A 61,979-nucleotide genomic window follows, 5' to 3' on the forward strand; every position below is an offset into this window, starting at 1 on the left:
GCTGAGAAGGCTAAGGAGACTGCTCCTTCATAAAACTTACCTCGGGGCTGCGTCCCTTTATTTATTTATTTTTTTTTGTAATTGTTTTTTTTTAATTAATGCCCATAGGGCTTGTACAATTTTTCTTTCTTTTTGACTTCCTTTTAATATATATGCTTTACATTTCTCGGATTGAAATATTTTTGCACATTTTATATTAAAGAGCCATATATGCTTGTTTAATCACACAAACATAGTTTGGATTTAAGCTCGAGGTTCAATACATTCATTCACAGTTTGCTCGAATTATCCGCTTCCGATCTCGTTATTTATCAAAGTCGGATATTACTTTAACCATGCACCCAAAAGTACTTGTATGGTGTGTAATGCAAACGGTTTAGTTATATCTTACTTTTTAGTTACTTTTTCTCGTCCTCGGTTAATTCTTCGAAGTTATGAGGTCGAAACTATTGTTTTGCAAGATATTACAGCCTCGATCTCGGCTTAACACGAAGTGGGTTATGCTCCAACTTACTTCCGATTAGTTTTAGCTGGTTTGTTCCAAACCTATTAAGGTCGTGTTAGGTTTGTAATCCATACACTTACATTTTAATCTAGTTTGCATATTTGGTTACATCCAAACATTTTATCTTTTTGCTAGCTTGGTTATATCCAAACTTATCTTCATCTCGTGCATTTGGTTACGTCCAAACACTTGTACGTTTTTTTTTTTTTTTGGTTTGATAGCTTGGTTACATCCAAACTATCTTAGCTCGCGCATTTGGTTATACCCAAACACTTGTATGTATTTCGTATATGTTATTTTATTTTTCAAGCTGATGGTATACATACCACTAATGCCCCCTTAATATCCTATGAGTGTGACCATAGGTTATTAAATTAAGAGAAATTGCAAAAAATATAGCATTTTAAACGAAATCAACCTTTATTTGATAGAATCCAACAATAGAAAAACAGTACAGATAAACAAGCATGGTTACAGGCAACATCTTTCCTATACTATGGATAGTACGGTCATAGGTGTTCGCCATTCCATGCTCGTGGTACTAGATTTCCATCCAATCTCGCCAACTTGTAAACACCGGGTTGGATGACTGATTCTATCTGGTAGGGTCCTTCCCAATTTGGCCCGAGCACGCCAGCTGCTGGATCCCGCGTTGCCAAATTTTCAATCCCAAACTCTTTTGTTGAAGTACCGGGTAGCTCGCTGTTGGTATGCATCATTTTTTAGTTGAGCTTCGTTCCTTCTTTCTTCGATCAAGTCAAGGGTTTCTTTGAGCTGAGAGTGGTTCGAGGCTTGATCGTAAGCAAGGGCTCGAATTGTGGGAATTTCGACCTCAACTGGCAACATAGCCTCGCAACCGAACGGGGTATGTCCTGTCGATGTACGGGCCGTAGTCCTATATCCCCATAGGACTCGGGGAAATTCTTCGGGCCATCTTCCTTTTGCTTCTTCCAAATTTTTCTTCAGCGAGATTTTTAGAGTCTTGTTCACAGCTTCGACCTGGCCATTCGCTTGGGGATGGGCCACTGACGTAAAACTCTTTATTATTCCATTTTTTTCGCAAAAGTTGGTAAACAGATCGCTGTCGAACTGGGTTTTGTTATCGGATGCAATCTTCCTCGGCACCCCATATCGACATATGATGTTCTTCACCACAAAGTCAACGACTTTTTTGGAGGTTATAGTCGCTAACGGTTCAGCTTCTGTCCATTTTGCGAAGTAATCTACGGCGACTACCGCGTATTTTACTCCGCCCTTGCCCGTCAGAAGAGAGCCTATGAGGTCGATTCCCCATACCGCAAATGGCCATGGGGAGGTCATCATAGTTAGCTCGGACGGTGGAGCTCGAGGAATTGTGGTGAATCGTTGGCACTTATCACACTTTTTTACGTAATCAAAAGAATCTGACTTGATGGTAGGCTAGAATAAACCTTGGCGTATGATTTTCTTGGACAGGCTATGCCCCCCAGTATGGTCTCCACAGAACCCTTCGTGAATTTCTTCAATGATTTTCTTGGCTTCAGGTGGAGTTACACACTGAAGTAATGGCATGGAATATCCTCTTCTATACAGCCTTCCATCCATAATGGTATAACGAGGGATTTGATACATCAACTTTCGAGTCTGGTTCTGATCTTTCAGAAGGACGCCGGTCTCAAGATATTCAACTATCGGAGTCATTTAGGTAGGCTCGGAATCGATCATACACACGTCTTCCTACTCTGGCTTGTTAATACTAGGTGCCGAGAGATGTTCAATTGGTACGAAATTTAGCTCATCATTCTCGGTAGAGGTAGCGAGCCGGGCTAAGGCATCTGCATTCGAGTTTTGTTCTCGAGGGACCTGTTCTATCGCATAGAACTCGAAGTGTTCCAATGCTGATTTTTCCTTTTCTAAGTAAGCTGCCATTCTTGTACCACGAGCTTGGTATTCTCCCAAAATTTGGTTAACCACTAGCTGGGAGTCGTTGTAGCAATGTATTGCTTTAGCATTGAGCTCATTGGCTATGCGAAGTCTCGCTAGTAAAGCCTCGTACTCGGCCTCGTTATTTGATGCATTGAAGTCAAATCTCAAGGCAGAATGAAATCTCCTTCCCGCAGGAGTGATCAAAATTACTCCTGCCCCTGATCCATTTTCATTAGATGACCCATCAATGTAAAGTTTCCACAGCTCGTGGGCCGGGGTTATAACTTCATCGTTGGTCATACCAGTACATTCCACTATGAAGTCTACCAAGGCTTGCGCCCTAATGGTTGTCCTTGGATGATAGGTGATCTCGAATTACCCGAGTTCAACTGCCCATTTAAGAAGTCGACCTGAAGCTTCTGGCTTAGATAAGACTTGTCTTAGTGGTTGATCAGATAGTACATGGATGGGGTGCGCTTGAAAGTAAGGTCAAAGTTTCCGAGATGAGTGAATTAAGCTGAGAGCTAGTTTTTCCATCAAGGGATATCTCGATTCTGCCCCCAGTAACCTTTTACTGACGTAATATACGGGCCTTTGCACCTTTTCTTCCTCTCGTATGAGCACTGCACTTATGGCGTGCTCGGTAGTGGCAAGATATAAGTACAGAACTTCTCCTGTAATAGGTTTTGACAGTATAGGGGGTTCTGCAAGGTGTTTCTTGAGTTCTTGAAAAGCCAACTCGCACTTCTCTGTCCATTCAAATTTCTTGCCTCCCCTCAACAGGTTGAAAAACAGAAGACAATGGTATGTAGATTTCGAGATAAACCTACTTATTGCCGCCATTCTGCCGGTCAAACTCTGGACATCTTTGTGTTTTCGAGGTGAGGGCATATCGATCAGGGCCTGGTTCTTGTCTGGATTAGCTTCTATTCCTCGAGCATTTACAATTGTAATGACCCAACTATTTCTATGACCTTGGACCATTAGATCTACTATATATAACTACTATTTTGGGAAAGATACATAAGAAATAATATAACTTTATTAAATCTCAAAATATTGTATCAAATACATAATAATAGAAAATATGGCATGGGTACCCATTGTTTAAAAGAAAAACATAAAATTTAATTCAATTTAAAAAAAAACTAAATGCGGAAAAACATGATCTAAAAGACTAAATATAAATAACTTCATCCTCGATCGACACGTAGTCCACTCAGTCCGTTCATCCTCAACACACATGCCAAGCTTCCAAGAATCTTTCCGCCTCCATATCTAGTTTCCTGCATCACACTAAAAAATAAAGGAATGACCCTAATGCCCAGCAAGGAAAACCTAACACATAACTCATATACATAAAATTCATAACGTAGCATATAACATAAACATATGCCACACCTACTATAATGGCCATTATTACTTGGGGTCCCATAACTAAACAAGTCATATGCCCATTAGATTTGTGGGGCTTGCTAGCTAAGCAAGTCATATGCCCATAAATTTATTGGGGCTTGTTAGTGTACAGGTCATATGCCCAAGTCTACAAACATACACAATATAACATTTCATAACACAACATAACATAAGATAACATATCACATATCATATAACATATAAAATCCTATCCTATTTTCCTTACCAATATACCGGGATGATGAGAACAAAGTCGGGATTTTGGAACACTCCTAAAAACCATAATATAGAGGTGAGTATACTAAAGAAAAGAGATGGAACGAATAAACTACACCATCGAAACGATACTTACCAATGAAAACCTTAAGTTCGAAGAACTTAGATGCCTAAGAATAGAAAAGACTGAGTTAGGATTTGAGTAGAGAAGAACTAAAAGAATCAATACAGAAAGGAACTAGAATTAGGAATACCTTGAATGCTTCTATGACCGAACTATACCTAGAAACCGAAATACTCTATAACCTTACTTCCCAAGTGTTTATTAAGCTTATAATGATTAAGCTTATAACCCCAATCCAAGTATTTATCACTCTATATTCTCACTAGCACATGGAAGGCTCTGATAAATGCTTGAAGAATGAATGAAAAGGCTTGGTGCTAGGTCCTATTTATAGAGTTCTAGGAATAAAAATCTTCTTTTTGGCTTTGAATAAAAATAATAAATTTAATTGAAAATATTTGAATATCCTTCAGCCAAAGGCTTAGGAATTGGTCAAAATTTTTAGAGAGATTTAAGGATTCAAAGCTTGATTTTTAAAATAATAAAAACAAATAGAATCCTAACTTCTAACTCCCTAAATCTCGTAACTCTAAACTCCCATGCATTAAAATCAACATATCTGGAGCTGTAAAACTCCGATTTGGACTCTATTTATACCGTTAGAAATCTAATTAAATTATCTACAACTTTCTAGAAATACTATTTTTCAAAATTCATAACATAACTAGGTCAAAAATAGGTTGGAAGTTACAGTATCCTAAAGTTACGAAAATTTTATTTACATCCTAATCCACAAATAAATAAAATTGTGACAAATACCATGCTCCTATCAGATTTTGGTGAAGACTAAGCCTTATATTTATCTTATTTTATCATTAAAATAATAATTCCTTAATAATCATAACCTTAGGAATAACCATGCTCATGACAAGTGTCATATTCTTATTAGCTCTATCTAAACCTTAGGTTATAATAATTATCATATTAATAACCAGCAATATTAATCAAACCTTATGTTTATAATTAATATTCTTAAACTATAGGTTAAACTTATAAAATCCATAACTATTGCTAGGAGTTTCCAACTAAGTCCCGGCTTGAACCAAAATCCATAGTAATGAACATACTATAACTAATACTAGCTATTACTACTACTACCACTATTACTACTACTACTACTACTACTAATATCTAACTAGCTAAGTAAATTCTGGGACTCTACAACAATGAAACCCAGGAATTTTCCTAAAGATACTCCAAAGGAGCATTTCTAAGGGTTAAGCTTCATGTTATATTTCCAGAGCACGGCAAAGCATTCTTCGAGATCATCAACATGGTTATCGTTAAGTTGAGACTTGACTAACATATCGTCAACATAAACTTCCATGTTGTTCCCTATTTGCTCGGAGAACATCATGTTCATAAGCCGCTGGTATGTGGCCCCAGCATTTTTGAGCCCGAATGGCATGACGTTATAACAATATAACCATTTATCTGTTATGAAGCTCGTATGTTCCTGGTCGGGGGCATGCATGGCAATCTGGTTATATCCAGAACAGGCATCCATGAATGACATTAGTCCATGCCCTGCCGTGGCATCCACGAGCTGATCAATTCGTGGTAAAGGAAAGCAGTCTTTAGGACAGGCCTTGTTGAGGTCCGAGTAGACAATGCAGGTTCGCCATGTCCCATTGGGCTTCGGGACCAGTACCGGATTGGCTACCCATTCGGGGTAAAAAGCATCCCTAATGAATCAGTTTTCCTTTAACCTGTCGACTTCCTCTTTTAGGGCCTCTTTCCTATCGTCGTACAGTTGTCTTCGCTTTTGTTGTTTCGGTGGAAAGCTTTTATCGATATTCAGCGTGTGGCTCACTATATTTGGACTTATTCCTACCATGTCCGAATATGACCATGCGAAGACATCCTGGTTTTTCTTCAAAAAGCAAATTAATTGCTATTTACTTTCTTCATGGAGATTTTTCCCGATCTTTACCGTTTTCGAGGGATCTGACTCTTCGAGCTTGATTTCTTCGAGCTCTTCCAATGGTTCGAGATCAGCTTTTTCCTCCACTCTTGGATCGATCTCTTCATCTATCTCCAAGACCGTCCCGTCCTTAGTCTGAATAACGACGAGTGCTTGTACGCTCGCCTGCTTCTTTCCTCTTACGAAAATGCTATAGCATTCCCTTCCGGCTAACTGGTCTCCCTTTAGCGTCCTGATGCCACTTGAAGTTGTGAACTTGATGGCCAAATGCCTTACAGACAAGACTGCCCCCAGCCCTACTAAGGCGGGTCTCCCGAGCAGCACGTTGTAAGCCGATGGCAGGTCCACTACTACAAACTCCATCATCTTGGTTGCTGAGACTGGGTAGCTCCCAAGGTTACCGGGAGTTCAATGGACCCCATACAGGCAATCCCCTCTCCTGAAAAATCATACAGGGTCGTTGCACAGGCTTTTAGGTCTCAAAGCGCGAGTCACATCTTTTCTAAGGTGGCCTTATAGAGAATGTTCACTGAGCTCCCATTGTCTATGAGAACTTGGTGAACTCTCTTATTCGCGAGCTGGAGAGTGATGACCAGTGGGTCATTGTGGGGAAACTGAACATGGGACACATCGTCCTCGATAAAGGTTATCGGCTGAGATTCAATATTTCGGCACTTTGGAGCTCTAGGTTCGGGTTCATAGGGGGACCCGTCCCCAGTTTTTAGCTCATTCACATACCGCTTTTGGGCATTCCTGCCCTTCCCTGCGAGATGAGGCCCGCCCAAGATGGTTATCACGTTTTCTCCATCAATTGGAGGGGGCCTATCTTCTTCTCTTGCTCGGGAATTATTGTTTTGATCAGGTTGTGGCGCAGCTTCCCTCTAGCTAGTAGAAGCTTGATTGTTACTCTGGTTTTTGACATACTGTCTGAAATATCCTCTCGAGATCAGTCCTTCGATCTCGTCCTTCAACTGCTTGCATTCATCAGTAATGTGCCCAGTGTCTCTGTGAAATCGACAGTACTTGCTGGTGTCCCTCTTGGACTTCTGATTTCTCATGGGGTCTGGACGCCTGAAAGGGACCTGGTTTTCATTAACCAGGTATATATTCTCCCGAGACTCGTTGAGCTCAGTGTACACTTTGTACACAGAGAAATACCTTTCCCCCTTCTGCCTCGGTGTTACTTCCTTCGTTCTTCCTTTTGGAAGGGTTTTACGCAGGAGGCTTTGAAGTTGGTGGGTCCGCTGAGGTCGAGGCAGAGTTTATGTTTATTGTAGTAGTTACGGGCTGAGAAGTCATATTCAGTGTTGACCTCACCTCCTCTACATTGAAAAACCTATAAGCTCGCCTATTAAACTCGGTTAAGGATCTCACAGGTTTTCTCTGCATATTGTCCCAGAGAGGACTTCCCGGCATTACCCCAGCTTAGACAGCCATTAGATGACCGCTGTCATCCACATTTTGAGCTCGGGAAACCTCCAGATTAAACCTCGTAAGGTAGCTTTTCAACGTTTCGCCTGGCTGTTGCCGAACGTTGGTCAGAGTTGATGCCTCGGGTCTTACCCCGATCATGGCTCTAAACTGTTTCTTGAAATCCTTTGATAGTTGATCCCAAGAAGTGATTGAATGTCTTTTATATTTCTCGAACCAGCTTTTTGCTGGTCCTGTAAGCGATGCTAGAAATAACATGCATCTGAGCTCGTAACCCACATTACTTGCTCTCATTATGGTGTTAAATGTACTCAGATGGTCGTACGGGTCAGACTTCCCTTCAAAAGGCGGGACATGAGGAATCTGAAACCCTTGAGGAAACGGAGTGTTGGAAATATGGGGAGTGAATGGTTCGAGCTCCTCATCAGAATCCTCATCCCGACTCCGACCTCGTTCATTTTGCAAGAGCCTAAAGGCTCTTTCTAGTTGATCAATTCTTTCCTGAACCAGGTCCGCAGGGGGTCTTGCCTGAAATTGGCTATCATTGATCACAATTCCAAGCTCGCGCCTTCGCAGGGGATCTTTGTGCCCATTTAGGTGATCTCTCAGGTCCGGGTTCGATGGATTACTACTACCCCAATTCGGATTCAGGTGTTCCCGCAGGTCGGAGCGGTTTCTATGGTTTCCAGTATTTCTTCAACCTTGATCATACATGCTGTAGCGCCCTGGCTACCCCAGAACAGTTACGGTGAACGGTGGACCGGAAATTTGACTCACTACCTGAGTCCTTTGGTCAAAAACGTGCTCTAAGTGTAATTAACAGGTTAAGGTACAAAACCAATAAAAAGGAAATGGAGATTTTATTACAAACTGCTCTGCAGAGCTAAACAAAACATTTACAAGTGGTTCTCAGTTCAAAATGGCCATTACAGTTTTAAATTTACAATCCCGCCGACCTAAGCGGAAAAAATAGGGTAAACCCCCTAGTTCCTCTGAGAACTCCTTGGCCGTGGTGGTTAAGCGGCCGCATATGTACACATCACCACATCAGCTCTCCACTCAAGGCTGGGTGAGCTTTTCTTTCCCTTTACCTGCACCACATAGCACCCATGAGCCAAAGCCCATCAAGAAAACATTACACTTTTTATAAACATTATCAAACGATTATCATTATAATCACACTGAATCATAAATCTTTAAGCAAGCAAATGAACATCACATGATTCTAGCGGGAGAGTGGCTGCTAGGTAAGCCACCAGCCTCCAAGCTCTGTTTTCTAGCGGGAGAATGGCTGCTAGGTAAGCCACTAGCCTCCAAGCTCTGTTTATTCATCGACCCTCAGGGTCGGTCAGGCATTAATGCTCTTTGAGTCATTCAATGCTAGTATTCGATTAGATCTAATCTCTGTTGGCTTGCGTGATTCACGCTAAGGCCGTTCTGACAAATAAATCAGCTCTACCTGACCTGTGTCCAGTATCGCTGCCGAACCTAACAAATAAGTCATAGCTTCACAGCTGATACTAACACTTTTGTCGATTCTGTATTCAATCCATGTCCATATTTATACAATCAGCATGCCTCACAAATATCCATGCATGTCTCACTTTGGGTGCAGTTTTCTTACCTCCGGTTCGAGCAAGAATGAATACAAGAACAACCCTGAGAATGATCAACCTTTTGGTCCTTTAGCGGTTACCTGGTCATAACCAAATTATGGGATTTCATCAATAAAATGAACTATAAAAGGTTCCCAAACCAAAACCTAACCTCTGGGACATCAAACACTACTCAACCGGGTAGTAGGTTCAACCCCGAGGCCTAAGGTTTGAATCCCCATGCTAAAAACACTATTCTGGGCAAATTTTCCCTGATGGACCGCAACTCACCAGAGCCATGCCGCGGCTCACCCTCCTGACAGAGGTGTTTCCACCTCTGAAGCCATCTCAGGCCGCGACTCATTATGCTAAATAACCCAGAATTCAGCACGCATCAGCAAGCATCTTCCTGCGTTTTTCCTTAGAACCAGCCCTTCAAACCAACTCAAAACCTCTTCCAAACACCCATTTAAACCTCCAAACATCACCCATAACTCTCCCTCATCATAACCCAAGCAAAACACCACAAGAACTCCCCTTGATTCCAACCTTCCACACCAAAATCTAGAGCTGAAATCTTAAAACGAAAACAGAGTACAACCAGAAAATAATGGATAAAACTCACCTCAAACTCAGAACCAAACCCTCTTCAATGGCTAAACCAAGCCTAAAACCTCAACCCCTTGATCTCCTAGCTTGATTCCACCCTTTGAGCTCAAAACTTCAAAGAAGGAAAGAGAGAAATGGATGCACGGGAAGGAGAAAGTTCACTCTCTATTTTTGCTCTGTTTTGTACGGTTTCTACAGCCTTCTAAACATCATATATATCCAAGCCAAAAGACTAAAATACCCCTAGGTCATTTAAGGCCTCTAGCACCAACTCAAGGGTAATTTTGGCACTTTCCCCCTACACCGTTAATCATAATTAACGCTTCCCGATTCCCGCTAATCTCAATATTCTCAAACACCAATATTTCACATCCCGTTACCCTTTAATACCCAGTAACACTCTAATCATTAAAGCACCCCGAGACTCACCCCGAGCCCCGAGCTTAAGCCTGTTATGACCAAACCGATAATTAACATTCATTGATCGTCTCATGCCAAATGGCTCGAACAAACCCACATCGTAATGTGGTCTCAAGATATATCACCAACACGCGTACAAATAATTAATTTACCCTCAACGGGCCAAATTACCATCACACCCCTGTAATTGTAAATATGGACTCATATGCATGCATTTCACATCATATCATAATATAATCAACATATACATGCATTTAATCAATTAATAACATAATTAAGCAAGTATGGCCCTCCCGGCCTACTATTCACGCCGTTAAACACATCAGAGAATTCGGGGCATTACACATGCCAACTGATCTAGTGTCTCTTGAGTCGTCACTAGCGAGGCTTGTGGCATGATTATTCCGAGATGGATCTCTTTCATGCTCCCTCGTCTCTGCAGTGCGAGACCGAGACATTTGACTTCTCGTAGGCTAGGCGCCTCTTTGCTCCCTGAAGGCCTCTCTACTTCCTTGTTTCTTTCCTGCACGCCTTTCCTCATCATCTTGAGCTGGTTGAGCGTTCCTGTGAGGCGGTGAAGGATATCTTATAGGCGACGAAGGGAATCGTATGGGTGATGGTGGCTGCCACCCATTTCGGGGCCTGGACGGTCCTTGAATTCACCTGTGTTGGCTCGGTAACATTTTGCGTGTTACCGGGAATCTGAGTCCGAGCCTCTGCAGGGGCTCGGTTATTCCCAGTTTCCGCTAGTACCCCCGCAGTTGAGTTAACCGGAGCCCTAGCCCGAGTACTTCTCCGGGGTCTCAAAGGAGCAGGTTGCTCCGCCGGTGGCGGAGGTTGCTCCGGTCTCCTTGTGGCAGCGTTTTTCCGAGGTCGCCCACGAGGCCTGTGGGGAGGAACATGCACGTCCCGCGGAGGTGGGGCTTGGTTCTCACGCGGAGGTGGGGGCTGAGCCGCCTGGGCCTCCGCGGCTAACCTAGCCAATTCCTCGTTCCACTTATTGGCCTCAGCCAACTGTTTTATCAACTGTCGGTACTTTCCATTGACGCCGAGATTGAAAAGGTTGTACAGTTCAAGATATACTGCAGAGGATATGAGATGGCACTATTCTAAAAGGCCAAAGGAAGATGGTGTGATGAGGCACCCCGTTGAGAGTAAGGCGTGGAAGCACCTTGATGAGTTGTACCCATCTTTCGCAGTCGAACCTCGAAATGTTAGGCTTGGGTTGGCTACAGATGATTTCAATCCTTTTGGGAACATGAGCAACTCTTACAACATGTGGCCTGTGATACTTGTCCCATACAACTTGCCGCCGTGGAAGTGCATGAAACCACAGTCATTAATGTTGTCTATTCTAATTCCAGGTCCTTCTTCACCTAGAAAAGATATCGATGTCTATATGAGACCTTTGCTTGACGAGTTGAAGGAGTTATGGGTGAATGGTGTCGAGACACGAGATGCATACAATGGTACCTTGTTCAACATGCGTGTAGCAATCTTGTGGACCATTAACGACTACCCAGCTTATGCTATGATGTCTGTGTGGAGCACAAAAAAGTACAAGGTGTGCCCCACATGCAATGAAGAAACTCCCTCTGTAGGGATTAGAAGTAAAATTGCATACATTGGCCATAGAAGGTTTCTTTATATGGATCATATTTATAAAAAAAAAAAAAATACATTTTCCAATTATTTATAACACATATGTTATCTAAAAAAATTAGCATTGATGACGTGGCAAGTGATCCCTGGACACGTGTCTAACACCTGGAAACGTTCTGTTAGAGTATCGACCAGAGGACACATTAGAAGCAATGCGGACCAGTCTTACCTGCGACCAGTCTGGTCGATAGTTCCGCGTACAAAGCAACATTTATGAGAAGATCTTTGTCAATCCCGAATTTATCTCGCACAATCTCTTGGATATCCGATTATTCAGGAGAGAATATCTGTAACAATCTTTTGTAACCCCCCTTGAGCCTATAAATAGCAAAAGATAGCTCAAGGAAGGGACTTTTGACTTTTTGGCTTTTGAATCATTTTAGACTATAGTAATTCTCCTAGCAATATTGTATTGTTCTTCAGAGGTAAGTGAAACTCATTGAACCCTTGTTCTTTGATCACTCATTTGGTCCTTAGATCAATATCAGTCTAAGTGGACGTAGGTCATTACCAGATCTTGGGGCTGAACCACTATAAAATATTGTGTCTTATTTACTTTTGTCATTACGTTTTTCTCTACGCACTCATTCACATCAAGCATATTCTGACTCCGTGTCAGTTGGCCAAATCTTGGGTCAACAACATATAAAATTAGAAATTTTTATTTTGGTTGTTTAATTTTGGCAAAATATATGTTGATGCTAAAAATTTATATATTTTTTTAATATAATGTGTAAATTATGTAAAATAATTATGTTGAGTTTTATTACCTAAAGTTAATATTATTTTTTTATTTTTTTTGGTGGTGATTTATAGTAGTTTACTTTTTTTTTTTTGCTCAAATTTATAATATAATCTTTTATCATATTATTAAGAAATGACAAATTAATTTTGTAATTAGGTGATATTTTAGCATATATTTTTATAATTCCAATCTCTACATAATTCAATCATGTTCTTTGTGGATGCCGTTTTTCGTCAACTTAAAATGTAGAGCACGTAAACAGTAATAACTATGGCAAAGAAGAATAATATAGTAGAACAATGAGAGTTTTTTATGTGGTTCAGCAGTTAACTCTACCTAGTCCACGAGTCAATTTTATTAGGACTTTGAGATTTTCTGGAAATCCTTTAGGGATGAATTCTCCAGAATTTCTCTCCAGATTACAAAAATTCGGTCATTTACAAAGGTACATGACATCTCTATTTATAGAGGAGATCTCATAATCCAATCCCACACGTTTCGGGAAGTTATTTTGTAAATTAATAAATTTAATTACTTTAAAGTTTGTAACTCTCATATACAAGGAAACATCCCCTGAAGACTAGGGGGCATATAACAGACTAGTTAATATCCCTTTAATGTAGGGGAGTTACAACAATAAATATCTTTTAAACGCATGGACCACGTCTCATCAGATGACCCATTACGTTGTTCGAGATTGGTAATCAGTATCATGTCGGACTAAGTCTTTAGGTAAATTATGAGTTGGTCACTTTACCCCAAGACCAGTTCGGAGCGGGTGAATACCACCGAGGCCATTATACTCTGAGCTTATACCCTTGTCGAGCTCGGGCTACTTGATCCAAAGACACCCGACAACGGATATACTCCGACACTACGTCTTTCGAGCTTAGATATCATTCTGATGTTACATATCTTCGAGGTTGCCACCTTGCTTCGAGGGTTTGACACCTGGATTACGAACATTCACTTTAGACATCACGAGCTTACACCTGACGAGTCCAGCTTTCGAGGTCACACCCTCAGGTCTCGAAATCTGGGTGTAACATTCTTAATTCATTATTTCTTAGGATGATATTTACATGGAAATAATATATATACACCCCACTTATTAAAAATAAATTAATTTAGTTTTTTTATAATAAATTGTTAACACTCTTTTTCAAATTTTTTTTTATACTTTTTAATTTCTTTTTTATGTTATTTTCAACCATTTCATTTTATCTTATTTAAGTTCATTATTTTTTTTATTTTTGTGTTAAATATTTAAAATATATATTACTTATTTATCTTTTCTACAATATGAAAATAAAATAAATATATAGAAAAAAAATTGAGCATAATTTAAAAAATATATAATTCACTAAAAAAATTGAGGTATCTTAATAAAGTTTTGGAGCGTTACATAATGCCCCATTTTAAAAAAAAATTATAATCATGCCCTTTGTTATAAAGAGTGGGAAAAAATAATAGAAAAAAAACCTAACAGCAGAATGTAACATTTAAGAGTATTAGGTTACAAACGAGAAGAAAATAAAAGTTTTGGAACCAATTTACCAAAAAAAGAAAAAAAAAAGTTTGGGAACCAACTTGCCAAAACATGTATAGTTTAAAGACCTTTAACACAAATAACTTAAAGTTTGTCTTATTTTCAACCATTTCATTTTTTTCATGTCAAGCTTGAACATAGAGCGCTCAATTTTTGTTAGAGAACAAAAAGTAAATTCTATAATTAAATTTATATGATAATGTTCATTAGAGAATCAATGAAACTAATTGATAAAGACATAATTAGTGAGGTTAACGAACATTAACTCTAGCTTTAATTATGAGCAACTAGCAGAGGGTCATAACTCATGCAATGACTAAATCAATGGACAACTTTATAGTTATAGCTTCTAATAATATAAGACTGTAGTTTTGAGAGTTCAACTATGAATTTCTAGTAGAATAAATCATACTTAACGAATTAATTAATGGAACTAAGAGTTAGTGAAATTAATTAAATTATTGGAGATTAGATTGAAGAGTCCATATTGTCCCCTGATAGACCCTAAACAGGTACGTTTTAAATATTTATATCGCAAGCGCATGAATCGTTCATATAGAATAGTGATCGTGTAAGCAAGGATGTCGAACCCAAATGAGTTGTCTAAAATCGAAAAGAAAACTATTTTAAACAAAAATTAATAAATTCTAACCTAGCTCCAAGATTGATGAGAATTTGTGACAATAAAATCAAATAAGAGACAACAATAAAAGAAATTTAAGACAATAAATAAAAATAAATTAAAAGTAGAAATCAAGATAGTAAAAGAAGATTATTAAGGTATTAGAATCCACAAAATATAAGTTCAATAATATTTATAAGTACATTGATTCCCAAGTTTTAGTGATAGTTAAAATAAATCAAACTATCATTTTCCAAATAGATTTATAATTTTAAGCACAAATTACTTCTAAAAAGATAGGATTTTTCTTCACTTTTCAAAAAGTATAATTTCAAAGTATTTAATATGAATCAACCTAATGAAACAACAAAAAATCAAATAACATTATTGTTGACGCAGTTCTTCGCCAACAGGTAATTAAGAAAATAAGAGAAAGGGATTAGTGTTGAATAATGAACCGAAACAGATGAATGATCTTAAAATGGACTGATGACACGAATACGTTTTTAGGTGGTTCAAAGGTTAAAATCCTTCTACTCCACCAGCCAATATTATTGCTATATTTATGGAATTCCTTACAAGGTATTTCGTTACACAATAGAATCCAACCCTTTGCAACTCCCAGGATCTCCATATTTATAGGAGAGAGCACCTGGGAGTTGGTAAGGGGGGTCATCCCGTGACCTTCTTACTCATCATGTCACTTCTGTGACATTCATGATTAATTCCTAAAACCTGACAAATGAAGTGTGGTCTAATCAATAGGTAAGGGGGATGATGGGCCGCACGGCCCAACCCAGTCATGGGTGCCTGAACACGCACATTCATGCTGCGTGTCCGAGAATTCACGAATATATCAGACACGTGATATCTGATATATGCACGTTTACATTGCGTGGTTGACTTTATAAAGGGTCACAGATTCCAACTCCAGCTCGTGCCTCGAGCTGGATGCCTTCTTGACCTGCGGTCTTCATATTCCTGACTCGGCCCTTAAATAATCTTGATAAACCTTTGGTTACCTCGAGATAAAGAGGTAGGACCTGACAACAGCAGCTCCGGCCACGTGGTATCCACGTGGCTGATATAATTATGCCATATCTCAGTTCGCTAATAGCCCGTGGAAAATTAGGGCGTACAATTATTTATAAGACAATATATAATATTTTTGTACTAAGCATTGGATGTGTACAATTTAATGACACATCTTACACAAAGAATATTATGTTGTTGCACTAAGAATAACAAAGTGTAAATATGTTCTAACAATCTAAAATACAAGATATTTAAGATGAAAGTAAATATTTGAAGAAGAAAATCCATAAACTTTATTGCACAAAATGGGAAATCAACACACAACATAAATACTATCTAGTTACATGTTGTTTCATCATCACCTTAATAATCTTTGTTGACCCTGATTTTGGTCAACTGACACGGAGTCAAAATACGCTTGATGTAGGTGAATACGTTGAAATGAACGTAATAGCAAAAATAATAAGAACATGATATTTTATAGTGGTTCGGCCCTAGAGTCTGGTAATAACCTACGTCCACTTAGATTGTTATTGATATGAGAGTCAAAGGAGTGATCAAAGAACTAGGGTTCAATGAGTTTCACTGACCTCTGAAGAACAATACAATATCTCAGATAGAATTACTCTAGTCACCAATAATTCGAAAAAGCCAAAAGTCCCTTCCTTGAGCTATCTTTCTCTATTTATAGGCTTAAGGGGGATTACACGAATTTGTTACAGATATTCTCTCCTAAATAATCGGATATTCAGGAGATTGTGGGAGTCAATTTCGGGATTTGCAAAGATCTTTATGGAAACATCATGTTGCATGCGGAACCATCGACCAGACTGGTCGCAGGTAAGACTAAGCCGCCTACTGCCCATAATGTGCCTTCTGGTCGATATCCTAGCAGAGTTCCTCCAAGTGTCAGCCACGTGTCCTGAATCACTTTCCACGTCATCTATGCCAGTTTTTTGGATAACATTTGCCCCCCAAGTTTATTTATTACGAGCAATAAATAAATATTTGAGGAAACGAACCTTCGGTGACCCCGCCATACGTGTCAGAACCCTTCGTGTGTTCTTGGAAAAACCAACCTACTCTTGTCTAATCATGTCTTTTCGCTTCCCCAGTAATAATTCGACGGCTATCCCGCTTCCCCATACTTCGAAAAAGGAGAAACTGATGATTAATCATTTTTAATGCCACAGACAAACTTATATATAACATCTCCGAAGTTCCCTTTTTCTTTTTACACACGCCATTACTCTTCCAAGAAACCCTAAAACCAGAGCTTCCGTTTTCTTCTGGAGACCGTCTCTTTGCGTTCTCAGTCCGAGAGTTCACTGATCTCCGAAAACTCTTGCCAATCTTCTCGACCTTCTTTCTGGTAAGTCTTTGAATCTTTATGTTTTGTATTATTGTAATGCATGTTCCTGTATGTTTACCTGTTGAGTTTATCTACTTCTGGGTTGAGATGCTTGTCAGTAGAATGTCTTGTGGGTGAAAAAATGTTACGAGTTAGTTTGATAGTTGAGATCATACTTTTTAGGACGTAAAACTGAAGCAAAGATTCGATTTTTAGGCTATCCGGAAAAATAAGTTTTTCTCGCCCTAAGGGGAGTTGAAAAAGCTTTTACAAAAAACTTTTTGCTTTCACCCTTTGATCTGTTTTTCAAACTGTTCGTGTGGAAAATTTTAGCTTTTTGTTAGAATGCTGCTGTATAAAAGCTTAACTTTTATACTCGACCAGCGTTATTCTAAAAAGCCTTAAAAATTCTCTATCCTCACCTCCCCATTCTTCTGTTTGCAGACTTTAATGCCACATTTGTGGGGAGGTGAACGGCCCATCGACAACGATCTTCTTGCCCAGCTGCTCGAAGGCGAAGAACAACCGACCGACAGAATTCACGAGATCCCTTTCTCATGATCTTCTCCTAGACCTCGCCCATCTCCTCCTCAAATGGCCCATTCTAAATCCTTAGGCAAGAAAAGACCTGACTCCGAAGATAGCCCAAACTCTCCTGCCCAGCCTAATCCACAGGCTAGGGTTCCTTCGACCAGCGGTCGAGAAAATCCCGTTCCTGACCCTAATATCCAAACTAGAGCCCGCCCTCGTCATCAGAATTTGCCTGATGTCGAGTGGTATCTCTCCCCGACCAGCCAAGTCACTCCTCGGATGCTTGCCAACTACCTTAGGAAGTATCCTCTCACAGGGGTCAATCTCAAGATTCATGCTGCAGACCAAAGGGCTAACCTTCCCGGAGGTGTTTATAGTGCTTGGTCTAGGTATCATATAAAGGTGGGGGCTACCCTCCCTCTACATCCTTTTTATCAGGGGGTGGCCAACTATTTTGGTGTCGCCCCCTTCCAAATTACTCCGAATGGATATAGAATTCTAGCCGCACTCTATATCCTGTATAAACTTAAAAAATGGCCAGAACCTACCCCCCATGAGGTCAACTATCTCTTCGACCTCAAGTCTAACCCTCAACAGTATGGGACGGGCTTCTTCCACCTTTGTCACCAGGAGACAAACCGGACGTTCCTGAGTGACACCACACACATATCCAACGTGGGGCAGTACAGCAGGGAGTACTTCCTTACTCCGGACATGACCAGAAACAACCTGGCCTTCGCCCGAGGAGGTAAATGTTGTTTTTACTGATCGATACTTTCCATCAGCGAATTTCCTTTCATTTTTCTTAAAGTATACTTTGTCTTTCAGGCCCATGGTTACGTCCAACCCCAACACCAGACATGGTGTTGAGGTCCACCGCGTTGGCCAGGATGACAGACGCAGAAAAAAGCGTCAAGTCCCTGGTTACTAATGAAAATTTGAGGTTGTCTGGCCTCCTAGCTCCTCGCCATGAAACAAGAGGACCCGTGGTAGCCGATGCCACTGCCGAGGGGGTTCCCGAGCAGCAACCTCCCGCATACCCTCCGCGAAGGAGGCCGACGGGGGTTACAATCAGGGAACCCACTGGCAATCCTTCCGCAGAAAGGCCTTCTGCACCCCAAGGCAAGGGGAAACAAAAGGCAACAGAATCCATTGTGGACTTGGGGGAATCCTCCGATGAAAACGATACATTTATTTCGCTTTTAAATAGCTTGCCAATTCCCTGTCACTTGTTTGATGGGGAGGGCAACTTTACGTATACTCCAAATCTAGGGCCAGACTTCTTCGTGCCAGATAGTGAGTGTGTGACTAATAGAGTCAATAGTATAGCGACCAGTAGTTGTAGCTCGGGTATTAAACTTTGTGACCTCTTTTATGTTTTATAAAGAGTCTTTATCTGCCTTTATCTTATCATTTGCATATGTTTACTTGTGTGCAGACATGGCCACTCCCAACGTCTTCGATTTATATCAGGCCGAGGAGGAAGAAGAAGTTCCTCTAGTTCGACGAAAGACGTCCAGGAGGCACAACGACGAATCAAGCCAAGGACCTCCTGCCAAGAAGAGTCAAACAGAAGATCCTCCCAAGGATGCGCCAACTGGGCAAACGTCTGCCCAGCCTTCAGCTCCTGTCAAGAAGGAAACCCCACCTGCTACGACGAACCCTCCTCCTGCCGCCACCAAAGAACAAACCCAGTGGGACGAAGCTCTTAGGGCCAAACTCTCAAACCGTGCCTTGCGAGCAGCAATAGACCGCCTTGCACACATCGTGAAGTACGATCATTGTAAGGATGCGATGGCCAAGGCAGAAAAAATCGGGGTCGACCAAATTCTGAACAGGGCCCTAAACGAAATGGCCAACGTAAGTGTTTCTTATCTCTTTGGCCTTAGTCTTTTATTCTTTACAACAGACTCTGACTATATCCTTTGTCTACAGGCCTTGCTGACCGCAACTGCTGCTCGTACCCGTGCCTAGGCTACCATCGACCAGGTTCGGGCAAAGGCCATCGAGAGGTACCAGGCGAAAGCTGCGGAGGAGCTTCAGGCTACAGAAGCCAGGCATGCCGGAGATTTGGAGGTGGTCACCCAGCAGAAGGACGCTGTAGTGGCAAAGCTGGCGGAGGTCGAAGCTTCAAAGGCAGCTTTGAGGAAGCAGAGGGAGGAGTACCAGGAGGCCAGCCGAGTCCAATATCGTGAATGCAAGAGACTCAAAGAGGAGAATCTTTCCAAGGACAAGACCGTGGCTGATCTTGAGGGCCAAATAGAGCAGCTAAAGCTTGACAACTCCAAGAATCTGGAAAGGTATAAGAATGCAACGCTTCGGTGCTTCTATAACTTCTGGAAACACAACCAGGGCGCCAACTTCGACTACCTTTCAGAGGATATCAGGAATGCTGAACTGGCCCGCTGCACTGCTCGATTGGCCGAAGAAGAGGAAAGAGCAAGGATCCCTGCTTCCCCAAGCATCCAGCCAGCCGCTGGCACAGAGGAAGGAGGAGTTGTTGAAGATGAGGCCAACCAGACTGCTGAGCAAGACCCTCCTGCTCCTGCTGCTCCTTAAACTTATTTTCTTTTTATTTTTCTTTAATTACACGACCCACGGGTCGTGATGTAAAGACTATCTTTTTTGGATTTGCTGCATGGGCAGCAAACTTTCCTTTTATTTGAACAGTTACATCCAAGCAGTGATGCTTGCGGTGTAAAAGATTGCATTATAATGTTATAATATTTTCATTTACTATAACATTTGTCCGTATGACCGAACTTAGCATAGTACTTTGGTTTGATTTAACAAAATATGAATTTTGAAAAATACTCTAAGTACCCCTAGCATGCTTTCACTTTTTTTTTTTCATGTGTTTACATACCTCATGGTACGCTTTGCTATCGATGTGCCTTATATGCCCCCCAAGTGATCGAGGAGCTTTAGGTCCTGGGTCACTTGCCTTGACCACGACCTGTTCGAACATTTCTGCTCGGTAGGAAACGTAATACTTGTAATACAGCAAAACAATACACGTAATGAACAAATACTTGTAAAAATAAATTTACAAAGGTTGGCAAGAATGACTGGCTGCGCACAGCCCCTTATAATCTCGTATTAAAAATGGACTAAACATGTCTTTACGAGTGATCCTAAAAAAAGGATCTTACATATATAAGCGATTAGCCATACAACGTGGCTAACCCTTTTTGCGAAACTTGTAAAAAGTAAAATTTAATACAAGCCAGTCCTTTAAAAAGGACTGTTCATTGATAATACTTGCGCAGGTGTTCTCCATTCCAATAACGTGGAACGAGATCTCCGTTTAGGCGTGCAAGTTTGTAGGTGCCCGGATGAAGGACTTCTTCAATCTGGTAAGGTCCTTCCCAATTAGGTCCAAATACTCCAGCAGTGGGGTCGCGGGTATTCAAGAAAACTCGTCGTAGCACCAAGTCTCCGACGTTGAATTTTCTTTCTTTTACTTTTGAGTTAAAGTACCGGGCGACCTTTTGCTAGTATGCAGCAACTCGGAGTTGGGCTTTTTCTCGTAGCTCATCAATTGAGTCTAGGGACTCCATCATCAGGTGGCTATTCTGGTCCTGGTCGTATGTTATGCGTCGATGTGAGGGGGGATCTATCTCGACAGGTAACATAGCCTCATATATGTAGGCTAAGGAAAATGGGGTATGACCCGTCGCTGTTCGATGAGACGTTCTATACGACCAGAGGACTTCAGGCAGCTGCTCTGACCATGCTCCTTTAGCGTCTTCAAGCCTCTTCTTCAGGGTGTCCTTAAGGGTTTTGTTTACGACCTCGACCTGCTTGTTTGCTTGGGGATGCGCAACCGAAGAAAAACTTTTAATAACTTCGTGCCTTTCGCAGAAGTTGGTGAATAAGTCGCTGTCAAATTGAGTTCCGTTGTCTGAAACTATCTTTCGGGGCAAACCATACCGGCATACAATGTTCTTGATGACAAAATCAAGGATTTTCTTGGTCGTTATGGTAGCGAGTGGTTCAGTTTCAGCCTATTTGGTGAAGTAATCAACTGCCACAACTGCGTACTTCACTCCACCTTTTCCTGTGGGCAGGGATCCAATCAAGTCTATCCCCCATACCGCAAAAGGCCATGGACTCTACATCTGTTTCAACTCGTTTGGAGCTGCTCATGGAATGTTGGAGAACCTTTGACATTTATCGCATCTTCGTACAAACTCCATCGAATCTTCTTTCATAGTGGGCCAGAAGTAGCCTTGTCTTAGAATTTTCTTTGCCAAACTCTGCCCCCCAGCGTGATCTCCACAGAAGCCTTCATGCACCTCTTTCATTAGTTCCTTAGCCTTTCCTGGTGTAACGCATCTGAGTAGTGGCATTGAATACCCTCTCTGGTACATAACACCATCGACCAGTATGTACCTAGCGGCCTGCCTTTGTAGGGTTCTGGCTTGGTTTCTATCTGTTGGTAGCACACCGTTTGTCAGATACTCCAAGTAAGGTGCCATCCATGTATCCTCCATTCGAATTTCCATACTGGCTTCAACCGCTTGTATGCTCGGCTCACTCAATCTTTCTACTGGCACAATGTTTAAAGTGTCAGCATCTTTCGTGCTTGTGAGTTTGGCTAAGACGTCTGCGTTTGAATTCTGATCCCGCGGTATTTGCTGGAGGGTATATTTCGTGAACTGGGCTAGCAGGTCTTTAGTTTTATCCAAGTAGGCCACCATTTTTAAACCCCGCGCTTGATATTCCCCTAGAACTTGATTCACCACCAGCTGTGAATCGCTGTAAATATCAAGCGTCTTTATGCCCATGTCTTTGGCCATTCTCAGTCCATCAAGGAGGGCTTCGTATTCGGCTTCATTATTTGACGCGGTGAAGTCGAACCTAATGGCGCAGTGAAATCGATGCCCTTCCAGCGTTATCAATATCACTCCCGCTCCTGCGTGGGATTCATTGGACGACCCATCCGTGAATAACTTCCACGAAGGAGCTTTCTCTTGAGGCTCAGGCGCACTAGGCTATTTGCAATGTTCGCTATCTGGGAGTTCGGTGAACTCTGCAATAAGATCAGCCAAGACTTGTCCTTTTACTGCTGCTCGCAGTGAATATGTGATATCGAACTGCCCTAGTTCGACTGCCCATTTTAATAAGCGCCCAGCCGCCTCTGGCTTTTGGAGGACTTGCCAAAGAGGCTGGTCGGTTAGCACTGTGATAGGATGGGCCTGAAAGTAAGGACGTAGCTTCCTGGAGGCCAGGATTAAGCAATATGCTAACCTTTCAATGGGCGGATATCTCAGTTCTGCCCCAATCAGCCTCTTGCTAACATAGTAGACCGCTTTTTGTACTCCTTCTTCCTCGCGTACTAGTACCGCACTAGCAGCAACTTCTGTGATCGCCAGGTAAATGAACAAAGTTTCCCCCTCGATCGGCTTGGATAAAATGGGAGGCTGTGCCATGTGAGTCTTCAAGGCCTGAAAAGCTTGCTCGCAATCTCCTGTCCATTCAAACTTCTTATTGCCCCTAAGTAGATTGAAAAAAGGGATACATTTGTCCGTTGACTTCGATATAAATCTACTCAGGGCTGCGATTCTCCCAGTTAGACTTTGCACATCTTTGATTCTCTCTGGCGATTTCATGTCGATCAGGGCTTTTATTTTATCGGGGTTGGCCTCGATTCCTCTTGAATTTACAATGAACCCCAAAAACTTCCTGATCCAACTCCGAAGGAACATTTGAGAGGATTTAGTTTCATCTGGTACTTGTTCAATACGTCAAAACATTCTTGTAAATCCTTCACATGTCCTTCTGCCCTTTTAGACTTTACCAGCATGTCGTCCACGTACACCTCCATGTTTACTCCGATCAGCTCTTTAAACATGTGGTTGACTAGCTGCTGGTAAGTCGCACCTGCGTTTTTCAGTCCGAAAGGCATTACTTTATAACAGTATAAGCCTGTATCGGTCCGAAAGCTGGTGTCATCCTCGTCAGGGGGATGCATGCTAATCTGATTGTAGCCCAAATATGCATCCATGAACGAGAGGAACTCGTGTCCTGCAGTAGCATCGACCAGCTGGTCGATCCTTGGGAGTGGGAAGCAATCTTTTGGGCAGGCTTTATTGAGGTCTGTAAAATCCACACAGGTTCGCCATTTGTCTTTAGGCTTGGGAACCAGCACTGGATTGGAGACCCATGATGGATTAAATGCCACCCTGATGAACCCATTCTCCTTTAATTTTTTAACTTCTTCTTTTAAGGCTCTCGACCGACCCTTATCGAGCAGCCTTCTTTTTTGTTGTACGGGTGGAAAAGTCTTGTCTATGTTTAGGACATGGCTGATAACCGCAGGGTCTATCCCAGCCATGTCTTTGTGCGACCAGGCAAAGACTTCCTGGTTCCTCCGCAAAAATTCCACCAATGTATGCTTCGTGGTTGGCTTTAGGTTTTTCCCGACCTTCACGACTCTGGTCAGGTCTTTTTCGTCGAGTTGGACCTCTTCCAGGTCCTCGACAGATCCAACGTTCTCTTCAAAATCCCCAAAGCAAGGATCTAGATCTCTATCCTCACTTTGGGCAACACCCTATTTGGTGACCTCATCACCGGATTGGGCTTGTGTATCAATTTCCATTTGCAACCTATCTGAGGTAGTGCTCTTTGATGTTCCCTTTTTCGCCTTCGTGACTGAGGCGTTGTAGCACTCTCTGGCTTCCCTCTGGTTCCCCAACACGCGTCCTACCCCTGCGTCTGTCAGGAACTTCATGGCTAAGTGCCACATAGAGATGACGGCCCATAGATTAACCAGTATAGGTCTCCCAATGACGACATTGTACGCCGAAGGACAATCGACTACCACGAAAGCAGCGAGTAATGTCCTGGTAGCAGGCGCTGTACCTGTCATCACTGGTAGTCTGATTGATTCGGCGGGGGCGAGTCCCTCACCAGAGAAGTCTTATATTGTTTGGTTGCAAGGCTCCAGGTCCTTAACGGACAATTTCATGCGTTCCAGCGAAGACTTATACAGGATATTCACCGAACTTCCTGTATCGACCAGCACTCTCTTCACCATCATGTTGGCCATTTGGATATCCACGACCAGCGGATCGGAATGTGGGAACTGGACATGTTAGGCATCGCTATCAGAGAAGGTTATCTCGCCCTCTTCTGACCGAGCCTTTTTTGGTGCGCGGTCCTCCACAGTCATCATCTCGATGTCCTGGTCGTGGCGCAGGGTCCGAGCGTATCATTCCCTGGCCTTTCCGCTATTCCCCGCGAGGTGCGGGCCTCCACAAATGGTTAATAGTGTGCCAGTCACAGGGGCAGGCTGCAAAGGTGGCGAGCGCTGGCGTGAGGGCGCTTACTCGTTGCCACCTGGAGCTTCTCGTTGGGAATTTCCCGAGGCCCGTACGTATCTTCTCAAGTGTCTTTGTCTAATAAGGAACTCGATTTCGTCTTTCAACTGGTTGCATTCATTGGTGTCATGTCCGTAGTCGTTATGATAACAACAGAACTTGGTAGTGTCTCTTTTCGAAATATCCTTTCGAATGGGGGCAGGCTTCTTATAAGGCACACTGGAACTCGTGGCCTGATAAACCTCTCCCCGTGACTCAACAAGGGCGGTGTAGTTAGTGAACTGAGGTTCATAACAGTTACCCTTGGCTCGTTTATTGTCGGAGGTGGAAGGCTCATTGTGTGGCCGTTTTCCACCATTCTTGCCATTGCCGTTGCTGTGCCCGTTGCCGTTGCCGTTAGGTTTGGACCCATTGGCGGCTTTGGCGGGCTCGGCAGCCTTCTTATCCTTGCCTGAAGGTTTTCCATCGTCGGCTATGGCATCTTCGAGCTTGATGTAACGATCAGCCCGATCCAAGAATTCCTAGGTAGTTCTAACCCCATCTTTGCGGAGGCTCTTCCAGAGGGGGGAGCAACGCTTAACCCCTGCAGTTATGGCCATCATTTTTCCTTCGTCCCCCACTGTTTTCGCTCCAGCCGCTGCTCGTATAAAGCGCTGGATGTAGTCTTTTAGTGATTCCCCATCCTGCTGGCGAATTTCAACCAGCTAGTTCGCCTCGGTCGGATGCACACGACCCGCGTAGAACTGTCCATAAAACTCCCTTACAAACATCTCCCAGGAAACTATACTTGCATGGGGGAACTTAAAAAACCACTCCTGTGCGGCATCAGAAAGCGTTGAAGGGAAGATCCTGCACCGAGCATCTTCGGACACTTTCTGAATGTCCATTTGTATCTCAAACTTATTGACGTGAGATACCGGGTCACAGTACCCATCAAAGTTTGGAATTGTAGGCATTTTAAACTTGCTAGGAGTTTCTGCCATCGCTACCCTATAGACGAAAGGAGTGCCTTTCCTCCTGTCGTGGTCGATATGAGATGTTCTTCCCCCGACCAGCTATTGCACCGCCTTGTTGAGGGCATCTATCTGGGCTTGCACAGCGATAGGAATTGTTGTGGCCTCTGTTGTTGGGGGGATGTTCTCGCCATGCCGCTCCCTGCGATCGTTGAGCACATCTCTTAAGTCCTCGTCTCTTCTCCGCTGTTCGATAGCTCCGAGCCGGTTGAAGACGTTATTCTGTCCGGATTGCCCCCCAGCGTCTCGTCTGCCGAGTTGGTCATCCTGAGGTGGTTGATTCCTGTTTCCACCTCTTTCATCATTCCTCCGACCGGCATTTCCTTTGCCTAAGTCGGTTTCATTATACCCATGGCCATCTTTGAATCTTGATTAGCTATGGTGGGATCGACTGTTCCCTCGATTTCCGTCCCGGGCTGAAACGTCCCGAACGTTAGAGGGTGGCCTGCGTTGGTCGTTAGGTACCCGTGCATTATCATGCCGTGGGGGACCCCAGACCGCAGAGCCTAACTCTGAGTTCCTCCTGTTTCCAGGAGGATTCTGACCTCTGTTCGGGAGGTTTGGCTCGTCGCCCTTATGGCGTCTAGGACTACGAGGCCGATGCTCGGTCCTATTCTGCCTCTGATGCGGGGAATTGCCGCGACCAGCTTGGGATGGAGGTTGTACCTCAGGGTCCTGCGGGACATCGTCATGAGGGACCTGAGGCTGCTCGGGCCTTTGCGGGCTCGAGGGTTGGATAGGTGGGCTAGGATTGGGACCCCTGTGGGGTGGCCCATTCGCAGGTTGACCAGGCTGCGAGACAAGCGCGGCCTGATTCCTAGCCAATTGCAAGGCTACCTCGAGGGCTTCCATGGCTTCGCTTTGGCGACGGTCCATCTCCGCCTGCCTTTCACTTAATTCCGCGCGCTGCCGTTCAATCTCTTGCTACTGTCGCGCCATGATTTCGGCAGCACTTTCCTGACTGGCCCTCAGATTGGCCAGCTCTTCATGCAACGCCCCCAGAGTACTCTTTAGCGTCGCGTCATCCATTTCCTCTTCCTCAAAGTCCAAATGTGGCTCATCCTCAGCCACGATTGCAGGAGGAGGAGGAGGCGGGTTTGATGGTGCAGCGGGGGCTGCCTGTCCAGTTTTCCTTGTAGTTTTTGCCATTGGTTTTCTCAACGGTGATATATCAAGCTCTCAATGAAAGCACCAGAATGTTGACCCTGATTTTTGTCAACTGACACGGAGTCAAAATACGCTTGATGTAGGTGAATGCGTTGAAATGAACGTAATAGCGAAAATAATAAGAACACGATATTTTATAGTGGTTCGGCCCCAGAGTCTGGTAATAACCTACGTCCACTTAGATTGTTATTGATATGAGAGTCAAAGGAGTGATCAAAGAACTAGGGTTCAATGAGTTTCACTGACCTCTAAAGAACAATACAATATCTCAGATAGAATTACTCTAGTCACCAATAATTCGAAAAAGCCAAAAGTTCCTTCCTTGAGCTATCTTTCTCAATTTATAGGCTCAAGGGGGATTACACAAATTTGTTACAGATATTCTCTCCTAAATAATCGGATATTCAGGAGATTGTGGGAGTCAATTTCGGGATTTGCAAAGATCTTTATGGAAACATCACGTTGCATGCAGAACCATCGACCAGACTGGTCGCAGGTAAGACTAAGCCGCCTACTGCCCATAATGTGCCTTCTGGTCGATATCCTAGCAGAGTTCCTCCAAGTGTCAGCCACGTGTCCTGAATCACTTGCCACGTCATCTATGCCAGTTTTTTGGATAACAATCTTAAAAAGATTAGAAACTCATAACTATAATAGAAATTACAAACATAACTTAGGAAAATTTGTAGGAAAACCCCCAAATTGTTCCTCTAAAAATACATAGAAAAGTAATCAAAAAGAAAAAGAAAATGAAGAGAATAGAGAGGTTTGAAAATGTAGAAACTTTGTGTAGTGTAACCTCCCTTAAAATTATCACTCAAAATCTCTTATTTATAGCAAAAAAAAAAGTGTATTAAAATAATCAATTTTATTTAATTAAATTTAAAATGAAGAACAATATGGCAAAGAAGAGTAAATTATAGGGTGTAATGATGATGTTATGGTGAAAAATATAAGAAAATGGGGATAAAAATGTGGTATTTTGGGGCAAAGAGGACAAATGGACAAATGTGCTTTTGTTGGGCTCAAAATATTGGAAGCATGCATAGGTGGCTAGGACAGCTGTGTTCGGTGAAGTTGGGCCGAATTGGGCCGGTTTGGAGGCAGCAGGCCCACGGGCTGAGGAAGGCTGAGAGGGCCAGGCGAGCCTGTCTGGGCTGGGCCGAGTGGTTTGGCTATTGGGGCAGACCCGTGGGGTGCTGCTGGAGGCTTGGAGGAGGGCCCACGTGGCTGTTTGGCAAGCTGGGAGATGGTTGGTGAAGCAAGAGGCAGCTCATGTCATTTTTTTTTCTTTTTTTTTCAGCTGCCTTTTCCTTTCTTCTCTTTAAGCACAAAAAAGCAATATTGTTTCATACAAAATAATCATAAACTAAATTAAAATTAAATATTTTTACTAATAAAATATACCATATAATTTCCATGAAAATATTAATTAAAATTTAATTTACATAACATTTAATTTCAATAAAATCATATTTTTAGCATTCAAACTAACATCACTAATCTCAAATAATTAAATTACAACATAAAACTATAAAATATCTATAAGAATATATAAAAAATCTAGAAAATTACAATAAGACTAATAAATGCAAAATTACTTAAAAACTTAATAAATTACTTAAAAATTCAAAGACTAAGCAACAATTAGGATAAAAATGTGGTAAAATAACTCTATTTTGTAGAGTTATCATCCCCTAAATTATTGGAGCTTAGATTTACGGGTCTATACTGTCCCCGTACTAGCTTGATAGATGTAGGTATCAAAACTTCAATAATTTAGGGGACAGTATGGACCCGTAAATCTAAGCTCCAATAATTTAATTAATTTCACTAACTCTTAGTTCCATTAATTAATTCCTTAAGTATGATTTATTCCACTAGAAATTCATAGTTGAACTCTCAAAACTACAGTCTTATATTATTAGAAGCTATAACTATAAAGTCGTCAATTGATTTAGTCATTGCATGAGTTATGACCATCTGCTAGTTGCTCATAATTAAAGCTAGGCTTAATGTCCGTTAACCTCTCTAATTATGTCTTTATCAATTAGTTTCATCGACTCTCTAATGAACATTGTCATATAAATTTAATTATAGAATTTACTTTTTGTTCTCTAACAAAAATTAAGCGCTCTATGTTCAAGTTTTTCATAGAAAAAATGAAATGGTTGAAAATAAGACAAACTTTAAACTATTTGTGTTAAAGGTCTTTAAACTATACATGTTTTGGCAAGTTGATTCCCAAACTTTTTTTTTTTGGTAAATTGGTTCCAAAACTTTTATTTTCTTCTCGTTTGTAACCCAATACTCTTAAATGTTGCATTCTGTTGTTAGGTTTTTTTTTCTATTATTTTTTTCCACTCTTTATAACAAAAGGCATGATTATAATTTTTTTTTTAAAATGGGGCATTATGTAACGCTCCAAAACTTTATTAAGATACCTTAATTTTTTTAGTAAATTATATATTTTTTAAATTATGCTCTTTTTTTTTCTATATATTTCTTTTATTTTCATATTGTAGAAAAGATAAATAAGTAATATATATTTTAAATATTTACACACAAACATAAAAAGAAAAAATGAACTTAAATAAGATAAAATGAAATGGTTGAAAATACATAAAAAAAAGAAATTAAAAAGTATAAAAAAAAAATGAAAAAGAGTGTTAACAATCTATTATAAAAAAGCTAAATTAATTTATTTTTAATAAGTGGGGTGTGTATATATATTATTTCCATGTAAATATCATCCTAAAAAATAATGAATTAAGAACATGACTTAATTATGTAGAGATTGAAATTATAAAAATATATGCTAAAATATCACCTAATTACAAAATTAATTTGTCATTTCTTAATAATATGATAAAAGATTATATTATAAACTTGAGCAAAAAAAAAAAAAAGTAACTACTATAACTCACCACCAAAAAAAATAAAAAAATAATATTAACTTTAGGTAATAAAACTCTACATAATTTACACATTATATTAAAAAATATATAAATTTTTAGCATCAACATATATTTTTGCTAAAATTAAGCAACCAAAATAAAAATTTCTAATTTTATGTGTTATAAATAATTAGAAAATGTATTATTATTTTTTTTGTAAAAAAAAAATTAAACATTAAAAAAAAAAAGTTGCACAAACACCCACGGCACCTCAAATTTTTTTAAAAAAAACAAAAATTATATATATATATATAAAATAAACTATCACAGCTTTATACAAAAAATTAATGAATGTATCGGATTAAAAAAAATAAAATAAAATAAAATAAACTGTAACAACTTTTATATATATATGTAAAAAAATTAATGAATGTGTCAGATTTTAAAAAAAAAAAACCGTAGCGCATATATCACCTATATATATATATATATATTCATTTATTATTCTCTTTCACAACAAAGTTTTAAATTGAATAAACCCAAAATATCTTAGTCTTCTTCTCCTTCTCTGACCGATCACCAGGTTTACCGTTTTCTACCTTTTAATTCTCTAATTTCTCTTTTTAGATGTCTAAGTGTTTGTGTAAATGCATTTGTTTTTTTTTCAATAAATTTCAAGCCTTTTTCATCTAAAGTAGTCCTCTGTTTTCAGTGCATGTAATCACTCTTTGATTGCATGCAATGAGTTTCAATTAATTTCAGATTTTTATTTACTTCTTTTGAAATATATTCAGTGCTTGAACCCTGATAATGGAAATTGTAAACACCCCATCAAAGCCCAGCATCCCACCAAAAACATATGTCAGAAAAAGGAAGAAGAAGAACAAGAGTGAGCAATTGGCCATGGTTGGTGTTTTGGTTCAAATCAGTCCTTCAGAGAAGAAGAAAATTGTGTTATTACCAGACTTGAATGAGCCTTTGTGGGAAGCAGATGGAGAATTCAACAATGCCAATGGAGAAGAAGAATCTACATGCCAAACACCATTGGAGAAGACTGAAACTCCACTCTTTTCTGCTCCTCCTCAACTGGTCCAAGGTTCCAAAATTCTACTCTATTCTTTTTTCCTTAAGTATTTCTTTTCTTATTTTGGAAACATTTTTTTAATATATTACTTTAATGTTCAGACTTGTCTAGTTTCCCAATTGTGGCCATTGGTTTGACGCCAGAGCTATATGCCAACCCAATGTCTCCAGGTGGCATCTTATGACTGGTTGACTACTGTGTACCATAATTTAAAATAATCATTTCAATACAAGAACAGAAAGATAAAGATGTCACCTCATGATCAACACAATAATAAATAAATAGGCTTTAGATTTTGTCTCTTAATGAACTACTCTTAAACCAGTTGTATATACTTTTTTTTATTAATTTATTTATATTTTTTTAGATAATCAATTTGAAGGACAAAATTTGGACCCCAATGATATACATGTGTGTACTTTGCTGCTGTGTATTTAAATCATTATCAATAGTAACAGTTAATGTGGTTTTTAGCTAACATGGCCTAATGTGGTAAAGAAAAAGTGACAGTTAATACAGTTTGTTTTACTTCTTTTGATGCAGATCATAAGCAGAGTCAAGAGATGAAGAAGGTAGAGACCAAAGTGATATCTTTCACAGAGAATGAAGAAAGCACTAAGTTGTGCAAGGAAAACCACATCAGTACCAATAATAATTTGGTCAGTGGTAGTAACTCAAAAAAAAGAAAAGAAAATGGCTCAAATTTGGATAAAACACCCCGTAAGAAACCAAAAAAGAAGATGCATAGGCCAAAAGTGGTTGGTACTGGCAAGCCAAAGCGTACACCTTCAAAGAGTACTTCCTTGAAACCACTTACACCGAAACCTATAACACCAAAGCGCGTCCGAGCTAAGAAGAACGTCTCAGGAAAATCAAAGAACAAGAAAAATATCAAAAACTCGATTACTCCAACAAAATGTCTAGACTTTGACAAGGAAGAGAAGCAATCAGAAGATCAATGCTTGAATGTAACACTTGTAGAAATTGAGACTAGTACTCAAGTTGCCAACAATTCTGTACAGGTTTACAAGAAGAGTACACTGCCCAAGCAAGTCGGTTCTATGAAGAACGACTTGGAAAAATCAAAGAGCAAGAACAACATCGAAAGCTCGATTACTCCACCAAAAGAAGTAGTAAAGAAAAATGATGATAGTGTGTTAAGAAGAAAATGTCTAGACCTTGACAAGAAAATGAAGAACTCAGAAGATCAATGCTTGAGTTTAGCAGTAGTTCCTTATAATGCTGTACAGGTTTACAAAAATAGTACACAGCCATTCTGGCTGGAAAACATTTGCAGGAGAAAAAGAGGCACAAGGGCAAAGAGGATGCCTCCAACCACATTAGAAAAAACACAAGCTTTAAATGGTGAACTTTTTTTATTCTTTACAAAAGGAAAGAGATCTAAGCAGCGTAGAAGACAGTATAGTAAGAGATTTTGGAGGCAGGAAGCTAAACATGAAGGAACAGTGATAAAGACTAAGAATAATGAATTGGAACCTTCTTCACTTGTCAATTGTGATTTTCACAAAGAAGAAAGTAAAGGGGATCTAGTTGAAGTCCAGCTAGACAACATGTTGAGAGGTGATTTGTTTTTTGCATTAAGATTTTTGTTTTTCTTTTAAAAATCTTAACCTTAACATGTGCTTTTTCTTTGGCAGAATATAAGAAGTTTAAGTTTATAGAGCCAACTGTGATTGCTCCCTCCTTTGATGATTTAGAGTTTCAGACAAGTCTAAGTGAAGTTACTTCATTGCTGAATTATAGCAGTAGTTCACTCACTCCTAGTTTAAGAGGTTACTTTGACATAAGTTCTTTTTTTTCCTATTTCCAAGGAGAAGTTGCCTCAATAAAATTGGTTTATGTTGCTAAAGACAATAATTTACAGGAGATGATGACGCAGTTAACACACAAAGTATCGCTGAGATGTCACCTCTTCCGCAATTAGAGTTTTTAGATGGTAACAAAAACCTACTAATCTTTACCATATTAGTTTAAGAAGTTAAATAGGGTATTCTTGTTTGTAGGTATTAATGAGGAAGGCATCAATAGTTGGACTCCAACAGATACAAACATTTTCAATGAGAAGTTTGACAATGGAATGAGTGAAAGAAGTATTAGTGAGTTTGAGGATTTTCTTATTAGTACACAATTGACTGAATTGAGAAGTATGAATCTTTGTTATAATCTATTCCTTGTTTCTACTATAAAACAAAAAATGTATTATAAACTTTACTTCAAATTATTAGACACAGGTCCATTTGAAGGAAGAAGCAACTTGATTTCCCAAAGTTTGCCAAGTCTAAATAGCTGCTATATGGGAAACACACACCTAAATCAATACAAATTTGCACAAAATTATGCTCAAAAGTGGGATGGCATGGTGGTTTCTAATCAGGGATCTATGGCAGAAAACCAAAGTACAAATGTTCCTCAGTATGAGCATAGTGGTGCAATAGTCTCGTATGTAGGACTTCCAGAGAAAAAAATCGAAAAGGAAAGTGCGCTCGTTCCTCACACTAAGAATGGAACTCATGTTCCTTTTCAGGGAGAACTTTCTGTTGTCAAGAAAAGCAAAAAACAACTTTTGCTTGAATTACACTCTCAGGGAGTCAATTCTTGGAAGCTGCAATTGAAAGACTTTAGTAAGATGGGTGAACAAAATGAGGAAATGTGGGAGGATGAAAGAAGAGTGTTTCGAGAACGGATTGGTGCATTTATTTCTCGAATGCATTTAATTTTAGGTATATCTCAACTACTCCTACTTAATGGTATGATGATTCTTTAGAAAAAAAATGAAAAAAGGAAGATCTCTTATAGCAGAATTTGTAATCTGAGCAGGTGATAGGACATTCTCAGAGTGGAAAGGTTCAGTGGTGGACTCTGTGGTTGGAGTTTTCTTAACTCAGAATGTCTCAGACAATCTTTCAAGGTAATTTTTTTGACAGTGAGCAGATTTTTTACATTCACATATATCATAAAATTTTATATAATCATCTACTTTTGTTCTCTACAGCTCTGCCTTCATGTCACTTGTTGCAAAATTTTCCTCTTCATATGGAAGTAGTAGCGAGAATACAACAACTGTCAAATTTTTAGAAGGTCCACAGCAGCTTTCGGATAAAAATATCGCCAACGATGAGCCTAGGAGCTTAGCTGATGAAACAGTAGAAGAACAAGATTACATGCTGCCTACAGATGAGAAAAACATAGAGAAGAAAAAGAAGAAAGTAAACGGCATTGATTGGGATGCAATGGCGAAAAGATATTGTAAGAATATAGAGGGAGAAAAGAAGGAAGGTGATCATAATGAAACTAATTGGGACCAAATGAAGAGACAATACCATGTTGATGGACCAAGAAATAGTCATCACAAGGATTCTGTGGATTGGAATGCTGTAAGGCTGGCGCATCCTAGTGAGGTTGCAGACGCAATCAAAGAGCGCGGCCAGCATAATATCATCGCATTACGAATTCAGGTACAGAATATTGATACTAAACTCTGGTGAGAACTATAAGATATCATTTTGTGTGGAGTGATTGTTTTTTCATAGTTGTTATGTGGTAATATTTTGCAGCAACTTCTTAATCGAGTTCTTAAACTACATGGGAGCCTTGACTTAGAATGGCTAAGACATGCTCCTCCTGAGAAAGTAAAGTAAGCATGAAATTGTTCTTAAAAATGTACAGTTAATCATAACAGTGATTCTACTTTCTGAGTTTAGTCATTCATGCTTGCAGGCAATACCTCTTAGAATTCCATGGACTTGGTTTAAAAAGTGTGGAGTGCATACGACTTCTTGCACTTCAGCATGTAGCCTTCCCGGTAAGGACTAGCTGAGTATATTGCCTCATTTTTCGCTAGAAATAGTCTTCTAAGAACTAATATATAAGTAATACAGAAATCCATGAAATTGGTGATTTATTTCTTTTGACAAGGTGGATACAAATGTTGGTCGAATAGCCGTTCGTCTAGGGTGGGTTCCTCTTGAGCCATTACCTGAGGAGCTTCAGATACATCTCTTGCAGCAGTAAGTATAGCATAAAACTAGAGCAGAGAGACAACTTTATCTCCATAGAGAATGAATTATCTATGGTTATTTTCATGTAGGTTTCCGATAATGGATTCGATTCAGAAGTATCTCTGGCCAAGACTACAGACCATGGACCAACAAACACTGTAATTTCCATCAAATTTTCCTTACATTGATGCTTTCTATTTAACCTTTACTATTTTTTTTATTTTGATATTATTAATTTTCTTACACAGATATCAACTACATTATCATCTGATAACCTTTGGAAAGGTGAAAATCAAACTCTTGTTTAAATGTGTGTTTGAATATCAAAATGACTCCAAAAATTTTAGAAGAAAATGACTAATTCATGTAATCTTTTGCAGGTTTATTGCACAAAGAGAAATCCAAACTGCAATGCTTGTCCAATGAGAGGGGAGTGTAGGCACTTCGCTAGTGCATATGCAAGGTATGTATCACTTTTTTTTTGTGTGTGTAAATCTTACTTTGACAAACACAAAAACACTTATGAAAATCTTACTTTGACAAACACAAAAACACTTATGAAAATCTTACTTTGACAAACACAAAAACACTTATGAAAATCTTACTTTGATTGCAGTGCAAGGCATGCCCTGCCAAGGCCGGAAAAGAAAGAAAAAGAAAGCTCAGCATCTCCAACAGTGGCTGCCAATGGCCTCGGCCTCTCAACAAACTCAGTACCACCACCGTTACTTCTTGAAAACAAGCAATATTCAAAACCAGATCAAATTTGTGAACCTATCATTGAAGAGCCTTCATCACCGGAGCCTGAGCGTCCACAATTAGAAGAAATTGATATTGAAGATTATTTTCGTGAGACCGAAGAAGACGACAATGATATTCCTACACTCAATCTCAGTAATGGAATGAGCAGAATCAGCCAAGATGAACTTTGTATGGATATGAAGAAGATAATATGTCAAGACAATGAAGAATCAAGAGCTATAGTTGTTTTGCCACCTGAAGTTACTACCTACCCTGTTCCGAAATTGAAATCTATCAGCCGTTTAAGAACAAAGCACCTAGTGTAAGTAACCACATTGCAAATATGTGCTATACTTAGTATAATCTAGTGTTTAAAATTCTAATTATTGCATTGTTTTTTTAATGTAGCTATGAACTTCCAGATCCACATCCTCTTTTAATAGGGGTAAAGTATATTATTCATTCTTCTTCCATGAAAGGAATCTTCTGGTATTACTGTCTTTTAACTTGCACTTTCTACCTTTTTTGTCGAGTTTGCAGCTAGACAAGCGAGATTACAATGATCCTAGTCCATACCTTCTTGCCATATGGACACCAGGTACAACAATACTAAAATTAATGAATATGTTAACTCCTAAAATTTTAATATTTTAGGAATATTTAACGTTATTTTTATTAAATTTATGAAAAAAATATATATAATGAAAAGAAATTTTTTAAAAAATTAAAAATTGAGGGGGGCTTAAGCTCCCATCATTACATGCTAGCTCCATGCATGACCCCTATATATATCCAGATATCTTGATCCATTGAAAGGCATGAAAACATTAATGAAATAAGATGTTATGATTGAGTGAATGTTTATAATCTTTTTTAGATGAAATTGTAAACTCGTCTCAGCCATCTGTAAGCACTAATTCTCAGCAAGAAAATGTGGAGACGATTCCTGGAACAATTTTGGTGAGTAAATCTCTACAATCTCACCTAACTATTGGTGTAATTTTTCATATATAATGTACATGGATTAACATTTGAAACAATGATTAAAATAGATACCTTGTCGAACGGCAAATAAAGGAAGCTTTCCGCTGAATGGTACATATTTTCAAACAAATGAGGTAAAACCATTATCAACCATTACTTCAGTTTCGAACATTCTTGAGTGGAACATATTTTAGTAAAAAATTATTAATTATTACTGTATTTAATACATGTTTTGTTTTGTTATTCTTGTAGGTATTTGCTGATCATGAATCTAGTCACCATCCAATTGATGTTCCTAGGTCATGGTTATGGAACTTAAGTAGGCGATTGGTTTACTTTGGTACCTCAACTAGTGCAATTTTTAGAGGTAAGTTTTAGATTTTTGCTAAAAAAATTTAAAACATGTCTCATTGTCTATGTGCATGGGACTCAATAAGATTGTTACAATTCACCTCTTTCATACTTGATCTACACGCCAGCCCATTTTCAAACCTTCCGAAAAAAAAATTATGAGCAAGCAACCTGCTCTGGATTACAGGTCCTTTATTAGGTACCAATCTCTTGTAGAACTTATCACGAAAAACCAATTAGTTATAAATTTGCATGAGAAGTCATAAACTATATCCATGTAGGACCCAATAGGATTGTTATAGAGAACCAAGTGCAATGGGAAGGTATGCACACTCACCTTGACACCTAATCAATTGAGGCTACCTTAGTTGGCTTCTTAGGATAGATAAACCAACCTTGTAGAAGATTATATTCCTATTCAATAGATTTACATACTATGATTCTTTTTTCTCTCCTCATTATGTATAATCTTGAATTAGGTGATTGAGTTGCAATTTGGGGAGCTTATCTGAGCTGGTCAATAAACAAGTAATAATAATAAAATCATAGGCTGGACCAAGACTTGGCTCATGCTAAATTTTTATGTAAAAAAATATATAAAAAGTTAATTCTTTCTCTTCTGGGTTGGCCATGGATATGTAGGTCTAATTTGACCTATAATTAGTGGATGCATAAGCATGAGTTTGAAAAGTTTTTTATTAACAAAATCTTTGTGAATATAGGCTTGTCAACAGAAGAAATTCAGCACTGTTTCTGGCGAGGTATGTAATTTCATGTTCCTAACTCTAAATTACTGAATTTGCATTGATTAAAACCTAAAATTTTCATGTATCATTTGATACATTATACATTAAAGTGAGTTTTTTTTTCCTCTTTTCAAATTTTCTTCTTCTTCTTCTTCTTTTTTTTTTCTGAAATAATTGTTCATGTGTTTGTAGGGTCACTTTGTGTGAGAGCATATGATAGAAAAACGGGCTGTCCTAGACCTCTTGCCCCAAGATTCCACATGTCAACAGCCCATGTTGTGAAAGACAAAACCAAAGCCAAAGAGGCAAAAACAAAAACAATGGATGATGAGTAGTGTTTGTAAATAAAAAGCATAAACTTGGCTTACTCACACCTATTAATCTGATATCATAATTTTGGCCTTTAGCTTTTTTTTTTTTTTACTTGAAAATTACTATTTTCAGGTGCCATTTTGATACATGTATTAATTATTAATATTTTGACATGTTTATATCTGTAATTATTTTTTTGAGTAAAAAAGTTTTTTTTGGTCTCCCCGGATTTAATGGTTGCGGTGGCTAGGCTAGTGCTTCGGCGTAGAGATCTGTGGGAGTTGCCTATGTGAGCGTTGGTGAGTCTCAGGCAACACTTTCGCTGGTGGTTTTTCTTTATTATTGTTATTATTTGTATACAGAGTTGTCAATGCTATTTGGGTTTTATTTGAAAGGATTATTATAGATATTAGAAAAAGAATAAGCATAAAAAAAATAGAAAAAAAATGAAAAAATAGATAGAGTGACTGAGAAATTTGAGAGGGTCACGTCTAACTTTTATATCTCTTCTGTATAATAAGTGTGTAGATAACAAAAATTATTGGTTTTAACGGTTTTTTTTATTTTTTTAATATTAATTTTAACGGAATATTCTTATATTTAACGGTAGTTTGTAAATACTTAAATTTAAATAAAATAAAAAATTAAAATATGATATTTTAGAGATATTTTACAATGATAATTATTTAAAAATAATAAATAATTAAACAAATTAAAATTGAATATTTTTTAGATATTTTACAATGATAATTATTTAAAAATAATAAATAATTAAACAAATTAAAATATGATATTTTTGAGATATTTTACAATGATAATTATTTAAAAATAATAAAATTATATGTTTTATAACTTAAATAAAATTTAATTAAACTTAAACTCGCTTATTAGAATAATATCATATTAAACATATAATATAATCTACTATGAATTAGCAACAAATTTTTTTTTTTAAATTAGCAAGAAACTTAAATTTAAAATCCACGTATAATATTTAATATTACATTAAACATATAATATATAATCTCTTGTTGTCACTCCCAAATTCAAAAACTATAACAAATATAAACTTAAACAAAAATAAATAAATTATTTAATTAAAATAGGATATTTATTTAAAATTTATATGATATTAATATAAATTTAATAAAAATAATTAATAAATTCTATAAATAAAACTAAACAAACGTGCATATTTCACGTTACTTTTATCTAGTATACTATAAAATAGTATTGCATTAGATATACTTATTGTTTTTAAAAAGAAAATAAAACAAAATTTACGCCTAACATAATTAAAGAAATATAATATTTTATTTTATTTTTTAATATAGTAAAGAAAGGAATTTCAATACACAAAAAAAAAATAGAATTCATATTATATTATCTCATCTCATCTAGCTAAAATAAACTATTCTCCCTAAATAGCTTTTTTTTTCTTCCTAAAATAGCTAAAATTTAGGGAGCCCTTAGTGAGTAAATAAAGTGTTCAGTTATTCGCTTTAATTTGTCTTTCTCTTTCTGCTCAATTAGTGAAAAAAAAGGCTATACTCTTATTTTAGCTAGAATTTATTATTTGTTGAATTCTTTATTCTCTGAGTTGGATTTGAAGAACTTAGTTCTTCATCTAATGTCAATCGTTGGATATATAGTGGACGGTGGGATTGAGGTGCTTGTTTTAGAAAGTGTTAAAATACACAATTACCCCTTGATAACCCTTACTAAGTGACTGTCGAAAAGCTCTTATAATTTGTTTACATTATTTTTTTAATTCAAAACACCTAAACCAAATAACATGCCTTCTGTCGGAGTCCGACTGTAAATTGATTTTATTGGAAGAAAGGAGTGGAAATTTTTCTTGTAAAATCTGAGGATTGGGTTCAAAGGTTTGTGGTGGATCTCGGGTGCACATTGGTTGAATGCTTGTCCCTCCCTCTCTCTCCCCTTCCCCATTTTCTTTCTTTGGACGTGGTGATTCGTCGGCTTGGTTTCGAGGTCACAACTTGTTCGTCGGTGGGGTTGATTGTTTGTGGAGTTTGGGCACACTCTTGTTCTTGTTCGACTGTCGTGGGTTTCGTTCAAGAGCTTTGGTTTTGGGCAAATTTGGTAGTCGTTTGTCGAGTGGGTGGATTTAAGCGCGTCTGGACTTCATTGCATAGTGGTATGTTCTGATTTTTTTTTTTGGTGGCTGATGTTGGAGTTGATGTCGTAAATGGATCGTTTGATATTGTTGTGTAAATGTTGATGCAATGAATCTACTACACCATCTGGTGAGATTTTGTGATGTATTTCTAAGCCACAATTGGTATTTCAAAGCCACAATTGAGATAGTCAGAAAATCACTCAAATTATAGGGATTAGTTGAAGTAATTAGGAAGCACAAAAAATTAAGTGTAATGATTTGGGTTAACATATAATTTGTGGATTTTATAATTTAACCTACTTTTATAAATTTTTGCATAAGTTTACATTGGATTTGCAATGCATTTTTAAAACTAATATACTATACATTGTTGCTGAAGCTTTTGTGAATTTTTTGTGAAATTAATTGAAAAGAATTATTGGTGATGTGTTCATTATATGAGTATTTTATATTGGTTGTGTATAGTTAATGAAGGTTACTTAGTTTTCTTCAATATGTGTTTCTGTAGAATTAGTCGTATAAAGGTTGATTCATAGGTTGTTTAGTCAGGTCCTATTTGTTAGGATATTAGTTAGTTAGTTCCTATTTTATCTATTGTAAATTCTGTATATATAGTGTTGTAAATTATTCATTCATTTAAGGTTGAATATATAAGAGTTTTCTCCTAATTAATTGCTTATATGGTATCAGATTTAAAGCAATTTTTTGGTTGAGAAAATTTGAATTATTTTGGAATGAGCGGGAAAGATGGATCTAATGTCGCGTCCCACAAATCTGACGCAGTTGCTTCCTCCTCCATGACCTTCACTCAAGCCCAACTTGACCAGATTAGCCAATTGTTCTCCTCTTCTAAATCATTGATGGCTCATGGTATTACCTCTTCCACTATGACTGAGTTCGATACATTGGGTGAGTTTTGGATTATTGATTCAGAAGCTTCTAAGCATATGTCGAGTTATCGTAATATTTTCTCTTCATATAAACAATATCTTGGTACTCGTACAGTTACTTTGGCAAATGGATCTATATCTCCCATAATAGGAATCAGATCTATCATTTTTAATTCCCATTTCGTATTACACAATGTTCTATTCATTCCTAAGTTGTCATATAATTTTCTCTCCATTAGCAAATTCACTCAAGACTCTAATTGTGTGGCTAATTTCTCAAAAAAAATTATGTGTTTTCCAGGATCAAGACTCGGGGAAAATGATTGTGCGTGTTGTTGAAGTGGCTGGATTGTACTACTTTCTACGTGCTCCTTCTATAGTTCGCTGTTATCATGTTGTCCATGAATTTGCATCTTCCCAGCGTCACCACCAAATAAAATTGCTTCATCATCGCCTTGGCCATCCTAGTTTCTCCTATATGCGTCGTTTGTTTCCTTCATTATTTCTTTCCTCGGATAATTTTGTGTGTGAAGTCTGTCAATTAGCTAAACACACTAGACTTCCTTTTTCAATTCATTTGTATCATGCATCGAAACATTTTTCTCTTGTTCATAGTGACCTATGGGGTCCTTCAAAAATTTCTTCCATTTCAAATAAAAGGTGGTTTATTACATTTATTGATGATCATACTCGTGTTTGTTGGATATTTCTTTTACGTGAAAAATCTGAAGTTGTGCATATATTTGAGCAATTTTATAACATGATTTTCACTCAATTTGACACCCGTATTCAAATTCTTCGAATTGATAATGGAACTTAATATTTTAGTTCCACTCTAAATTTTTTTTTTGTTCAAATAAAGGTATCATTCACCAAAGTTCTTGTGTTGATACACCACAACAAAATGGTGTCTCTGAGAGGAAAAATCGGCTTCTACTAGAAGTTGCTCGTGCATTACTTTTTACTAGTAATTTGCCTAAACACTATTGGGGGATGCAATTTTAACTGCATGATATTTAATAAATCGATTGATATCTAGGGTTTTAAAATTTAAAACTCCAATTTCTGCCCTACATGAATGCTTTCCATAAAGTCATATTTTTCTGATCTTCCTTTACGTATTTTTGGCTGCAGTGTCTTTGTTTATCTTCATTCTCATCTTAGGTCTAAATTAGATCCTAGAAGTCAAAAATGTGTTTTTGTTGGTTATTCCTCTACACAAAAGGGTTACCGGTGCTATTCTCCTTCAAAAAGAAAATATTTTATTTCAAGAGATGTAACCTTTTTTTAACATCAGTTTGTTTATTCAAATTCTTCTATTCAGAAAACATCTCCTGAATTTTTTATCCTCTCTAGTTCACCTCCACATGATTGGGAATATTTTTGGAATTCAAATCCACCTCCTAATTTGGCTCAGAGGGAGACTTTATTGCCCCAAAATCAGGAACAAAATCAAGATAATCATAATATTCCAGAAAATGTTTCTAATTTGAATTCAAATCAAATTAATCCAAATATTTCAAATAATATCCCACAAATTCCACAAAATATCTTTGATTTTTCTTATTTGAATCCAAATATTCCACAAATTCAGCAAGTTTGGCCGAATCAGGGAGTTGAACTAGTTTCTTCCCCTGCCCATGAATCTCGAAATTCTGATCAGGAAAGTTCTCAATTGCCAACACCTGTTGCACCACAAATTTATCATTTTCCTTTGACTTACAGCAGAAGAAAGCACATAGAAAGTGTAACGCCCTAGATAGCCAAGACCGCTACACTGTGTGTTATAAAGGTGTGAGACTTGCTAATCAAGTCATTTAATCAAAACGGGTCATTAGTTAAAGTGGTCTAGGGCTAAAAGACATTTTGGCCTCAAAAGATACATCTTATAAATTATAAACAATTTACAGAAGGGATCCCCAAAAGTACAATGTTTAAAAGCTAGTTTACAAAATTCAACAGTTAAGAGTAAACATAAGCCATACTAAGGCAAAATACAAGGCTCTGGTCCTCTCGTCCCTGTAATCTCCTCAACCATGGCGGCTGAGCGGCCTGACATGTACATTCACCCCGCAGAGCTCTCCAATCAGGGTTGATCAATCTTGCCTTTGCCCTTGCCCTTACTTGCACCACGCAGCACCCGTGAGCCGAGGCCCAGCAAGAAAACAACATACACAACATATACAATAGTGACAATTAAATGCTTTAATGAGCATGTTCAATCATTCAATCCATAGCATGTAAGCATCCTTCAAGGTGCAAACAAACCTCATCTATACTTAGATTATTCAACAATCTCACTAATTCACAATTATAGCCAATACAATATTCAATTTACACAATAACTAGGGCTGACACCTTAGGCCGCACCCTCTGTTTAACCCACTGACTCCGGCCCGCTTACCGAGCTCAGTGCATAATAAGCTGTCCTCGGATACCAGTGTCCGAGTCGCGCCATTTGCGCAAGTTAACTGTGGCACGCTTAGGCCGTTGGTTTACAATTTACATGGCATAATACCATTCTCTCAATCATATATATCAGGGAGCCCTTAGTTTGTTCAATTATTCAACCGGGTATAGTTTTCTTACCTTTGGCTTTCAAATAAACTAGTTACAAGCGATGCTCCTTGAGTGCGATCCGATCCCTGAGCCCTAGCTTAGCACCTAGTCACAACCAAGATAAATGGTACCATTAACAATCTTAAATGAGCTTCTAGACAAAGTTCTAGTCCCCGGAACATTGAACTTCACCAAATATGGTAAAAGATTCAATCCCGAGCACCCTAGGTTAAATTCCCAAGCCTAAAATCTCAAAATCCCTTAAGGGCCCCGACATAGGCCATCCATGCCGCGGCATGGCCCCAAACAGAGCCCTCCTAAGGCACAAAAACAGGTAAGGGTTGCGGCCCTACATGGACCATGCCGCACCCGCCCCCTTTCCACAGCACATCTCAGCTTCCAAGGGTCGCGGCTCACCAAGAACTATGCCGCTGCCCGACCCCTTTGAACCCAGAAAAACCCACCATTTTCAACCTCTAACCTCACTTTAGGCCATCCCAAAGCTCCCAACTCAAAACCAATTAATATCAACATCTTTAGAATGATTTAAACAACATAATTCAACTAAGAATCCAGCCTAACACTCACCAAAATCCCTTTCCCAATTTCTGAAATTTCAAACCCAAAACTCAAAACCAGCCATGGAAACTCTAAAATTCAACCATCAAACTTTGAATTTAACCTTACCTCAGTTGTAGAATCATTTCTCCAAGGACCCCCTGGCCTATCTTCAGAGTTTTAAGTCTCAACTCCACCTTGAATATCAAAATCACAACCACTACAAACTCAGCCATTTCTCTTGAATTTCTAACCTCAGAAATGAAAATTAATGCATAACTTGGCTCTAATTCAACCCTTGATTAGTTCCTTGAGCTAATCCTCTGGTTCAGCCCTTCAATTCTCCCAAGTTTCAGTTAATTCCCCTTGAAAATCAGGGTTTTTCCTTTGCTAAGAGAGAGAAGGAGAGAAAGGTCGGTATAAACTTGTGTCTACTGTTTTCTAACATATTCCTTAAGTCTATCCTTAAGTTATCAGACTAATCCCAAAGCTAGGGGTACCGGAAACATCCCCGAGGGAAAAATAGTAAAATTCCCCAGTATTCCCGCTTAAACATTCTAACCTCAAATATATCTCCAATTATTTATTTTCATAACCCAATAGTCTAAATCACTACCCGATACCAAAAATACCCCTGACTTGTCCAAAGTCAATCATAATGCCCCGTTGTGACTTTTCCCGCTATCTAGCCCTAGGATCGCCCTAAGTCGCCGGCTGCAGATTTATCCACATAATAATGTGGTTCTCACATATATCACATACATATATTTCATATCATCATATAATATCATCAATTATCATATGCACAATATTAATCATATAATTACGCATTTAAATCAATAAAATTCCATTCTAATCCCAATTATGCCCTCCCTGCACACTAATCAAGGCCCTTAATCCTTATTAATGATTTTGGGTCGTTACAGAAAGTATCTCCAATGCGACACCTTCAGCACACCAATCATCTGTCTTAAATTCAGATGATGATAACACTGAATTGGATATGCCAATCGCTCTGCGTAAAGGTACTCATTTGTGTACTATAACATCCTATATCAGATTTTTTGGGTTATTCTCACTTATCTAGATCTTTGCAAGCTTTGGTAACTAATCTCTCAGAAACAAAGATACCGAAAAATATTGAAGAAACATTTCAACACAAACAGTGGCATGCAGCGGTCTGTGAAGAGATCAAAGCCTTAGAAAAGAATGGTACATGGGAAATAGTCAGCCGACCAGTAGGGAAAGATCCAACTGGGTGCAAATGGGTCTTTACAATTAAGTACAAGAATGATGGATCAGTTGAAAGGTACAAAGCGCATCTAGTGGCCAAGGGGTATACACAAACTTATGGTATAGATTACCAAGAGACTTTTGCTCTTGTGGCTAAAATCAATATTATCCGAGTGTTGTTATCACTTGCAACCAACTTAGATTGGCATCTTTTTCAACTAGATGTCAAGAATGCCTTTCTGAATGGCGATTTGATAGAAGAAGTATACATGGATCTGCCACCGAGTTTAACAAGGATAAAGAAGGATCATTTTGTCGTCTAAAGAAGGCTCTCTATGGTCTAAAGCAATCTCCTAAGGCTTGGTTTGATAGGTTTACCATAACATTTCTGCAATTAGGCTACAAACAAGCTCACACCGATCATACTATGTTTCATCACAGAATTAAAGACAAGATTGCTATACTAATAGTCTATGTGGACAACATTATAATCAGTGGTGATAATCTTGAAGAAATAGACAGGATCAAAAAGCACCTTGCAACAGCTTTTGAGATGAAGAATCTCGGGAAACTAAGATTTTTTTTTGAAATGGAGGTTGCTCGAAGTCAAGATGGAATATTTGTTTCACAGCGAAAACATATTCTAGACTTGCTAGGGGATACAGGATTAATGGGAGGTAAACCTGTTGATACCCCTATGGATCCGAATGTCAAACTAGAGGCAAATCCAAAGGATTCACTTGTTGACCGAGGTATGTTTCAGCAGCTGGTTGGGAGATTAATTTATCTTGCACACACCGGGCCAAATATTGCATTTCATGTGAGTTGTATTAGTCAGTTCATGCATTCACCATACCAATGTCACTTATATGTTGCGAACCAGATATTAAAGTATCTAAAGGGGACTCCTGGTAGAGGATTAATGTTCAGAAAACATGCTAAAAGGAGTATTGAAGTATTTGTTGATGCTGATTGGGTAGGTTGTTCGAATGATCGAAAGTCTACTTCCGGGTATTGTTCTTATGTTTTCGGAAACTTGGTTACTTGGCAAAGTAAGAAGCAGACGGTGGTAGCAAGAAGTAGTGCTGAAGCTGAACTCCGTTCCACTGCTCTTGGTATATGTGAAGCTCTTTGGCTAAAGCATCTTCTTGAAGAACTACACATACTAAAGCAAGGTCCCATAACTGTTTGGTGTGACAATAAGGTTGCAATCTCAATTTCGCACAACCATGTCCATCATGATAGGACAAAGCATGTTGAAATTGATCGCCACTTTATAAAGGAAAAGATTGATGAAGGGATTCTTGAGGTTTCTTACATACCTACTTCACAGCAGACTGCAGATATTCTTACAAAAGCTCTCTTTAAACCTATGTTTGAATGATTAATAGACAAGCCTGGGATGTATGATATATATCATCCAGCTTGAGGGGAGTGTAGAATTAGTCGTATAAAGGTTGATTCATAGGCTGTTTAGTCAGGTCCTATTTGTTAGGATATTAGTTAGTTAGTTCTTATTTTATCTATTGTAAATTCTGTATATATAGTGTTGTAACTTATTCATTCATTTAAAGTTGAATATATAAGAGTTTTTTCCTAATTAATTGCTTATAGTTTCCAATTTTTGTTAGGCATTTTTATTAATAATTGCATCGATTACTCTCACGCTCTATCTTTGGCAAAGTGTACATGCATAAGCAATTAGTGAAATTACTAAATTTTTGGTTGTTTGGTTATTAGCTATATTCATTAAGAAATATCATTTTGTTTTTTAAATCTGGAATAGACGTATTAAAGTGTTAGTGGGTCTGAGATGAGCAGTGAGTTTTTAGGGATGATTACCATCATCAGTTGGAGTTCATTGTAAGTTTGTTTTATGGTTTTTTAGGTTAGATGTACATGAGTTTAGGTTTTGTTAAAACTTGATGTTACGGGTTGGTTATATTAATTGTTGAGGGTAAAGTTCATAAATTAGTGAATTTTATTATTTAATTTTTCATAAAAAAGGTAGGGAACATTGTTTGTTGACCGCGTTTTTGGCCAACGACGTGTAGACGTCAAAACGACAAAAAACCTTCAAGAGAAATATACGACACAGACAATTTTTATAGTGGCTCAGCCCCAATGTGTTGGTAATAGCCTAGTCCACTTAGAGTTATGATTATAGATCTACACTCAAGATCAGATGAACCTGAGTCAACTGAGTTTCTTTAGTGTAGATGAAATGAATACAATATTTCTCCAGATACAAATATTCTCTCAGAAAATTCGAATCGAACCCCTTTATGATGCCATGGGCCTTGTATTTATAGGCTAAGGGTCGTACAAATGATGTCCCCCATAATCGGGATATTTCGCTATTCTCACTATATTCAATTAATAATAATATTCAAAATACAACAATACACTATTTTTGTGGGATAATCTGAGAGACTCTCGCACAGGTATGACCGATTCTTGTTGAAACTGTTACTGGGATCCTTTGCGTAGCACTGTTCTTTCTAGTCGGTCCATATCACACTCAGGAGGAGAACTGAAGGGCCAAAATTCCTCACTGGTCGGCCAAACCTTCACTGGTCGGCCAAACCTTCACTGGTCGAACAAGGACATAACTGGTCGGACAAGCACCTGACTAGGCGGACAAGCACATGTTTGGTCGGCCAAGGACATGACTGGTCGGCCAAGGGCATTGACTGGGCAGACAAGCACATGACTGGTCGGCCAAGGTCATGACACTTGACTGGTAATCTTCACTGGTCTACCAGGTCACTCCTAAGCCAGATTACCCAGTCATTCCTTGTCATTTGTCACTTCTATTGCCACGTCATCGTTTTCAAATTTTGAGGATAACAATGTTGTTTTATTTCAAATGGTACATGGAAGAATTAGATGTCATATCCATATAATGTAATTTGACTTTAAATTCTTATAATTTCCTTCATTGTTTAATGTGTTCTTCAGTTAAAAACCGGTCCTATTGAAGATATCAATGGCTGTCAATTTCATAATTGGCTATTTAATATTTTCTTGCTTTTGAACTGCCTTAAATAGTTCTTATAAATTATTAATTTTGTTAATATGTGAAAGACATGTTATATTGGTAACCAATTTAAACACAGAAAAGATTGATTAAGGGTGCTTCTCTTCTTGTCAATGAATAAAAATTAGTAGCTATGTTGTAATTATCTTCCATAACTTTCTATAAGTCTCACTAAGCTCCAAATACACTCTAAACATGCCCCATAATGTCCTAGGAACCTTAGATTATGACCACCCAAGGTTACCCATCAAAATCCAATGAAACAACCCCAAAACATGGCTACCAGCATGGGCCGATCGACCGCCTGGCCAAAATGGCCAAGCCTGCCCGATGTAATGACCCAACTACTCTAGACTTTTGGACCATTAATGAAACTATGCATACAAATCCTTAATAAAGCTTACATTACGAAAATACCATAATTTTATTAGGTAACTTGTAAAAATAAGAGTTTCTTACAAAAATATCAAGAAGGATATGGGATCTCATTGTCTTAAAAACAAAACATAATTTAAAATAAAGGAGTTACATAGAAAGTGCGGAAAAATTACACATAAACCCATAAATAAAAGACTACATCCTCGAAATCGAACTCTCGACTCCTTGAATCCATTCACCATCGATACACAATCTCCAAGCATCCACGAACCCTACCGCCACTAATAGCTATTTTCCTACACATATAAACAAAAGGAATGAGCCTAATGCCCAGCAAGAAAAATCTAACACATACTTCATATACATAAATTTCATAAGAAACATAAAGACATAACATAACACTTATTACATACACATACTATAATGGCCATTATTACTTGGGGTCCCATAGACTAAACAAGTCATATGCCCATGAGATTAGTGGGGTCCTACTAGCTAAGCAGGTCATATGCCCATAATCTATTTGGGGTCTTGTTAGTCATATGGGTCATATGCCCAAGCCTACAACATACATATCATAACACTTATCATAACATAAAACATAAGATAACATAAGCATATAGCATATAGATTCTATCATATTTTCCTTACCAAAGTTACCGGGATAAGAGGACAGCGTTGGGACTTTTGGAACACTCCTAAAACCATATATAACAAGGTGAGTAGATTGAAGAAAAAGTAATGAAAAGAATGGAAGGAATGGAATGACTAAACCCTTGAGAAACATACTTACCAAAAACTTATGTGCAAGTTCTTAGATTTCCTAACCAAAATAAGAATGAGGTTAGAAGACTGAGTAGAAGACTATGAGAAGGAAAAATAACATAAAACCAATGAACTAGAGTTTTGGGTTACCTTGAAGACTTGTAAGACCAATCTACACCTCAAACCGAAATACTATAGAACCTTACTTCCCAAAGTGTTTGATAAGCTTATAATGATCAAGCTTATGATTCCCCAACCCAGGTGTTTACACTCTCACACTCACTTAGCACTTGCAGCCTCTGAACTTAGAGTAAAAGGTGAATAATGGCTGGGTACTAGGTCATATTTATAGAGTTTAGGAATGAAAGGATCTTAATTTTACTTGAATAAAAATAATAGCTTTTTAGGTGAAAATAATTTGAATAATCGTTCAGCAGAAGCTGAAGACTCATTCAAAAAGGTACTGGACTTATCAAGAGGTTGAATGGCTGAATGGAAAACAAATTCAAAATGTTTCAAAATATGCTGAAGGAGGCGATATATCGCCCCCTGTAGGCGATATATCGCCTGGGCCAGTATGCCCGAGGCTGTCGTGCATCGTCTCGTGTTTTCCGTATCTACGTGCTGCGATATATCGCCCCCTATAGCTGCGATATATCGGCACACGCTGATTAATTAAACACGAAATTACACATTTTTAGCTAAGTTTGAATGGAGTAAACAGCCTTGACTAAGCCCTCAACGTATTCAAAGCTGCTGACTGACCTTATAGCATTCAAACTTTTACCCTTATTAAATTTAATCCTCAAAATACTTAATCCTTAATCATCCATACATAACATGTGCTTAAAATCCTATTGGTCCTTATCTAAACCTTATAGTATAATAAATATTATCCTTAATATCAGTCATATAATCAAACCTTAGGTTAACATTAATATTCTTAAACTATAGGTTAAACTTAGAAAATCTACAAGTACTACTATGAGTGTCCAAATAATTCCCGGTCTGAACCAAAAATCCACAGTTAAAAATATAATACTATAAATACTATAATACTACTATCTAACTAGCTAAGTAAAGTTCTTGGACTCTACGCCTGAACCATAAGCCGGTCAACCGGGTGCCTTAGGTCGGTCGACCGACGCAATTCAGAGAACAATTCTCTATGATTTTCAAATTTTCAAACCTATCTCAGTTCAACCCCAAACTGCACCAAACTCAAAATTTGTGTCCCAAAATTGATATTCAACCTAATATACATCTAATAACAGCAATTAAACTTCAAAATTCAAGCCTCAACTCAAACATTTAAAGATTTAGGTCAAATATCCAAAATTTCCTCTAAAGTCCAAAGCTGAACAAGTTTCTAGTTTTTCAACTTCAATTTAAATCTCAAATCCCTCCAAAAACATGTTTCTCATCTCCATATGCCCATCCAAACAAGCTAGAGCCATTAGTTTATGAAAATTAAACCAAATCCTCAAAAGTCCTCAAGAACAAATGAAGAACAAATTGAAAATAATGAGAAGTTTCCTTACCTCTTCTCTAAATTTCGAAATCCCCAAGTGTGGTTATGATCTAGGCAGCTTCTTGTCCCTTCCTTTGATGCTCAAACTCCCTTCAAGATCCTCAAAAATTTTCCCTTAGTTTAGCTAGATCTCTAGTGTGATACTTATTGTTTCAAGAGGACACCCAAAGAAGAAGAGGCTATAATGAAATAGGTAAGGATGCAGTCCACACTTAGCCACATATGTCTAAAAATTGGCCAAATGACCATTTCTCCCTTGTCGTTACTTAACCTCAAAGCTAACCTCGAGAGCATTTTGGTATTTTTCCTAAAACTCCAATTACATCACCAATTCACCAATTAATCAAATAACCCATCAAATATATTATTTTACCAATGCACTCAGAATACTAGAAATTTCCAAAATACCCCTTGGCTCGACCAGAGCCAGGTATATGTTCCTGTTGTGATTTTTCTACTAAAACCGCTCGAAAGGATCAACTTATGTCGAATATCACATATATCCACATAATAATGTGGTATCATGCACATAGCATATAATAATTTCAAATATACCCTCAACGGGTCAAACTTACGAAAATGTCCATATCTAACAAAAGTGGATCTTTAAACACATTTAATACACATAATCATGCATACTTAATTATATAATAATATAATTCACATATTTATCTCACGTACCCTCCCAGCACGCTAACCAAAATATTAAACCTTATTAGAAGTTTTGGGGTGCTACACTAGCCCACAAATACACATATAATGGCCTTTGGGCCCAACTTGGTCATTTTAGGCTCCGTGCTCTTGCAATAGGCAAGGCACCCCCACACTTTGAGATACCCTAGGTTGGGCCTCTTTCCTTTCTATATCTCATATGGTGAAATTTGATTATTCTTTAGAGGAATCTAGTTTAGAATATGACAAGCGGATATAATGCAAAACTCAAATTTGCATGTAATAGCATAGCATTTATTATTTCAACGTATGTTTTATTCTTTCTTTCCGCTATACCATTTTTTTGGAGTGTATAAGGGGTTTTAAATTCATGTAGTATACCATGCATTTCACACAAAAAAAATTGAATTTATTGGAAAAGTATTCACTTCCCCTATCACATCTTATTACTTTGATTTTCAACTTAGGCTTTATAGATTTTAAACATGTTAAATGTTTCATCCTTATTCTTAAGCAAGTACACATATGTGAATCTATAATAATCATCACTAAAGGTAATAAAGTACATATTTCCACCCCTAGTAATTATTCCATTCAATTCACAACAATTACTATGTATCAAATCTAACAAGTTAGTTCTTCTTTCAACACTTGGATAAGGTTTTTTTACCATCTTAAATTTAATACATAATTCATATTTATCATTGCATAAAATTAAACCACATTTGATAACTATTTTAATTGTACTATAACCAATATGAGCAAGTCTATTATGCCACAAAATAAAAAATAAAAAACAAAGTCAAGCCAAGCCAAGCCAAGCATATAAGAGGAAGATGTGCATGCATTATTATCAACAATTGAGTCTTTTCCTTTGGTACACAATTTGATCATTCTATCACAAACATACCCTCTCCCCACAAAGTAATTCCCTTAATACAAGATTATCTTGTCGAACTCAAACAACTCTTTAATGCCCGATTTGCTCAACAAGTTCCCACTTACAATATTTTTACTCATGTCCGGAACATACAACACATTAGTTAGAAGAAATTTCTTTCCGGATGTGAAGTAGAGATCAACATTCCCCTTGCCCAATACTTTGGATCTATGCTCATTCCCCCTTTGGATTTCATGGCCATCTTTTGATTCTTCAAAAGACTTGAAGATATCTCTATCATAAGTCACATTAATGGTGGCACAAGTGTCATACCACCATCCTTGCACTTTGCCTTGGATAACATTCACCTTACTCAAGGTGGCAACCAACTTCTCTTTGGTTGTGTTGACCTTGGATCCATAGCTGGTAGGTTTTCGAAACTTGCATTCCCTAGCCATGTAACCACTTTTGCCACAAACAAAACAAGGGTCTTTCACAGCCTTGAATTGCCCTTCATTCTTCCTTGGGGCTAGGTAAGTTCCCTTCTTTGATTGGGGTTTCTTGTGGGCCTTCCTTTTGGATTGAGAGATTTTCTATATGGCGTTAGCCTTGGATGTCCCACCATTAGACTCTTTCATACACTTGTCTCTAGAATGAGACTCATCTTCAATCCTTAGGTTCTTTAGGATCTTCTCCAAAGATATCTCCTCATTCTTATGGAGAATCTTCTTTCTATAGCCCCTCCAAGATGGAGACAGCTTGACTATTATCCCACCCACAATGAAGGACCCTGGTAATGTTATCTTAAAAGTAAATAACTTATTCACAGTAACTTGCAATTCATGCACTTGGTGGAGTAAGAGTTTTCCATCAAAGAATTTAAATTCCATATATTAAGTTATGAGGAATTTCTTGGTACCTTTTTCGTCGGTTGTGTACCTCTTCTCAAGTGCATCCCATATCTCATTTGTCGATGTTGTATTGGTGTAGAGATCATAGAGATCCGTGGAGAGGACGATGAATATATGGCCTCGACATATTATCTCATCTTCTTCCCTTTTCTTCATTTCTTTGATCACTACTTGAGTATCATCATCCTTTGGAGCATCCAAAGTCTTCAAGTCTTTGTCAAGAATATAGTGAACCTTCAATTTTGTGAGAAGAAACTTTATCTTGTCTTATCAATGCACAAAATTTGAGCCATCGAATTGATCTAGTCTTACTAGATCTTTAGACATGAACTTGAGGGCTGAGATTGAAGAGCTTTCCTCCATAGCCTTCGTTAGTAGATAAACATTAGAGATAGACAATCTTTGAAGACAAAACTAGGGTTTTGGGGTTATAGATTTTTTATAGTTGGGGATATGGATATACACAAGCTTTGAATATCACAAGTCAAATGAACAAACCCAAGATAATCTAATCTAAAATGGAGGAATAACACCATGAAAATAACACAAATAAGACCAAGTAATAGAATAGACCTTTGATATGTATTAGTTACATAAAATCATAAGTGATTTCATGTATGGATGTAACAAAGGCTTGACACAAATGAGATTTGTTCTCCAAAAATCTCTATTCCTAGCCTCTCCTTAGAGATTACTTGAAGCTACTACAAAGGAATGAGATTGGGATAAGTCTTGAATCTTCATGTAAGTCAAGCTTTCTTGATGAAGATCTTGGAGAAAACTAGTAATCTTGAGAGCTAGAGAGAGAGAGGTGAGTGATCAATTCACCAAAAACTCAAATGACCCATTTAAATAGTATAGGAACCGTCATTAGTGTTAAAGAATGATATTAGAGCATTTTAAATTAAGTTTTGGAGCCAAAATCACGTAACTGTACGGTCCCATACGGACCACCCAGGCAATGTGTCGCCTGCTCATAGGCGATGCGTTGCCTGCTGAGGACTTTATCTCCCAGGCACTTCCAAGCGTTGTGTCGCCTATGCCTCTGTAATGACACCCCCAAACTTGCCCCAAAACTTCTTCAAATTCCTACAAAAAAAAAATTGATACTCTTATATACTCCAAAGAAACACTTTGGACCCAAAAAGATAATTTATTGATGCCTATACCAAAAGTCAAACCGCTCATGTTGACTTTAGTGAAATCGTTATAGTTTTTGCACCTCCAATTTCACCATCTATTTAACCGATCATAACAGAGGTGACATGTCGCAACCTATGTGGTGACATGTCGCGACAAAGCTTAAAAAACCTTGTGCTGAAAATTATGCGGGCGACATGTCGCCAGGCCATTACGGAAATGGCTCTTTTAGCTCCAAATGAAGTGTTTAAGTGATCTAATCCTTTTGGCTTAGCCTAATGACGGTGCCTACACTATAAAATCAGCCCTTTAGAGTTGTAAAGCCTTGATCACAATTTTCAACTCTCTCTATAACCCCCTTTCTCTCTAGTTTTCTAAGAACACTCATTTCTCCAAGAAACTCACCAAGACTTGCTTGACTTGTGTGAGTTTCAAAGGCTTGTTAAATCTTACATCTCATTCCATCTTGGTGAAGCTTCAAGAAACTTTGGGAAGTCTTGGAAAAGAGATTTTGGACAGCGATACTCCTCATGTATAAGTTTTTTGATGTTTCTCCAAGTTTGAAGACTCAATTATTCAATTCAAAGGTTGTCTTTCTCTAAAACCCTAACTATCTGAGAAAGACTATTTTGATTTCGTTCTTTAGTTTCCCATTATATATTTTTATTTTATCTTTGATAGTTATATTAAGTTATATGTGAGGATTCCATTTATCTAGGAGGTGTAATTTCACTCTCCATTTTACATCATTTTTTAGATATTGCTCTAATTTTTTAATTTTCAAGATTTGCCTCATACTATGTATTATTGAGTTTCTTCTTATTATTCATTGTTGATTTATAGTGTGTAAGCCATAAATTTCCAATATCCGGATCCGGTCATGTGACAGTTAAACAAAAATTCTTGATCCTTATTTAGTTTTGGACTTAAGTGCTTACACACCTCCATTATCTATTTATTTACTTTTTGGTGTGGGAAAATTATTAAAAAAATTAGAAAATAGATAGAGGGTTTGGAAAAAATTTAGAATGGTACATCACTTCCTTGAGACCTAGCTTTATATATATACTAGGTAATAGATGCTAGCAAATTTAACAAATTTCTAATATTAACTAAAGTTAATAATGTGGAAAGAAATACAAAAGTAAAACATGAAAGTCTTAAAAAGCAAGTTGCAATTCTAGAGATATTATATTAATTTTAATTTTAATTTTTTAATAAATGTTGTTACACCCAAATTTCGAGCCTTGAGAATTGTGATCTCGAAAGCTGGATTCGTCAAGTGTGAGCTCGCAATATCTAGAATACGTGTTCGCAATCTAGGCGCCGAACCTACAAAGCAGGTGGCAACCTCAAAGATGGGTAGGCTCGAAGTCCTCACAAGCTTGAAAGACAGACATCGAAGTACGTCTATTCTCGGGTGGCCTCAGATCAAAAGTTTCGAGCCTGACATAAGTATGAGCTCGAAACTATGTGGTCTTGGAGAAAATAATACAACTCGAAAGTCACTCAAAGAGCTGGGCTGGTACCATGCTGACGATGTTAATTGCTGACTTCGAACATCTTAGTGAGTCACTTGGAGAGACGCAATCTACATTTATTGTTGTAACTTCTCTATAATAAATGGATATTTATTAGTCAGTTATACGCCCCCTGGTCTTCAGGGGACGTTTCCTTGTATATAGGAGTTACAGGCTTTTAAAGTCATTAAATTTATTAATGTAAAGGATAACTTCCCAAAAACGTGTGGGAGAGTATCCTGAGACTTCCTCTATAAATAGAGAAGTCATGCACCTTTGAAAGGGACCGAAATTTTGTGATCTGGGGAGAAACTCTGGAGAATTCATCTCTGAAGAATTTCCAGAAATTTCCTAAAGTTCTAATAACAAAGACTCATGGACTAGGCAGAGTTAACTGCTGAACCACGTAAAAATCCTCCTTGTTTTGTTGTATTTTTCTAGCCATAACTATTTACTGTTTACGTGCTCTACATTTCAAGTTGACGAAAAATGGCGTCAACAGTTTGGTGCTTTCATTGAGAGCCTTAAGCAGCGCGATCCCTGAACAAGTTATGGCCGCAAACGATCAAAACATTCCTGAAGAAAACTATCCAAGACGCCCTGGGAAGCAGCCAATGGTAAACCCAGATATTGAGGAGAGAAGCGAGTCCTCCGATCCTCGGGGACCACCAGCACCCCCAAGGGATGAGGATATGTACTACAATCCTGAACGGTATGTTCCCATTGTGGAACTTGAGAACCGACAGCTGAAAAAACAATTGGCTGAAGCTAATAAGTGGAATGAGGAGTTGGCTAGGTTAGCTGCAGAGGCTCGGGCGGCTCAGCCCCCACCTCCACATGAAAACCAAGTCCATCCTCCGAGGGACGTGCATGTCCCTCCCCGCAAGCCTCGCGGACGTCCGCGAAAAAATGCTGCCACAAGGGGGCCAGAGCAACCTCCGGCACCAGCAGAGCCATCCGCTCCCTCGAGACCCCGAAGAAGTACCCGAGCTAAGGCTCTGGTTAATTCAACTGCAGGGGTACCAGCGGGAACTGGGAACAACCGAGCCCATACAGAGGCTCGGACTCAAATCCCTGGTAACATGCAGAATGCAACCGATCCGTCTCGGGCGAACTCCGGACCGTCCAGAACTCGGAATGGGAGGCAGCCACTATCGCCTATAAGATACCCTTCACCGCCTCGCAGGAATGCTCAACTAGTTCGAGATGATGAGGAAAGACAAGCGGGAAGGAGGCAAGGGAACAGAGAAGCCTTCAAAGAGCGGAGAGGCGCCCAATCTAGAAGAAGTCAAATGTCTCGGTCTCGCACTGCAGAGACGAGGCAGCATGAAAGAGACCAATCTCGGAATAATCATGTGACGAGTCTTACCAGTGACGACTCAGGAGATACCAGATCAGTCAGTATGTATGATCGAGGTCGAAAGAATACTGGGAGCCGCAGGAATCGTTCCGACCTGCGGGAGCACTTGAATCAGAATCGGGGTAATATTAACCCTTCAAACCCGGACCTAAGGGATCACCTAAATGGGCGTAAAGATCCCTTGTGGAGGCGCGAGCCTAGAATTGTGATCAATGATAGCCAATTTCAAGCAAGACCCCTCGCAGACCCGATCCAGGAAAGAATTGATCAGTTGGAAAAGGCCTTTAGAATTTTGCAAAATGAGCAAGGCCGAGGTCGGCATGAGGATTCTGACGAGGAGCTTGAACCATTCGCTCCCCATATTTCCAATACTCCATTTCCTCAGGGATTTCGGATCCCTCAAGTCCCAACTTTTGAGGGAAAGTCAGACCCATACAGCCATCTGAGTACATTCAATACCATACTGAGAGCAAGTAACGTGGGTTACGAGCTCAGGTGTATGTTATTTCCAGCATCACTTACGGGACCAGCCAAGAGCTAGTTCGAGAAATATAAAAGACATTCAATCACTTCTTGGGATCAACTATCTAAAGATTTCAAGAAGCAGTTTAGAGCCATGATGGGGGTTAGACCTGAGGCGTCAACCCTGGCTAACGTTCGACAGCATCCAAGCAAGACATTGAAAAGTTACCTTACGAGGTTTAACTTGGAAGTTGCCCGGGCTCGAAATGTGGATGACAGCGATCATCTAATGGCTGTCCAAGCTGGAGTAATGCCGGGAAGTGCTCTCTGGGATGACATGCAGAGAAAACCGGTGAGGTCCCTAACCGAGTTTAACAAACGAGCACAGAGGTTTGTCAATGTAGAGGAGGCGAGGTCAACGCTGAATATGACCTCCCAGCCCGTAACTACAACGATAAACGTAAACTCTGCCTCAACCTCGGCGGACCCACCAGCCTCAAAGCCTGCTGCGGAAAACCCTTCCAAGAGAAAGAAGAACGAAGGGAGTAACCCCGAGGCCGAAGGGGGAAAGAAGAAGAAGGGGGAAAGATATTTCTCCGTGTACAAAGTGTACACCGAGCTCAATGAGTCTCGGGAGAACATATACCTGACTAATGAAAACCAGGTTTCCTTCAGACGTCCAGACCCCATGAGAAATCAGAAGTCCAAGAGGGACTCCGGCAAATATTGTCAATTTCACAGAGACACCGGGCACACTACTAATGAGTGCCGACAGTTGAAAGACGAGATCGAAGGATTGATCTCGAGAGGCTACTTTAGACAATATGTCAAAAACCAGAATACTAATCAGGCATCTACAAGCTAGAGAGCTGCTGCGCCACAACCTGCACAAAACAATAATTCCCGAGCCAGGGAAGAAGATAGGCCCCCTCCAATTGATGGAGAAGATGTGATAACCATCTCGGGAGGGCCTCATCTCGCGGGCATGGGCAGAAATGCCCAAAAAAGATATGTGAACGAGCTAAAAATTGGGGACGGGCCTCCTTATGAACCCGAACCTAGAGCTCCAAAAAGTCAAAAGATTGAATGCCAACCAATAACCTTCACTGAGGACGACACGTCCCATGTTCAGTTTCCTCACCATGATCCACTGGTCATTACTCTCCAGCTGGCAAATAAGAGAGTTCACCAAGTTCTCATAGACAATGGGAGCTCAGTAAACATCCTCTATAAGGCCACCCTAGAGAAAATGGGACTCACTCTTCGCGACCTGAAAGCATGTGCAACAACACTTTACGATTTTTCAGGAGAGGGGACCGCCTGCATGGGATCCATTGAACTCCCCGTAACCTTGGGAGACTACCCCGTCTCAGCAACCAAGATGATGGAGTTCGTAGTAGTGGACCTTCGGCCTACAACGTGCTTCTCAGAAGACCGGCCCTAGTAGGGCTGGGGGCAGTCTCGTCTGTGAGGCATCTGGCCATTAAGTTCCCTACTCCTAGTTGCATCGGGACGTTGAAGGGAGACCATTTGGCTGGGAGGGAATGCTATAGCATCTCCCTAAGAGGAAAGAAACAGACGAGTGCACAGGCACTCGTCATTATTCAAAACAAAGATGGGACGATCTTGGAGATAGATGAGGAGATCGACCCAAGGGTGGAGGAGAAAGCTGACCTTGAACCATTAGAAGAGCTCGAAGAGTCAGATCCTTCCAAAACAGTGAAGGTCGGGAAACATCTCCAGGAGGAAACTAAATAGCAATTAATTTGCTTCTTGAAGAAAAACCAGGATGTCTTCGCGTGGTCACATTCGGACATGGTAGGAATAAGTCCCAACATAGCGAGCCACGCACTAAATATCGATAAAAGCTTCCCACCGAAGCAACAAAAGCGAAGACAACTGGATGACGACAGAAAAAAGGCACTGAAGGAGGAGGTCGACAGGTTAAAAGCAAACTGATTCATTAGGGATGATTTTTACCCTGACTGGGTAGCCAATCCGGTGTTGGTCCCAGAGCCTAATGGGACGTGGTGAACCTGCATTGACTATTCGAACCTCAACAAAGCTTGTCCGAAGGACTGTTTTCCCTTACCAAGGATTGACCAGCTCGTGGATGTCACGGCGGGGCATGGACTGATGTCTTTCATGGATGCCTATTCTAGATATAACCAGATTCCCATGCATACCCCCGACCAAGAACATACGAGTTTTATAACAGACAAAGGACTATATTGTTACAACGTCATGCCATTCGGGCTCAAAGCTGGGGCCACATACCAGCGGCTCGTGAACGCGATGTTCTCGGAGAAAATAGGGAACAACATGGAAGTTTATGTTGATGACATGCTAGTCAAGTCTCAACTTAACGATAACCATGTTGATGACCTCGAAGAGTGTTTTGCCGTGCTCCAGAAGTATAACATGAAGCTTAACCCTCAGAAATGCTCCTTTGGGGTATCGTCCGGAAAATTCTTGGGCTTCATTGTAAATGCTCGTGGGATAGAAGCTAACCCGGACAAGATCCAGGCCTTAATCAACATGCCCTCACCTCGAAGACACAAGGATGTCCAAAGTTTGACCGGCAGGATGGCAGCACTAAGTAGGTTTATCTCGAAATCTACAAACCGTTGTCTTCCGTTTTTCAACCTATTGAGGGGAGGCAAGAAATTTGAATGGACGGAAGAGTGCAAGCTGGCCTTCCAGGAGCTTAAAAAGCACCTCGCAGAACCCCCCATCTTATCAAAACCTATTACAGGAAAAGTGCTATACTTATATCTTGCCACTACCGAACATGTAATAAGTGCAGTGCTCGTGCGAGAAAAGGAAAAGGTACAGAGGCCCATATATTACATCAGTAAAAGATTACTGGGGGCAGAATCGAGATACCCCTTGATGGAAAAGCTAGCCCTCAGCTTAATTCATTCATCTCGCAAGCTTCGACCCTACTTTCAGGCGCACCCCATCCATGTATTAACCGATCAAACACTGAGGCAAGTCTTGTCTAAGCCAGAAGCTTCAGGTCGACTTCTTAAATGGGCGGTTGAACTCGGGCAATTCGAGATCACCTACCACCCGAGGACGGCCATTAGGGCACAGGCCCTGGCAGACTTTATAGTGGAATGTACTGGTATGACCTAGGGCTGTGCAGAAATTTTTACAACCCGAATAATCTGCCCAAACCAACCCGAAAAAACCGCCAAAAAACGCAACCCAAATAAACCGCCCAATTATTACATTGGGCGGGTTGAAAATAATTATCAACCCGCCCAATATAACCCAACCCGCCCAATTAAGAATTTATTATTTTTAATATATTCAAATAAATATATAAATTAATTAAGTTTTGTTTTAATTTTTTTACTATAAATTTAAAATATTGTTTTAAGCTTAAAAAGATAAACTTCACACTATTAGTACTAGTATTTAAAAGAAAAAAATTACAAAAATGTAAAAAAAAAAAAAAAAAATACCACTTTTGTTTGGGCGGGTTGACCCAACCAACCTGCCCAAACAAAAATACAATTTCAGTTTGGACGGGTTAACCCGACCAACCCGCCCAAATTATTGGACGGGTTAAAAAAAAAATTCTTAATTGGGGAAGTTACAGGTCACTTTTGCTAACCCGATTATGACATTGGACGGGTAAAAATGCATTGTA

General features: G+C 38.9%; 1 protein-coding gene across 1 annotated transcript; it reads left to right on the top strand.

The window, feature by feature from the left end:
• Positions 1–33,527: 33,527 nt before the first annotated feature.
• On the top strand, positions 33,528–38,361 carry LOC133792618 (DNA glycosylase/AP lyase ROS1-like). The gene is made up of 17 exons (XM_062230525.1): positions 33,528–33,867; positions 33,965–34,055; positions 34,140–34,602; positions 34,702–34,781; positions 34,865–34,949; positions 35,063–35,154; positions 35,235–35,303; positions 35,394–35,430; positions 35,526–35,608; positions 35,762–36,208; positions 36,295–36,331; positions 36,427–36,484; positions 36,764–36,846; positions 36,939–37,004; positions 37,123–37,237; positions 37,944–37,982; positions 38,160–38,361. Exons 1-17 carry the CDS (start codon positions 33,528–33,530, stop codon positions 38,300–38,302), a joined length of 2,328 nt encoding a protein of 775 aa, XP_062086509.1. The 3' UTR covers positions 38,303–38,361.
• Positions 38,362–61,979: the final 23,618 nt, after the last annotated feature.

The sequence above is a fragment of the Humulus lupulus genome, chromosome 7 (assembly GCF_963169125.1).
Source record: "Humulus lupulus chromosome 7, drHumLupu1.1, whole genome shotgun sequence".
Lineage (NCBI taxonomy): Eukaryota > Viridiplantae > Streptophyta > Magnoliopsida > Rosales > Cannabaceae > Humulus > Humulus lupulus.

Coding starts and splice junctions, on each gene's coding strand:
- LOC133792618 (XM_062230525.1), top strand. CDS start 33,528: ATGGCAGAAAACCAAAGTACAAATGTTCCTCAGTATGAGCATAGTGGT. Junction 34,056..34,139: donor GTCTCAGACAATCTTTCAAG/GTAATTTTTTTG, acceptor TGTTCTCTACAG/CTCTGCCTTCATGTCACTTG. Junction 34,603..34,701: donor TCATCGCATTACGAATTCAG/GTACAGAATATT, acceptor AATATTTTGCAG/CAACTTCTTAATCGAGTTCT.